Source organism: Camelus dromedarius, chromosome 5, assembly GCF_036321535.1.
Source record: "Camelus dromedarius isolate mCamDro1 chromosome 5, mCamDro1.pat, whole genome shotgun sequence".
NCBI lineage: Eukaryota > Metazoa > Chordata > Mammalia > Artiodactyla > Camelidae > Camelus > Camelus dromedarius.
In genome coordinates, this window is record NC_087440.1 from 8,024,017 (window position 1) to 8,096,105 (window position 72,089).

The following is a 72,089-nucleotide window of genomic DNA, read 5'->3' on the forward strand; positions in this document are numbered from 1 at the left end:
CAAGTAAGACCTGAGACTCAAGAGTATACAGAAAAACCCAACAAGTTCTCAATAAATCTTGATGAAGGAACGAATGAATGAGGTAGCAGACTTGTAGCAAAGGTGATTTAATACTAAGTCATTGCATGTTGATCTTGAAGACCTTAGCATTAGTCCTAGGATCTGGGAGCTGGCTGGATCTATAATTAAGGATCAAATGTACCGTACTGGAAGTGGAAGAAGGAGTGACGGTAATTGGTGCCTTTATTAAGTCAAAGTTTTACTGAGAACAAAAGTTACCGGAGGAGCCCCTTAATTACGCAGATTCTCAGCCACCTCCCTTAGAAATTCTGATTAGGAGGTCTTGTGTAGGACACAAATTTTTAACAAGAATCCTAGGTGGTTCTGATGCTGTGGCCGGTGGAATCATCTTATGTTCCAAATTGAACAGTAAGCCACTTAAGGATCAGCAGCATGCCTTATATTCCTCCTGTATCCCCCACAGAACCTAACCACATGATGTAAATGCTCCTCAAAGTGCACGTCGATCAAAATCTCTCCCATTTTAAATTGGTCAGTTCACTGGAATTGACCACTAAGGATGATGATTGAGTCACCTGTTGAAGAAGTTGAGATTATTCACCAGCTTAATGCTAACTGATTACTCCCATCTTTAAGGTGCTGGACGCTGTAGGGGACACGGAGGTGAGCATTTGAGGTAACCAGTCGGGTAACAGATTTGTACAAAAATGATGTACTAGGAAGAAGAATTTGATGAATGCTGTGATATGGGGAAAAGTGCTCAGAGAGTAAAGTGATTAGGGGAGGTCAGCTCTGCCTTGAAGAACAAGGCTTTCAATAGACCCAAAAAAGAATGGTCATTGCACACAAAGTCATTCACTGCCTTATTCATTCACTCATTCGTTCAACAAATGTTTACTGAGCATCTTGTATATGCCAGACACTGTTCCAGAGGTTAGGGGGACAGCAGGGTTCAAAGCTAAGTCCTTGCTTATATTCTAGGGGAGAGAGGAGACAGTCAATAAACAATAAGTAATGATATATTACGCTGTCCTTGATAAACTCTGATGTTCCATCTCTTGTATGTGGGAGTCACATGAAAGCTGAATTAGGAGGGAGGACAGATGGGGGCATGAGGGCCAGTGAGGAGACCAGGGTAAGAACAGAGGAAGACATGATAAGAATCCAGGCTATAACATGGACAGTAAGGATGGAAAGAAATGGATTCAAGGGGCATTTTAGAGAGAAACTGTCACAAGGGCATCAAAGTGTCCGACTATAAATCACCACAAGTATAATGAGAAGAACAAATGTAAGAAAGTTAACCATTTTCAGAACCTGAAAACCCAGGTCTTGACACCCACCTCCCTGGCTGTCCGTTCTTTTCATCCCTAGAGTAGGGCTCCCCAGACTCCCCTGTTGCCCACGTGGACCTGGAGATCATATGGAGAAATGACAGTAGACAAACAGTGAAATCATAAAAAAGACTGGAGAAGATCTTTTGTATTTATATGGAACAGTCTCTAAGATGTATCATTAAATGCAGAACCATGTGCCTAGCATACCACAATTTCTCTTTAAAAGGGTAGGGAAAGGATGTGTTCATTTCCGTAATATGCAAAATTAGCTCTAAAGAAATAGATAACGTTACAAACCTGTGAAACGAAATATCACAAGAAACTGGTAACGTTAGCTGCCTGTGGGAAAGGTAGCTGGGAGAATGGGGGACAAAGGTGACAGTGGAGAGCTTTTATAATATACCCTTTGGACTTTAAAATTTTTTTCATTTGTGAATATATTGTCAATTTAAAAAATAAATAATATAGTTTAATCTTAAGACATTAAAAGTAAAGAAGAATATTGTAAAATACCTAGCTTGTGGCTGGCCATTAGATATCAGCCGTAGATAAATTATCTATCACTGCTGTGAGTACTGATGTCAGGCAGCTTGCTTTTCTCCCCAAATATTAACCTTGCTCCCTCTGGTGGTGATGCCAAGGACTTGCACTAAGCAGGAGAATACAAATCGAAACATTGAATTCATGAGTAAATGAGAAGTAGACTGGATACATAACTTTATCTTCCATAAGATAAGCCGGTGCCTTTTCAAGGTAGCTTTCAACTTGGAAAGACTGGCTCCTCCATGCTTCCCCAAGACACACAAGGAGTTAAGAATAGATGTGATCACAGTGACCAGAGTATGTAGCTCCGTTTACACAGACTTGTGGATGCATCTTATAAAACTTCAGGACAGTACATCTTAAAATAGATAACCTAGAAATAAAGGTACAAATATTGTCCTTTGATCAAGGCAACTCAACCACAAGCATGATTTGTAATGAAGATGAATAATTCTGAAAACTTCCACAATTGATGATGTCCAAGGAGGCTGTTCCATTCTGTACTGGCTGATGTTTGTCTTGCTGGAGGAGTGATGTTGCTCGTCAGAGTTTTCCTACTGTGAGCCCCAGTGAAACCTCTGGAACATTAAATCCCATTAGCACCAGCCCCCTGGATGGAGAACTGATTTAATTGGGAGTCAACACACATTTTATATCTCTTTGGGAGAAAAATCTCAGGACTTGGGTGCGATGAACAGAAAAGGCTCCGTATGGCACTGTGAGGAATAATTATACTATAAATTTCATCCTTGTTTGCAAAATGAGAAATATCTTTTTTTAAAAAAATGCAGTCTACTCCCCACCCCCCAACTTTATCTGTCTAGGTAAATATAATTAGGTAATGGATGATGATTTGTTGGCATTTTATTTCTTGTGTTTGCAAGGGCATTAACAGTGATCATAAAGCTCACAACAAATATGGTCGCTTTCTGATTTTCAGAGGCGAGAACGTGACTTTTGAGAATCAGATGGGCCAGAAGCGGGCATTCTTGCAAATTAACTCTTCCTGCATTCTGAACAGGATCAGGGAGACTTTTGTCTTAGCTGATTTGCATGCGCTAATTGCTAATTCTGAGTAAATGTGGAGTGATCACCTACACAATTACATTCATAAATTAATATTTTTACTCCACAGTTATTTACACACAGGAAGAAACAGTACAAATAATTTTAAGGCTGTGTCTACACTTACATAATGAAGTGGTTAATTAAAGTAATGAGCTAGTTAATGACAAGCCTAGAGATTTTTCATGAAATATCCATATAAGGGAGGAAGAAATGTCTTTGGCTGAATAATTCTCTTAATTGCCTCAACATTTGATTTCACTTTCCACGTGCAGATACATGCCCTAAATGATACTTTGGTTATGAATCTAAATTATCTTTTGATTTCTCATGAGTGGTAAGGATGCCAAGGCTAACTGCCAAGGTAACAGGATTAAACTAAACCAGAGGTGTCACGCAGAAGGGAGATAGCCCCAACCTGAAAGATCAGACTGGACGCAGGCTGATTTCAGGCAAGTAGGTGGCACTGAATACACAGAAACAGAGGCTGAGCTGGGACTAGAGTAGATCAGCCATCGACTGTCAATACCTTGGGGCTCCTTTATCAGGGTGATCCACCCCAATTTTAGAGGAACCCATCCTTTTGCAATCTCTTAATCCTTTAGTCCAAAAGACCTCTGACCTCCATGTGGGAGACCAAATTTCCTCTAACTGTTTGCTTCACATGTGGAATCGAGGGGGCTGCCACAGACCCGAATCATCTGGGTTTGGACAACCACCTCATTCCTTAGGGAAAAGATCTAGCCTTTTCCCTATTTCAGCGAAGAGCACACCATCCACCCAGCTGCCCAGAGCAGACTTCTAGCGGTCACCCTCGTTTCTTTGCTTTCCCTCGTGTCGGTCTGAGCTACCATCATCTCTGATCATTGCAACAGCCTCTTCATGGTCTCCCTGCCTCCACTCTGGCTCCCCTCAGCCACACCACTGATCCCCAAAGCCTATTCTCAGTGCAGCAACCAGTATAGTTCTTTAAAATGTGCATCATACTATATCAGTCCTCTGCTCAAAACCTTGTGATAGCTAGGGCTGAAGCCATGGACATTCTCTGGATCTGAAAGCCTATAGAAGAGATAGGAGTTCAGCTTTGGTGAGATAACAGGGAGAAAAGCAGGTGGGGAACTAAAGCCCCTCTCACTGCTTGAAGCCATGACTAGGGGTGGAGCTGTCAAGTTCAAGGGTGCTTTGGCCCAGGAATATGATTTATGAGAAAATCAGCATCTATAGAGGTGAGGGAACACAGACACAGCCCCTTGACTTGGACCTGACGCAATATTAATAATGTTAATAATATCCCCTAGGATGGGAGATGGGAGCAGTTGCCACTACACTGAGTTCTAGCCTGAGGTCTCTAGAGGAGACCATGTGAAGGCAACTGTAACATCACTAGACAGCAGGAGGTCAGCACAGAGAGAGAGAGAAACTCCCCCCTCGCCTGAATCTGAAAATCTAAATTCTAAAACATAGGAAGAAAACTAATTCTAAGAAAGGGAACAAAACAAAACTATGGTCAAAAAACAAATTTACTTGAGATAAAAGGAAAAAAAAAAATTTTAATGTAACAAATGGAGTTTGTTTCCACAAAGAAACAAAATTTCATTTGAAATTTTTAAAAATTATAGAATAGGTTAAAAAACAAAATGTGTAGCTAATAAAGCAAACTAATTAGAAAGGGTTCAAGTGAAATATTATACTGATTTGACTTTTTGAAAAATCAGTAGAAAGAACAAACTCTGGGTAAAAGTGTTGAAGAGAGAATTACTGAACTGGAAGAGAAAACTGGGGGATTCTGTCAGCCTGAAGCACTATAAAAATATAAGCAGTTAATGTACATGGAGTGTAAGTTGTTTTGGACATAATTCCATTATGTTTCAGGAAAAAAAGATTGAAAAGAATATAGGAGAAGCAGCATTTGAAAAAAATAGAATTGTGTAAAATTTAAGAAAGGCAAAAGTCCTGAAATTGAAAATGTACTCTAGAAACCAACAGGAAAATAAATTAAATACACACTTAGCCTTGTCCTAGTGAATTGGAAAATGTCACTGTTAAAGAGAAACTTTAAATGTTATCAAGGAGGGGAAAGCATTACTTACAGAAGGAGTACCATTAAACTAATAGCCAACTTCAGTCTTCAGACACCAGAAGGCAATGGGAAGTAGCTGCAAATGTGAGAATTCCACACAAGTCTGACCTGTAATTTAAGAGTAAGAATAAAATAAAGACATTTTGTGGCAACTAAAAGTGTTTACCAGTTACTAACTCTCAAATAAAAATAATTCCTAAAGAATCTTGTCAAATAACAATATAATCAATGTCAAATAATAAATAATCTTGTCAAAGAGAAAAGTGAACTCAGAGGAAATAAGTAAGACATAATAAACAGTGAGCATTGAAATTAGGTTGGTTTTAAATGTTACTTAATTTAAATAACTATTTAGTGCATATAGTAGATAGAATTATAAGATGGCCCAAGATTCTTCCTCCCTAATATATACACCTTGCCTCGTTCCTATCCTTGAGTGTGAATGGGGCATCACAACCATGATTAGGTTATGTTTTGTAGAATAGTTAACTCTAAAGAAAATGGATTAATCTGGGTGAACCAGACCTAATCCAATGAGCCCTTAAATGGAATTGGTCACTCCTTAGAAATATTTGAAGCATGAGAAGGATTTGATGGAAGATTATTGTCTTTGAAGATAAAGAGGGTCACCTGTCAGGGGATGAGAATGGCTGAGAGGAACTGAAAGCATTTCTCCTAGTTGTTAGCCTGTGAGAAATGGGAACCTGGGTCCTACAGCCACAAGGAATTGAATTCTCCGCATAAGCCTGGAACAGGGCCCCAGTTCCAGATTGGTATGTAGCCCAGCCAATACCTTGATTTTACCTTTGAGATCTTAAGCAGAGAACTCTGTCACACTGTGCCCAGATCTCTGACCTACAGAACCCTGAACATGTCAAAGAGCATTATTGTTTTAAACCACCAAATCTGTGGTCATTTGTTTTGCAGCAACAGAAAATTGTTTTCAGTAGCTTAGTTCGATGGCTGTAATGAGGACTGATTGTAGCAGCACAAGTCTAGAGGACACAAAACCAGTTAGAAATTGCTGTCGTAATCTAGAATGAGGTGATACCAGAAAGAAAAACCCAGTTCCAGCCTGTGAAGGAAGAATTGTTTAGACTTGGGGTCCACAAAAACACACAGGGATAGTTACCTGCTATCGCAGTGATTAATTTGGAATCAATCATGAACTTTCTTTTGATATCATTCATGCTATTAGCAGATAGAGTAAGGGTTCCCCAGAGAAAGAGAACCAGGCATGTGCCATTTTTGGCCGAAGCCAGTTTGTGATCTAAGCCTGGCCACGGTGCTTGTTCAGCAATGAATGATCTCAAGGGAATAAAAGAATGCAGGGACAGGCAGCTGTTACCAGGAAGAGAAGTAACAGGAGCAAAGAGAGTGTATCAGTTGCAAAGACTCCCAGTTCTGTTTCAATGGTAGAGATTAGCCTGAAGCTTCAACCATCAGCTCAGCTGGAACCTAAGGAATGATGATGTTGACCTTTTCTCACACTTGTGATGTCAGTCAACTAAAGCTTCGACTCTGTCAGCCACCCAAGCCCCTTCATGAATATGCGTGTACCCTTAGCTTAAAAGTTCCCCGGTTTTGCTATTCAGGGAGACACTGCTTTAGGAAAGATCCCTAGTGTTTTGTTTTGTTTTGTTTTGTTTTGTTTTGTTTTGTTTTTAGTTGCTACAAGTAATAAATCCTTCTTTGACTTGAGTATTTCTTTTGGCTCAACACCTACCAAGAGGCAAACCCAATTTTCAGGTAACAGTGCTACCATATTGGACTACTATTCCATTTGATTTTTATGTGTTTGTATTAGCTTCTCAAGTAGAGGAAAAGTTCCTTGTGGACTGAATTCGCCCACGGAATCATATGTCATAGGTATGAAATGATTTAATAAAATTGCAGCATGCTTTACCACCTGTTAGACTGGCTCAAATCAGAACAAGCTGACAATATCAAGTGCTGACAAGGATGCAGAGCAACAGTAACTGGCATGCATTCATTGCAGGGGGAATGAAAAATGGTATAAGCTGTTACGGAACCCAAGTTGGCATGCCCAACACACAGTGAGCCCAAATATACAGAAATTATCAGAGTTGAAGCAGAGAGACGTTTATTGCAGGGGCCAAGCAAAGAGGACAGGCGGCTTGAGCTCAAAAAACACAAACTCCATGATAGTTTTCAGGGAAGAATTTTTAAAGACAAATTTGGGATGAGGGCTGCAGGATGCAAGACTTTCTTCTGATTGGTTGGGGGTGACGTAACAGGGTGGTGTTCCAGGAATCTCGGTCATCAGCCTTCTGGTTTCAACCAGTCTGGGGTTTGTGTGCTTCTGGTCATTATGTAGTCACCATCTTAGTTCCTTCAGAACAACTCAGATATACTGTCAGATTGTTATCTGTATCTCTTCAGGAGGAGTTAGGAGTCCTGTGACTCTATTGTCCTAATCTTAACTGCTTGAACCTGCCCTTTGGAACGCTTTGAGGAAGGCTTAGAAAACTAAAGCCTTTTTCTTTTTCTGCAAACAAGAAGCGGGGGACGAAGGGGGGCTTTTGTACCCAGGAGGGCTCAGCAGGGTCCTGCTTGATTTCATAGCTACTTTGGAAAACAGTTTGGCAGTTTCTTGTAAAGTTAAACATACACTTACCATAAATTCCACTGAAGGGAAAATAAAGACATATATACACACAAAACCCTGACTTAAATGTTTATAGTCGCTTTATTCAAAATTACCACAAAAAAAGAAAGAAAGAAAGAAAGAGCCCAAATATTCATCAACTGATGGATAAATGATGGCACAGCCATGCAGTGGAACACCACCCAGCGAGAACCCCCTGCTGATACATGCAGTAACAGGGACAAGTCTCAAAAAGCATTATACTAAGCAAAAGAAGCCCAACCCAGAAGACTGCATGCTGATTGACTCTGTTTATGGGACTTTCTCACAACGGCAGAACTATAGGACAGAGAATGTGTCAGTGGTTACCAGGGCCTAGGGTGGGGGTGGGTAAAAGTGATCGTCTCAGGGTCATTGTGGGCACAACGGGGACCAGTTGTTCAGTGACATGGTGACGCACGCAGGTTGGTAAAAGAATTTACCAGAGATAAAGTATGGGACTAGAAAGGAGTTTATTGGGGGTGCACGGTCATAGCAGTGGGCCACGCAGACAAGAGGTGCATGTGTGGGCCCCGAGGGCCAGTTGTTGGGGTGTTTTATAAGGTGGGGTCACAAGATGCCTGATGGGCTTGTGCACAAGTCTCTGATTGGCTGCAGGTGAGGTAAGAGGTTTAGGGTCCGTGAAGGGCGGTGGGGTTTGACTCTGATAAGATGGGCTGGAACAAGCCTGCCTGTGCCATTGTGAGATAAGGCATTACCCAGGGCTATTAGTTTGTTAGGGCAAACTTGCCCCATAAAGAATTTCAGACATCTGAGAGCCCAGGAATGGGGGTCATTGGACTTTGAAGGACGTCAGTTGACCCGACAAAGAGAATAGACATATTCTGTACTTCGTGGTGGTGGTTACAAGTCTGTATATGTGTCAGATTCATAGGACTGTGTATCTAAATGGGGTGGATTTTAATATAAGTAAATTATAGCCTGATAAGCCTGACTTAAAAAGAAAGAAAATTAAAATTTTACTGCGATAAGCACTCTGCAGGACCTTCACTCTCTGTCTGGTGAAACAGGCCCCCATTCAGAGCTTTTCAAGGCTGGATGTAAAGCATAGCATGTGTGAAGTTAAATCCATATTTTATGGCAAGACAAGAAAAATGTAAACATAAAAAATTTGTCCCTGCCCTTCGGCCTCGTCTCTCCCCACTACTGTGCATTGTATACGTGCGTTATACATCGACCAAACCTCCCCCAGCGGCAGGAATGCCTGCTCAGCCACCAACTGTACCACTCCCCTGGCATCAGTAAGACAACTCCTTAAAAGATAACATTGCTTCTTGATCCTGTAAGGGGTCCCATGATCCACCATGATGGTGCTCAGATCTGGATTGTGTAGAATGTCAATAATACGTCATTTCATGTACAGCCCTCTGTCTCAAAAACCTTACATAACTGTGCCTGGACCTCCAATGGGCAGAACAGTTCTCAGAGCTTTCTGAGAGGCTCTTCCCAGGTTGTAATCCTCGAATGCAGCTCAAATAAAATTTTTCATTTATTTCTTAGGTCAACTGATTAATTTTTTTGTGGACGTATGTATTATCCTCTTCCCAGCTCCCCACCCTGCCCCAACTTCAGCACAAAATATATATGAATTAAAATAAGTAAAATAATTTATTTTTACACAGAGAAATCTGACAAAAACAATAGTGGTTGTACTGAGGGGGAATGAAGAAAAGAAAGTATTTCAACAGGTCATGTTCAAGGTGATGATAAGGTCTGAAAGTAAGGAGAGGCTGCCAAGCCCGGACAGCATGTTTAATCTAATGTGTACCGGGGCTCCTGCTCTGGTTTTAGCACCAACTGTTAGCATTCTGCCATCCTCCACTCTCTTTGGCACCGCGTAGCAGCTGCTGCTTAAATCCTGTATGATAGTAAGCACTCCAAAAACAGAACTCTCTGCAGTTTTAACCCCAACTTGCCCCGTCTGAGGTCTCTGCCTCTAGGCTCTCACAGGTGTCTATGGTGGCCTAAGTCCTAGGAAGGCCTTTGCAGCATTTCTGTTCTCATACCTCTACTGGCATAAAATGCAGGCATAGCTGGTAATTTCCTATTTTCATGTGACCTGACTTGAATGTAATTTCTGTATAAACAGAAGGAGTGAACTATTACAAGATCCACCTCTAGCCTTAGGGAAGAAGAGGAGGATTTACCCTATTCTTTTCTTGCAACTTCATACACAAGCACACAAAACAGGTACCCGAATGGCACAGTTTAGGAAAGTGTATCAAATGAGAAATTGGTATCATGGTGGGACAGGAAGGAAGGCAGGCTAGCAATACTACTAGGATTAGTGAGAGCATGAATGCTGAGAGGACATTAGAATTGAAAGGAAGAAAAGTTCTGTGTTAGCATGATAGCATCTTATGTTTTCAGAAAGATGTAGGCATTTCTGTTTTATTACATTGGTTATCTTTCTTGAGTTTTATCTTTAAGATAGGGGTCTAAATTTTTTTAAGTGACTAAACAGTTTTTATTCTCTTTGAGAACAGAGGAATTTGAGTTTTAAATGAACAGTATTTCCAATATGTTAAAAGTTAACTACATCCTATGTTCAATATTTTCTTAAATAACAATTGTATGTAACAGGCCATTCTGAAGTATAATAAATGATGTCTTCTAAATTCTAATAATAGCTGGCATTACTTATGACCCTTTCTGTAGCAATAGCCAATAAAAAAGATCATATTTTCAGAATATACATATCATTTTGAAGACCCTAACATTCAGAAGTGAGTCAATTTATTTAATTTATAGGAATATGAAAACCATTCTAGGAATAACATTTTATGATTCTTCTCTCATCAATATCTGATACTCTAAATTTTCTTTTTAAGCATCTCCATTTTCCATTGTCATGTCTGAATTACTTTTATTATTGTATTTTACCTATTTCAATGTCTACTTCTTTTCTTTTATAAATGAATTCACGTGTTGAAGTCAAACCCTTAAGATTTAAAACACACTTTAATTATCATATATCATGTCATTAAGAAAAATCAGATATAGCTCTCTCTAGTAAGAATTATGTTTACATTTATCTCATCATTAAATCTGACATTAAAAATAATCTTTTAAGAGCCATAGAAATGGAAATTACATACAAAAAATTGACTGTATTCTTATTTTATTATTTAAAAATTTTTAACTATTTAAATGATGTTACAACTGTATTTCCAACATTCCCTCTGCTTATTTTACTTAAGAAAACAATGTTACCCATTAAAAAATGTACATGTTGGGGGAGGGTATGGCTCAGTGATAGAGTGTGTGCTTCGCATGCAGGAGGTCCTGGGTTCAATCCCTGGTACCTCCATTAAAAAAAAATTTTAAATTACCTGTAATAGAACCTATACATAAATAAATATGCATAAAATGAATACACATACATATATGCTTATCAGCAGACAAAACTGTAAAATGACTCTGTAAAACTTCTAGTATTAAAAATGCTTCAAATATAGTGATCAGAAAATTATCAGAGCTTTCTTTAGAGAACAGTGTAATTAATTACAGATAAACCCTGACTGGTCGATTAAGTCCACAAAAATTTTCTTCTGGTTTTCATTCATCATTTATGTTTTCCCATTAACCATTTTATAACAAATCAGAAAAATAAATCCAGTTTGTTAAGATCCCAGTATTATGCCTATTTACAGTGTCTTATTTTAGCCCCCAGACAAAAGACTCACACAGTTGCCTTCTATTTGAATGGATATGGAGAGAAATAAAAGAGAAAGAGAAATAAAGCTTTGTATAAACTTACTACACATCAATCAATCAATCAAACCAGTGGAATCTTAAAGAATAAATAAATGAAAGAAGGAAACAGTGGGAGCATTTGATCAAGATGGCTTTGGGAAGAGCAGAGGCCATAAATTAAAAAAATAAAACCTTAAAAAAAAAGAAATATGGCTTTGTTTCATAAATATCATCTAAAAAGTTAGTTTATGGTCCATGATTAAATATTTGACACTCATAAAGAAATTGCATGATATGCTTTTGAATTACTGTATATTGTTAATTGCATTAAACCTTTAAGTTTTCATTCCCGTAATTTTATTTATTTTTTGAGCATCTGAAACCCTTTGCTGGAAAAGCATTGCTATTTACTATCCATAATTATTTTCAATTCTCACCCATTCATTCAATTACTTTTTCCCTTCGAGTAGTTTATCTTAATTTATCATCTTCACTCTTCTCATAATACATTTCATACTGTCTGTTATAAATTTTGTATTTCTGTAGACTAAATAAAATTATTCTTGCCCTAGTAACCTAAATATGTTACAAGATTAGATATTACTAAATGTGTTTCAGAATTTGTAGGATGTGATATCAGAGACAGAAATTGATACCAAGGTTTAAGATTTTCAGTGGAAAGTTTTATGACACTATATTCTGGTCCCAATTTATGGCATAGAAACTTAGAGCAAAATAACCCAATGCATATGCAGATCAACAGATAACCAAGCCTGACATATACACATTATTTCTTGTGAACGTGTCTCATCTCCTTTATTAGATGATTAGCCTTTCAAGGACAGAGGCAAAATAATTCCCCAGCATCTAGCATATGCCTAGAAAATATTAAGAAATAAATGTTTGAATTGTTTTGTAAGCCCAGTGAATCTTGCTGTGTATATTTATTTATCCCGAAACAAAATGTAACACCATTTAAGATGTACAGCTACTGAGTTCTTTGCACATCCTATGAGCTCTACACGAGTCTAACAGATCAATTACCTGCATTTTCTACTGTGACTTCCTGAGTGTGCATTTCTTCCCTCTGTCAGTCGTGAGGGTGAGGTGCTTTTGTTGCCCTTTACTTAGATTGTCTGTCCATCTTCACAATATTTTACAAAGCAGAACATTTCTTTTAAACAATTTTTGTTCCCGACTTACCCTTTTTGCTTTTGAGGTTGTTTGACATTTCATGCTGGTAGGTAGAAAAAAGTAAAATTATTTTTAATGTGCAAACGAAATAATGGCCAACAAAAAAAAACTGTTCTCTGCATTGGATAATAGAGTTTTAATGTATTTCTGCTGTCGGGTTGGTGTATTTGTGTGATAATTTTATGTGACAGTGTAATTAAGTTGTAAAACAATTCCCACTTCCTATGTATTTTATCTATTTATCATCATTTATTTCTTTACCTTCTTTTTCTGCAATAAATATTATTGTAAGGAGAGTTAAATAAGTTAAACCAATGCAATTACTTTTACAGATTGAAATTAACTTCATATATCAATTTGTACACATTTATACAAAGTACCTACAACTTGCCCAGGATAAATAAATGTGTTCATTGCAGTATATTTATGATGTCACTGTGGTTTCCATGTTTGCCTTCCTTTTGAGTAATGATCTATATGTTTAAACTTGACATTTTAACAGTATTTTCAAACAATTTCATTCATTATCAAATAACCATTTATTACACTATGGCAATTTCATACCATTTACTGAACCCTTTAGACACTCCTAAACAATGATTTATCAACCGCTATAGAGATTTTAATGCTTATCACAGCAAATATAGACAGTAACATTAAACAGTGACTTGACAAGAGATAAGTAAATTATCTTTTTTTTTTAAATCTTGATGAGTCATGTTTAGCAATCACCACTATGCATTTTATAGTTCCACAAGAAATTAAAAGAAGTGTTTTGGATTATTATGATCATCATCTCTTAAGATGGTTAATTATAAAACCTATACAGACATCAGCCATATAACCTCAAATGTTAATTTTAAAGGAAAGAATGAAGAAAGAGTTATTTCAATGTTTTGGTTGCCGAACTACTTGGTAGCTTTTTGTGTCTGGGCTTCTCAATAGAAGGGACAAAATTCCTGCTCAGAAAATCATCTCTGGGTGACAAGCCTGGAATGAACCAGATGGATCATGATGTGTGAAACCAATGGCTCCTTACAAGAATCCTATCTGCTTGCTGCACACAAGACAGCCGCATCGTCCTCGTGAGGTCTGACGCCACCGTCCTCGCTGGAGCATCCCACAGAAGTTACATAGCTGTAAACTTTCTTAGGGGAGAAAATTTAATTTCTCTACCTGAAGGAGCCAAATCAATGGCAGAATGTTATCTTCCTAGGATCACACAGTTGATCGAGTGAGGACTATAGTCCTCTGAGAATACCGGGAGAAAGTTTAGTTTAAAAACAATTAACAAGGACAGAAAGGGAGGCGAGAGAAACAAGACAAGCTTCCTTTCAAGTAGGATCATTTACATAAAACATTAAACCTGATAAAGGTTTCTGTCAGTGTGTGGGAGGGTCTGTATTTCTTTAGTTATCCACATCCAGAATGAATTAATTTGACACTAATTGCAGCAGGATTAAATTTATTCAATCTCCATAGACTACTCCTTGACTATTAAAATTAAATGAAGATAAAAATGAATTATTCTTTCCTAGATCAAAAATTAAACACCGAACCAATTTATGAGGATGTGGGGGAAGATGGGCAGGGAAGACCACAGCCTGTGAGGGTGTTTTTTTTCCCCCTAAAAATAGATTGAAATGAGGAGCTTATTTTTGGATAGATTTATTAATTTAACAAAAAGATTCCTTATTTAGGAGACCTCTGGGATACCTTTAGAAAATAGACCCTAGGTATAAGAATCTGAAAATAGATACATTTTTATTAATACTTTAAAAATAGGTTGCTATGCCAAGAAATTGGTTTGCTGGAGAATGGCTTTTTTAGTAGTTAAAAAAAATGAATTAAGATCAAAAAGAAGAACAAATTTCAAGTGATTTCATTTCAGCTTGTGTCCTCTGTACATCCAAGTCAAATAAAGAACTGCAGCAAAACTATTACAAGAAGAGATGGTCTCATAAACTAAACTTTGAAGGAGCTCCTCATTTTCAAAATGGTCCTTAAACAAAAATTATAAATTCAAGGCAATTCCTGAGACTCCCTGAAACTCTCATCTTTTTCTTCATTTATTGTTGCCCGTTTCCTAGTCTTAGAGAATGCATGTTGCAGGGGGTGGGGGGGCAGTTCATGCGCGCGCATGCCCACACAGGTATCTACACATTCAGTGGTCAAGTTGGAATTTTAAAGGAAATCTGCTGATTCTGAATTCAAGTCTCTATCTCCTGTGTTGTGCAAACCTGCAAACTGTAAATACCAATATCCCTCGTAAATACTCAGATTTTTTTAAGTATCTTTCCTATCACCTGGCATGGATTTTATGTATGTATTTGGAGTATCTTCTTCTTTAATGCCACTTTTTAAAAGATAGATGATAACCTGTAAGATGTGTAATTTTCAGATATTTGTACTTAAACATCCACTTAACATTTTAGTGAATTCTTAAAATTTAATGAAGTAACAAGCCCTGATTCTGGCAAAATGCTAAATTAGGTAAAATGAGTCTTTGGTACCTTATAAATACTGACAAGGAAACTGAAGTTCTAGGGGGCAGAGGTCACTTGCCCAAGGTCACAGAGTGTAGCAAAATAAGGACTAGACCGCCTCTGGTGATCCCAGCCCTGTCCCAACCTTCCATGTTAGCGTCAGGTTTATGTGTTAAGCCATTCTATGAAAAATAACTGCATTCTAACTTGAATCAGTGTCATAAGCTAATTAAGGAAAGACTAATAATACAAGCTCAGGCATGAGTCATCTTATTCGTTCAAATTCACCACCACACTCTCTCGTATCCCAAACTACACACAAGGAGTATTAGATACGATATTTGTAAATAGTGCCTGGGTAAGTTCATTATAGATGGAATAGTGTCTCACATTTATATATACATAAAGTTCTTTATGTTAACAGGTAATCTGCTGAAGAGTTAGTACTCTAGAATTTCAGAGATTAAGGATCTTTTAAAGATGATAATTCCTGCTAACTTTCTGCCATTTGATCTCTCCCCATTCTATAAATACCTGAAATTAGACAGTGTTCTTTTTTTCAGTAAGTACAGTTTGATGCCTTAGCAATTATATTAAAAGAAAAGTGTTTATCTTTAAGTATTACAAGGGAACCATGCAAAAGAAAAATAATGTTACAATATTAATATTTTCTCCTCAAGTGTACTGAAAATGATTAAAAAGAATTGAATTAGTACATTTTACTTATTTACAGAGTTCCAGTGTTTCAAAATACAAGTAATCACCCAGATTCTTTCAGTTGAAGTAGGTACTTTTAGGAGCTTAAGCATTTTGGTAAATACATTTGTAGAACATTTAGCCCATTGCAGTAGTGAATTAAATGCTACAACATGTTAGTTTTTATATTTGTATTAAATAAAAATGCATTTGCCTTACATAGAGCCATGTTAGCACTTTGTTTTGTTAAACAGAACGAAATTCCCAGTTGACCGAACAATTATTTGTATGTTTTGAAATGTACTTACTTTTTTGAAACAAGTAGAATTATACTTTGACTCTAAAGATGCAGAATAACTTATCAATGCTTTAGTGAATGACAGTGCTGTACCCAGCTTTGTGTTACTCGGGGTGCAGCTACTGTAACTGGCTGCAGGACAGTTCACTTTAGTTAATCACTTCTCACTGATAGTTACCCAGCCCAGAAAGAATTTAAAAAGCATTATAACTGTGTTACCGAGCTCAGGTCTGTATTACCGAGCTCAGGTTCTGCTCCAAAATCAGAACTCAAGAGGGAAGTGTTGGTAGAAATGGAAAATGTCACTTTTAATCAGAAAGCTAGCCATCTGGGGACAAGGAGGACTCATGTCCCCAGAAACCAACTCTGAACTGTCTTCTTGGCCATGAAAGTTTTTTAAAAGAAAAGGAAATTAATCTCAGTTAATCACGCGGATAGGAAATCAAACTCATAGTCATTTCCCACTACATACAGGCTTGTCTGCTCCTTGTGATCTTTCTTTAGATGAGATCTCATTCACACAGTTTGTTTGCAAGATTACTAAAGGGGAAGCTAGGGAAGAGATCTGGTCATCTTTTAATTCTTATATTTTTACTTTTTTGATCTAGGAAAGAACCAACAGGTTAGGCAAGGTATTGTGTGATCAAAATATCTGAAATTTGTACTTGGAGGAGAGATGAGTACAGCGTGAGGGGTACCTGGTTTAAGGTTAGTTACAGTGTAGCTTTGCTGAAGTGACAAGACAAAAGGGACCTTCTGCAGAGAGCTCTTTTATGCAAAGAGCTCTTTCCTGCCAACAGCTGCTAAAATCATCATTCCCAACATCATCAACCCAACAGATTTTTTTTCTTAAATTGGAGGCTACTTCTTATTTATGTATTTCTAAATGTAGATGGTCATACTGCTACTAACATTCTAACATTTCACATCTTAAAAGAGAAGGAAGAGCGAAATCTCCTTCCCTCTTCAAAATTAATCTTAAGTAATAAACAAAGCATGGTAGTACTATGGCTCATACTTTTGCAAAAGCATTAAGTGGGGTGATTTTTTTTTTTTTTTAGCAATCTCTCTTCATGGTGGATGGATCTCTCTCCATCATCTTCTTTCACAACCATGATTTCCAATCTATTTGTTGCTATGATTCTGCGCCATTTTGTGCTTTTATATTATAAAATGTACACCATCAGATAGTTTAAAACTCATATTCGTCATTTCCTTTTGTTTGTTTGGTTTTTTGTTTGTTTTGAGGGTTTTGTTTTGTTTTTTTAATTGAAGTACAGTCAGTTACAATGTGTCAATCTCTGGTGTACAGCACAATGTCCCAGCCACGCATATACATACATATATTCATTTTCATATTTTTTTCATTAAAGGCCATCACAAAACACTGAATATAGTTCCCTGTGCTATACAGAAGAAATTTGTTTTTTATCTTTTTTTATATACAGTGGTTAACCTTTGCAAATCTCAAACTCCCAAATTTATCCCTTCCCACCCCCTTTCCCCCAGTAACCATAAAATTGTTTACTGTGTCTGCAAGTCTGGTTCTGTTTTGTAGGTGAGTTCATTAGTGTCCTCTTTTTTCTTTCTTTTTTTTTTTTTTTTCTAGATTCCACACATGAGTGATATCATATGGTATTTTTCTTTCTCTTTCTGGCTTATTTCACTTAGAATGACGATCTCTAGGTCCATCCATGTTGCTACAAATGGCATTATTTTATTCTTTTTTTACTGCTGAGTAGCATTCCATTGTATAAATGTACACAACTTCCTTATCCAGTCATCTGTCTGTGGACATTGAGGTTGATTCCATGCCTTGGCTGCTGTAAATAATGCTGCTGTGATCATCGGGGTGCATGTATCTTTTTGAATTAGAGTTCCCTCTGGATATATGCCCAGGAGTGGGATTGCTTGATCATATGGTAAGTCTATGTTTTAGTTTTTTAAGGAGTCTCCATACTGTTTTCCATAATGGCTGCACGTATTTATCATTTCTTGTATGACACTGCAGTAACGTCTTCATAGACTTGAATATTGGCTCCAAGCCTGGTTCACAGTATTAGTTTAAGCAGTCTAAGGGAGTGCTAGTCTTTCCTGAGTTCTGCTGGATGCAATGCATACCCCTTACTGTCCCCAACAAACGCAACCAGGTTTAGATCTGAACTCTTATCCTCACATGATTTAACCCATAACCTAGCTATTTTCTGGAATGAGCTGAATCCTTAAAACCCCATGTACTAAAATTCTCCAGTAAATAAGCCTAGTTTTCCTCTTAAATGGCCATCATCTAACTCTGCATGTGGAAATATTTCTTAGAAATGTGTGCTGTTGCTTCCCCGTACGTACCCTGTGGAATCTGGAAGCAACAGTGAAATATAATATATGTATGCTGTCCAATTTGAATTTTCTGAAATCAGGAAGCACAAATTCTCTCTGGAACAATTTCTTTCACTGGTTCACTGTAGAAAAGAAACTTGTCACCCTGCCAAAGACAAAACTGCTCCTGGGTTTGGTTTTGAATTTTATAAAGTGAATAAGTGAAAAATATATACACATTTATTTCAGGCCCAAGTTATGAATAATTAAATGAATATATAATTGTATCTGGTTTTACCCTCAAGCTCAACCAGCAAAGACATCTTCAGCCCATGTAAAAAGGCTACTTGGTTGTTTTTTTTTTTTCAAAAATTCTGAGTACACTGCCAAACATCACTGAATTTATATGCTCATAAGCAAGAATAACAATCCGTCTATAAAATTATACAGTGGAGAGTGCAGCAGCCTTCAAGAGTTTCGTTTAATGTACATTATGCCATCTGAAATTTGAATTTACACAGGCTTTTTCTTAGTGTTGTAGCAAATGTCTTCTTCATCACCTCTCATCTTACCTCGGTTCGAGGTTCTGCTGGGTATGGGGAGCAGGCAGAGCACCTCTTCAGTCAGTTTTGACTCGGTGCTGTAGTTTTGATGTGTGAAGTATAACAAAGTAACATGAATAATGACTTTTTAACTTGAAGTATAGTAGATGTACAATGTTGTGTTCGTTTAACAGGAATAATCTTAACATGCATACGAAAGCATGTATTCAAGTAAGTGGCGTCCCTCTTAAAGTTTTCCTCTTAGGACTCATCCTAATGGGCCTGTCATTGCACAGGACATATTTTGATCTCTTCCTTTGGAGCATAATTATAAAGTAATAATTGATTGCTTTTCCATATTGCTCATTATATTGGCTCAAATAAATTCTTAGTATTTAAAAAAAAAACTCCCTTTTTGCAGGGTAGGGTATAGCTCAGTGCTAGAGCACATGCTTAGTATGCATCAGGTCCTGGGTTCAATCCCCAGTACCTCTGGTAAATAAATAAATCAACCTAATTACCTCCCCCCACCCCAAGAAAAGGCCTGAAAAAAATTTTTTTGATTCCTGTTTTAATCTGGCATTTAACTACTTCTTTTTGTTACCGGCCATTCACACCCACTCCTCCTCCCACTGCTTGAGATCCAGCCATGATGAGCAGCATGAGGTTCCTAGAAACCTCCGTGTATTTGCATATGCCATTTCCTCTGCTCGGAAGATCCTCCTTCTGTTACTAAGCTCGATATCACCTCCTTCAGAAAGTCTTCCTTTCCTGACCCCACCTCCCACTCCTCACCCCCAATCTGTGTAGCTCCCTTCTATTTAGCTGTACCTTGGAAGTGCCAAGATCACCTCAGTCCACCAAACTGTTCACTGTCTTTGTTTGCGCCACTTCCTGGCTAATCTGTGAGCTCCTTGAAGACAAACCTTGTGTCTTTTTCATGTGTACCCTCAGGTCCGAACCCTTAGGACTCACAATATTGTTCAGTAAAGGTTTGTCCAATGATGGTTGGTGAATGGCTAAAAGATGTGTTGTAAGATTTGTGAACAGATACTTCAACACGTGGGTAACCTAAGATGTTAACTCTGAAGGTAACATTTCCTTAATTGAGTCCTAGTCAAGTTCAAGAATTACTGGATTATTCAGTAAATAACATTAGGTGAAATATTTTGTCAGTTTAGTAAAATCAGTTTCCTTACTCCATATCATAAGCATATATATTAAATTCCAGTTGGATTTAATGTTCCTATTTTTTCAAAGAATGAACTGTAGACAACTATGACTGTTTATATAATTTTAGTGTGAGGAGGGCCTATTTAAACATAACACCAAAACCAAAATCCACAAAGGAAAAGGTTGATGTGGCTCTGAACTAATGTATCACTCTCCAAATGAAACTTTCTGCTTAGGGTCTGGAAGCCCCACTTTTTTTCCTTCTGTTGACTTAAAAAAAACAGACAATGTAAAAAATTGTAAGTAGAGTTTATTCAGTGTCTTACTGAGGACTGTAGCCTGGGAGACAGCCTTTCAGGTAGCCCTGAGAAAATGTTTCAAAGAGGTAAAGGGGGAGGTCACTATATATGTGATTTTGGCAGAGGAAGTACATGCAGCCAAACACACATCTTGGTACAAGGTTCACGCCAGTCACTAGGAACACATCTTAGTTAATGCTGTCAGTGCTTTTCTAAATACGGGAAGATGCAAGAATCCAGGTTCGTAAAAAATTTCTCCTGAAAAATAACTATCTGAAGGCCTGTTCTGCCAGTTCCCTCAGAGCACAGAGTGCCTCACTGCTGATCTTTCAGGGTATGTTAGAAGTCAGTACAGTGGCTCATGATTCAATCCTTGTAGAGTTACATGGCTAGCGATATTCTTTACTTGGCACCTCTGAATTATTCTCCAGTTTTAAGAGTCTAAATATCTGCCTGTTCCAGGAGCCACATAGAAAAAAATGAGTGATTGTACCAATACACTGAAGCTTGTCTGACAAGTTTGGAAACAGGGAAAATAGTGTCTTTATCATGCTTTATTCAGGTTAACAACTGGACTCATTGCTTTGAGGTGTTTCACCTAAACTTTAAAGGAAAAAATATTGAGAGTATTATTTGGAAAAGTAACTACTACACTATTTGAAAACAAGTTAGTTCTAGGTTTCTGACGTTTTGGATACTCTGTGAAGTGTGGTTTTTAACTATTAAAAACTGAGCAACCTTAATGTTCAATAAGGAATTGTTAGTGCATAAATTATCCATAATAAAAAAAGTTGGTGTTGAAATATACTTAATGACCTGAAAAGGAGTTCGGGATGTATTTTTTAAATGAAAAGAAAAAATTAGATCATAAACAATTATTAGGTACATTATTTTATTTTTATAAAATGTGTGCTATTTTTATAGTTATATGTGTACAATAATCTGAAAGGACATACGAAAATGTGCTAATAGTGACTATCCTTTTTGCCTTATCTGTAGTTCATTCAACAATAAGAATGGATAATTTATGCGATGGGGATAAAAAGACAAATAGTAGAATGGCTTACTCAAAACCAAATCAAATACTGACCAAGCTTACTAAACAATAAAGTTACTGAAATGAAAAAGGAACTAAAGATTGCAAAAAAAATCACATAATTGTATTATGATTTCAAATGATTTTCTGCCACCCTGTGGAGAATACTACTTATTGCAGGATGTGGAACCATGAAAAATCAGTAACTGAAGATAAAATTGTTTACAGGACCATGGTCCAAGGAGTTGTTTAGCTAAAGCTCTGTTTATCAGTTGATCAGCTTTGTTTGTTCTCTCTGCCAGCTACTTAACAAAATTAGTAGAATAGGAGGAAAATAATAATTTCCAACCTAAATATCATTACAAGATGTCAAGCACTGTTTTAATATATATGTGACTTTTCTCACAAAAACCTTATGAAGTATTATTTTTCCCCCATCTTATAGATGAGACACCGAGAGTCTAACCCCCTGCCAAGAGTGAGTAAATAGTGCCAACGAAATGTAAACCCAGGAGATGCATTTTGGGTTAATGATTTAAAATTTTGAGCTTTTCCGTTCCCCTTAAGCCCCACCATTCCATAATGCATTACACAGATAGATGACTGCTGGGCCTTTGCAGGGATTTAGTGGGTGAGATTTGAGAGGTATCATTGTATTTTCCAAACTGATCTTAGTTCACGTGTTGCTACTCAAAATGTGGCCCACTGACCTGGGCCCTTCAGAGAACTGTTACTGGTCCACAGTGAGACAGGTAGTATAGAAATTGAGAGTTAGTGTTTAGGAAACTCTATGGCAATTTTGCAGGTAATTTTATGGCTATTGACTCTAAAGATAAAATGTTGCTAATATTTTTATTTTGTCTTCCCAAAGCATGGTCCATAACTAATTAGAAATTTTAAAAAACAAATTGATCCTTCCCAACATATAGTTTTGTAAGCAGATAGGGTAGGGGGTCCCCAGATGAAGAGAACTGGATACAGCTTTTTGACAAAAGAGAAGCCATTTGGGGCCTAAGTCATTTTGTGATCCAAGCCTGGCCACGATGCTTGCCCCTAAACCTTGAAACAGTGTCAGTGATAAGGAACTTAAGGGAACAAAATAACAATCGACTGTTATCATGCAAGAAAGGAAGTAATAGCAAAGATAATAAACCAGTTGTAAAGACTCCTAGTTCTGTTTCAGTGGTAGAGATTAAACTGAAGTGCTCAACCATCAAAGATCACCTGGAGCCTAAGGGATGACAATGTTGACCCTTTCGACTTCAATCAACTAAAGCTTGGACTCTGTCCACCTTTGCCCCAATTCTATGCAGAATTCTCTGCTGACGCCCCTTCTTGAATCGGCATGTACCCTTAGCTTAAAAACTTCCCCAGTTTTACTGTTAAGAGAGACACCGCTTTGGGAAAGATCCTCAGTGTTCTCCTTACTTGCTACAAGAAAATCCTTCCTTCTCCTGATCTTTGGCTTGGTTGTCTTTCGGTCTGACATCCAAGAGGTGAACCTAGTTTTCAGGTAACAGTTTAAGTAAAGCAATGTTTTAGAGCTATTGCCACCTCTACTTTTACCCAAATCTAAGGTCTAGCTCCCCAAAGAGACATAGGATATTGTCATCCCCCCCTCCATTTGCATCCATATCTTAATTACCAAGAAAGGCAACACAAAGAATATGAAATAGTTCTTTGAGATTCCAGGGCAGCGGTCCAGCGCAGAGAGGAAATGCCAGTAGCCTCCCAACCAGGAAGGCGCCACCCCACCCCGCACCCGCTGAGCAGCCCCAGGGCGCGGGCAGGGGCGCCTGCGCATGCGTTAGTCCCCCCCCCCCCACAGGACTGAGGGTGCGGGAGGAGGAGGGCTACTAGGTGACGCCACGCCTCCGCTTCCGCTGGCTGCCGGGTCTGGAGGAGGTCGGGATGTTGCCACTTCCGCCGGGTCCGTTCTCTGCATCCGGGTCAGCCGCTGCCGCTGCCGTCGCTGCCGCTGCCGTTGCTGCTGCCGCTGTGGCCGGGGGACTAGCCCGGGTCTCACAGCTGTCGGAGGGGAGCGGGCTCCGCTCGGCACTACCTTCTGCGACCTGGCCGTCAGCCCAACGTCGCCGGGCTGGAGGGGCGAAGAAGACGAGGAGGCCAAGGCTTCCTCCGGGGTAAGTGCGACTGGGGAAGGCTGAGCACGGCGGGTGTGAGCTGGGAACAGGCCTGGGGGGGCGGACGTCTGAGGGGCCCTTACCCGGGACCGTCCGAGGAAGGAAGCCCAGGGCGTTGTCCGTTGTGGCGAGCGCCATAGGAACTGCCTCGAGGCGCTTTCTGGATCCCCGCCCAGCTGAGGCCCCCGCCCTTGCCTGGGCTTCTGCTTGCTTTTGCCATCCTTGCTTCCCCTACCTTCGTCCCACCCCTTTTCCGTTTGTGACGGTTTTGCGCCGCAGGGAACCTGCCTTCTCAGCCCCCTTCACACTCCCCCGTCTGGATACGGTGACTGTGTCAAGTTGATCCCTTTTTTGTCACCAGCGTCGGTCCTTGTGCAGAACAAAGAAACTTGGACGTCTAATGTGCTCCGCACCCTTGGGGAACAGACACGGAAGCGGCGTTTGTAATCACGCTTTAATGGACTTTCCAATGCCCAAAGCCGAATTCTGCGTGGATTCAGACACTACCTTGTACTTAAATACCTGGCAAAAGTGATTTGGGTTTCCTGGGGTGTATCTAGTGTCACTGGAGGTATACTAGATCAACTCAGAAATTTATATGAGTCTATTATGTTGCTTTGAACTTCCCCTCGTCTTCCTGTTCTGGGAGTTCTTTGAGGGCACGGCGTTTGCCATGTTCATCCAGGTAGTCATAGTGTCTTCCATATCGTTAGTGGAATGAAGTGTGTGGTTGCATTTTGGTGTTGCTCTTTTCGTCCTCTTTTTCATTAGGACCTTTATTTCTCCTAATGCTTGATTTTCAAATTAACCGCATTTTATCTCTAAAATTATATAAGAATTTCTGCAATTTGTAAATGGATGTTTCCTCAGAATTGTAACTGAAGTTATCGTATCTAGTTACCCTACAACATATTATCTTGATCTTGCACAGCTTTTCCTTAGTTCCGATCATTTAACGTTTTCTCTAAACTGTATTCTTTTCACAGTCTCCTCTATTGCAGCCTAATATTGTTGGGTTTAGACAGGAAGTATGATAGGTCCACTGCTGCAAACCTGGAGGTTGAACTAGATGAGCATAAGTCAGTGCTATTGTAGTCTTACAGGACTTTAGAAACTATGTGTAAATCTGGCATTACCGGCTTATTCTTTATAAAGTTGCCAGTGAACTGGAGACAGTGTGCTGTATTAGAAACAGTCTTGGTCTAATCTGGGAACCAAGATACAGTGTCATTTGTCTCTATTGTATAAGATAAAATGGGGATAAAAACACCGATGTTTCATATGACACAAAATTTTTGGTTGGAACGTATGAGATGATGAATGTGCAAGTGGTTAGTAAATGTGAGAAGCACTCTTTGGAAAGGTGGTTTTGTTCATTTCATCTGGAGTCATGCTGCTAGAAAGAGCACCAGTGGAGAAAGACACCTAAGAAAGGAAGTGTATGTAAATATTTTGGAATATCCGATAAACTGGTCTTGGCTGACATTGGATCAAAAGATGTCTTGAAGCTTATATTCTCTAAAGCAGAGTGCTAGTATAATATGATGATAGTGATACTCCGAATTTACAACTTTTTATTAAATCTAATTGTAACTCTACAATGAAGTGTTAGAGATCAGTTATTAGACAATCTTAAAGATCTCAGAGCATCTCCAGTATGTTCTGCATACTTATAATATGATAAATGTACCTTTTGTAGGTGGCATAATTATCCTGTGCTTTATTATCTTCACAATTTTGAGAAATGTCAAACCATTGTAATTCTTCTTGAACTTTGTGTTAACATCTCTGATAGAGTATCACATTTAATTGAGGTATATAATTGACATGATATTTTGTTTCAGGTGTACAACATTGAGGTATAATTGACATTGAACTTATTAATTTAAGGTGTACAGCATGAAGATTCGATATTTGTTTATACTGCAAAGTGATCGCCACAATAAGTCTAGTTAATATCCATCACCATTCTTAGTTACACTTTTTTTCTTGTGATGAGAACTTTAAAGATTTACTCTCTTAGCAACTTTGTAATATCTAATACAGTAGTATTAGCTATAGTCACTGTGCTGTGCTGTACATTCCCAGGGCTTTTTTTTAGCTGGAACCCTGTTCCATTTGATCCCCTTCACACATTTAACCTACCTCCCACCCCTCACCACTGGCAACCAGCAGTCTTTTCTCTATGAGCTTGACTTTTTGGGGGGTTTGGTGTTTCTGTTAACTTGTGAGTCAGCAGTATTCTGATTTCCTTCAAAGTGGTTCTGCTTATATTGCTCCTTTCTTGTTTGTTTCCTGTTCCTACAGCTGCTGATGACAATGTGCTTCCAAGAGTAGTCCTCTCTCAATAAACTTTTTATCTGCCTAGTGTACTTTTTCCTCTAGAATTTGAAATGGTTAAGAGTGAATCTGTCTCTCCTCCTAGGTTCTGTTTAACTAGCTTAAATAATTATTCCCAAACTAGGTATCCATAACCGTGTGCTGTGATGTATTAACATTACAAGATTCAATGATGTTAAAGTAAGAACTGAATGAATCAGCTGAGCGGGCTGAAGGACTCTGGCTTGCTGTGTATATTTTCACGTGATAGACTCGTTCAAGTGGTAAAGCAGCTAAAAAACATGGTTTGTCCTCTCGAATTTCTCGAGATATGTATTTTCTCCTCCAAACAAGGAATGATTTTACCAACAGAAATTGACACTATGTGTAGATAGGTTGGGGCAAATGTTTCCACGACTCTTTTTGAGGGGTAAAACTTAACAGAAAGCCTATTTATATAGGGAAATTAGAAAAATAAGCTTAAGAGATTGAGCAAAACACAGACACTTCAAAAAATTTCTAATGTAACTTTGTCATTGTTGTTCTGGAACATAATGGGTTTTTGTACAACTTTGTGTGTCTTTTGAATGTTGTAATGACATAGTAGATAAGACAACCATATAATATCACCACAAGTTATATATACATGGTTTTAAAAGTTAAATAACTTAGAAAGATTTACTATGAAAAGCCTGATTTTCCCCATCCCACTTTCTTCCACTTTGTTATTAAAACTTCTAGTGATAATCTAGTAATACTTTTTCTCTCTGAAGAGTTGTGTGTTTTACTGCTTTTTTAGAAAATAACTTTAGCCATTTGTTGACTTACTCTAATGGAAGTGAACTAAATACTTGTTTATACCTCTTGGCCCCCAGAGTTGTCACAGTGTTTGTTGCGCTGTTAACCAGTTGATCTTAATGACTTTTTAAGTAATATACTTACACCTCTATTTTTTATTTCATCAACCATACCAAACTCTAGATCCTTCATTGTGTAAAATTAGGATACTGACACCTCCATCCTTCCTTGGAAAAACTAAAACTAAAATTTATGGACCAAGGTAAAACATGTAGTTGCATTAATAGAAATATTCATTAAGTTCAGCATCCGAAAACTCACGTTAAACTGTATGAGAAAAGCTTGGTATAGATATGAAGCAAATCAAAATGTAGCATAATTCATTTACTGGACAGTTAATGAATAACCTTTAAGTGGCTCGGGAATTATGGCATTGGAACTGTGGAGAAGGAAATATAAAAGACCGCACAACACTTGGCTCTCCTGAATCGTGAACATGTAAATGCTATTTACTATTATTTAGTTTCTAGAATTAACCTCTCCAGAGGACAGAAAATTTAATTATAGGTCTAGAGTAGAGAATGTATTTATTTAATTTTAGTATTTGTGTTCCCTTCCCCAGTTGCTTTTACATAATTTATAGTTCCTAATAAATGTTAAATCACATACTTGAACACATATGCATATATGCAACTGGAAAGTATTTAATTGCACGATACCCTAATTACCAAACAGTGATTACTAGAATATATATACTCTGTTTTCTAATTGGAAAAAAAAAAAGTGGTAGTTGCAACCCAATAAATGTATTTCCTGACCCAGGGTGGAGGTGTGAGCTAAGGTATAAGATTTTTGTGTCTTTTCGGCAGATAAAATGGAAAATAAGCTGTTAAAATTTTTTCCTCTTTTTTACAGGACATTGGCTCTCTGGATTATCAGGAGTCTATAGTTGACATTGAGTCCAGGCTGAGGATGGAAGGTGTAGAACTTAAGGAAGAATGGCAAGATGAAGATTTTCCAATGTGAGCAATGCTTCCAAATGAAAACAAATTTAAAACAAAATTTCACAATTTCTTTATTGAGATGTCACTTATTAACTGAATATTGGGTTTCTTAAGGAAACTCAGTATTGAAAGGTGTGCATTTAATACTAGTAAACAAAAGTTCTTTTGTCTAATAGTTAGACTCATTCTCTTGTATCCCACTTTCTAACCAAATATGTATGTGATCTTCTATAATCTTTTCATTTTTGTTTTGGACGCTCAAGTTTCAAATGTTTTACTGTTATAAACAGTGCTTTAATGTGGTATTTGTTAGAGTCAGGTTTCTGGGGAAAGGGAATCTTGAGTTGTCTGTAAGAACTGTTAAATTGCGTGCTTTATCTTAAGGAAAAAAACGTAGTAAATAAGGAAGTTTTCTAGATTATCTGGCCAGCTACTGTGACACGTTTGCATTTGTGTTTACAACTCTGTTGGCACCAGTTGGGTGAAGAGAGAAAAAGCAAAGGCAGAGCTTATATTTAAATGATGCTTCCATGACATGATGGTCAGAAGACCATCCAGTGCTCAAGAAGTTTGCTTGGCAGTTGGAATACTTAGCAGTTGGAATAGGGAGAGTACTCAGTTGTGTAGCACATCATTATAATAGTAGTGTAGAAGTGCTGAGCTCAAAAATTATAGTCATATATTCCCATTGTGAGTGGCAGCTGAGCTTCGTCATCATACATAGGATCACACATCACGTTAAATTCATGCATTTGAAATATGTGTGTTTTGTAGGTGGCTAATGATTTTTATATTTGTTTTGTTGTATTTAAGAGCAGTTACAAAAGGAATTTATATCTTTTATGTGTTACTTATATAAATATGTAAGTTAATTTGGGCAGTCTGAATTTTCTTTAACAGTGGTTTGTAAATTACTAAAGCTTAAGAAACATTGCTTAATTCAGTTTTCCACGTAATTGTTTCTATAAGCTCTTTTAACAGATCTTTGAACTTCAAAAAAATTTATTTTTAATTTCTGGGTGAAAAATTATATCTGTGTCTTCTAGACCTTTACCGGAAGATGATAGTATTGAAGCAGATATATTAGCTGTAACTGGACCAGAGAGTCAGCCTGGTAAGAACCTGACACTTAGTTTCAGTGATATTATAGACTTTAAGTGTGCTATTTTTTTTTAACACATTTCTTTAAGATAAAAAGATATACTTAGTTTTTGATCCATCATAAGGTGCCAAAGGATAAGTTAAATGTTTAGGAAAGCATTTTTGCAATGCTTTGGAAATTTAACTTTTCAAAAACATACCCTTGAGTTTCGGAAATTTCAACAAACGGGCGACAGGAGATCATTTTTAGTAGTGAGAGGGGACTGTAAGGTCTGCCTCTGTTATTTAAAAAGGCAGATCCTTGCTGGGATGTGTCATCTTGCTGTGATATAGAAGCAGGAGTGATCAGAATCCAAAGTTGATAAATTAGTGCTTTGGGATTGTGTTTCATTAATGTTACCTTCTCAAGATATCTTTTCTCTTACTCAATTTGTACATCTATGCATTTCTTCTAAATGTATCTTTCACTTTGTTTACCCATTCCAGGCTCAGTAGAAGTTAATGGCAATAAAGTAAGAAAAAAACTAATGGCTCCAGACATTAGCCTGACTCTGGATCCTAGTGATGGCTCTGTGTTGTCAGATGACTTGGATGAAAGCGGGGAGATTGACTTAGATGGCTTAGATACACCATCCGAGGACAGTAATGAATTTGAGTGGGAAGGTAAATGTCTCACTGTTTTTACCTGACCTTTATTAATGAATGTTTGTGCTCATATATCTACATGTTTCTGCAGTGGCATTTTCATATTAGGATAATTAGAAAACCTTAAAATATGATCATAAAGCCAACTAGAATCAATGATTAAGGGATTCTGTTGAAATATGATGTTATTCTTTTTAAAGTTCATATATTTGATACTAAGATATGAAATTCTGCTAGCACTGAATATCCTCATGGTCAAAACTCTTCATAGTAGTGGCTTTACTTTAATTGCCCAGTGCTATAAAGTTATGTTTTTTTCTTAATGTTGCTCTCAAATGCTTGGTAATTATGACATGTTCTTTTATTCAGGCAGTCAACTAAGAAAAAAGCTTTGAAGAGACATATTCTTTGAGGAATTGCTAGAAGTAGTTGAGGATTTGCAGAGGGACTTCTGAAGGCATTTTTTTTAGGAAGTTTTTTTAAATAGGTTTGCCTGATAGTGCAGCACTTTGTAAACCAACTTGAATTGATGTATTCTCCTAGCCCCTTCCCTTATATTCCTTATTAGTTAATTTGGAATTGAAAGGAATTGGCATGTGTTTTGCTTTACATGCTTTCTTGAATTAGGTAATTACTGTATATAGTGTCTTTAAATAGTCATAATATTTTATATATATATATAATATTTCATTTTTAAAATGACTTTTACTTCAAAGCAGTGTTTAGCACTAGGTATGTTATCTGCAGTAAAGAACAAGATCCTTAACGTGCTATATATCTTTTGTTCACTTTTTCTTCCCTATTTTACTGGTTCAATAAGTGGTCCAGTAATAAGCAATATTTTATAAAGATACTGAAATAGTTTTCTGCCTATGTGTTTTGTCTCTTCTCTCTTTAATGCTGCTGTAGTCATTTCCTGGAAGGATATTTTCCGTTAACAGCTTTGTCTTGGAAACAAACAACTAACATACAGTAGGTTTCCCTTCCCCCATCTTTTGGTAAGGACTATGATACTAAAATTTTGAAAATCATTACTTGATTAAAAATCACCTAAAATGCAATCTTAAAATGTAAATTATACCTAATCAATGGTGCTTATGCTTTGGCTGATGTCCACTTAAAATAGCCTTTTGCATGTACACTTCAGAATATTATCGATAATTTTCTACCTGATAAAACTGATCAAATGAGAAATAATTATTGACCAGTTAACCACTTTCTATCTTGTATTAAAATGTTCGGGGAATAATTTTTGTGCTCAACAACAAAAAATATTTGGCCCCTGAATAGTTGCTTTCCGTAATCCATAATGGTACCTGTCAAGGACAGTGTTATAAGTAGAATCTGGAAAGGCATTGTGAGGCCAACTATGATTTTCATGGCTCTATGAATTATCTTTTCTGAATTTGTGGATGGACATTGCACTTTAAGTCCTTACTGAATTAGGCAATACAAAAAAAAGTTAAAGAACTATGATTTCCAGAAATATAATTGGCCTTATCAAGAGCAAGCCTTTTCCTCTGTTATATTAGAAATACTTAAAATTCCACAGAAGGTATAATGAAACATTCTCTGAGCAATCTAATTAGATAGTAAAGTGGTTAACATGTAATCTGATTTTTATTGTACAATAATAATCTGTGATTCAAAAACCTTTTATTTTGACAGATGATCTTCCCAAACCTAAGACTACTGAAGTTATTAGGAAAGGCTCAATTACTGAATATTCAACAGCAGAAGAAAAAGAAGACGGACGACGATGGCGTATGTTCAGAATTGGAGAACAGGACCACAGGGTTGATATGAAAGCAATTGAGCCCTATAAAAAAGTTATCAGCCATGGAGGTAAGAGTTATGGAAGATAGTTCAGATTTTGTAATACAGTATCAGGGATCTGAATGCTTAGGGTCTCACCCTTGAGACAGTGTAATTTTGAAAGCATAATAAACATTTATCATGTCATTTTAGAGATGTAACAGGTTTGAAGTAAAAGGATAAAACCAACATTTAAAGTTCAACAGGTGTGCAGTGAGAGCTGCCACCCTCCCAGCCCTGTCCTCTATCTGTAGGTACCCCAAACTGGAACTTGACTTTCTCTCCTTTTAATCCATTTATAATTTATATACAGTGAAACACTCTAATCCTCTTTTTTTTTGAGTATTTGCAAATTCCGCCCCCCCCCAGCTTCATTAAGATAAAACTGACATAAAACGTTACGTTTAAGGGGTAAAACACATTCATCTGATAACATTATATATTGCAAGTGGTTACCACCGTAGCATTAGCTAACACCTGCATCACATCACATAATTACTATTTCTTTTTTGTGTTGGGAACATTTAAGATCTACTCTTTTGGCAGCTTTCAAGTACATAATACAATGGTTTGTTTTGCTGCTTTTTTGGGGGGAGGTGGTAATTAGGTTCATTTATTTACTTAATGGAGGCACTAAGGATTGAACCCAGGACCTCATGCTGAATACACACTCTACCACTGAGCTGTATACTCCCAATATTGTTAACTACAGTCACCATATTGTACATTAGTCCCCAGGATTTACCCATCTTCTAACTGGAAGTTTGTACTTTGACCAACATCTCCTCTGTCCCCTCATCCCCCAGTCCCTAGTAACCACCATTCTATTCTCTGTTTCTGTGAGTTCAGTTTTTCAGATTTTAGGTACACATGACATACAGTATTTGTCTTTCTTCTTTCCAACTTATTTCACTTGGAAATGCTCTAGTCTTAAGTGTATACATATACAGTTCACTGAGTTTTGACAGATGCCCATATAACCATATACCCATATAATCTACACCCCCTAGACAGAACATTTTCATTGCCCCAGAAAATTTTCTATTACTCCTTCTCAAAGAGTACCGTCTCTCCATTAACCACTATGCTGATACCTACACCATGATTAGTTTTGCCTGTTACAGAATTTAATGTAAGTGTAATCATTTAGTATATACTCTTTTGTCTGCTTCTTTCGCTCAGCATGATCATTTTGAAATTCATCTGTGTTGTAACGTGTATCTGTAGTTCACTCTTTGTTACTGCGGAGTGGCACTACATCGTGTGGATAAGCTAGTATGCTTATCCATCCTTTTTTTTAATGGACATGTGAGTTGTTTCCAGTTTGAAGTGTTATGATTACAACTGCCATGAACATTCTTGTACAAATCTTTTGTGGATATAAATAAAACCTGGCCTTCTAAAATACTACTCTTTACCCTAAAATCCAGAGCAAATCATTTAACTTTACCACAAAGTAGAGAATTTGTTCATTCCGCACTTTTATGAAACACCTACTTTACATATTTGAGGGATATACAAAATTAAGGCTTTGTTCCTTTACAATTTTGCAAGTGAAATAGGAAAAGCTACAAAGTGCAGTTGTAACTTCTGTCAGTCTGGCTGTGCTGTATATGGTTTACCCCAGCACTTTGTAAACAGTGCCAGGATGCTAGCAGTAGTCAGAATGCAACTTACTCTGTAGAGCATGTCATATTACCTGAAATCCTAATGCAGGACAGGAGGCCACGTAGGTGCAGCGGGTTAGCTATTTCAGGTAGAGTCATTTCCGCTTAATTTACTCTTTACCCAGTGCATTCTTCTGCTTATTTCTGTAGTCTTCATTTATCTGAAAGCAAATCACTTGAATATTTGCAGTTACATTATTCTGCCTAATTTAATCTTATTCAGATGAAGAAAAACAGGATAATATGGATCAGAAGGTCCACAGACACTCATTAATCCAGCCAGCTCATTGGAAGCAAGTTGTGAGACCTGCCTCATCATTTAAACCTAATGTCTTTTAGAAATAGTGCTATATTTTTCTTGGGGGAAAGTTATTAGGGCCTTTTTATCCTATTGAATTACCATAATGTGTTTTGTGACAAAGGGATTAAGAAAGATAGTGAAGATTCTGATGTACTTGAAATGATCTAACCTTTTCAGTGCATGTATGTAAATAATGGAAATAAAAGTCAAAGCAGAAATATCTGTCACTGATTACAGCTTAATATCTGTATTATAATTAAATTAAAACAAACATTTTAAAGATTATAATTAAAACACATTTCAGCACTGTTTTTCTTCCACTTAGACTTATATCAGAGGTATAATCTTTTCTTAGTTGTAATACCCTAACATCTGCAAAATGTTAGACATCATTGAATGTAAAACTATTTACCTTTTTTTTTTTTTAGTACTGTCAGTTACAGTGTGTCAATTTCTGGTGTACAGCAGAATGTCCCAGTCAGGCATATCCATACATATATTCGTTTTCATATTTAAAACTTTTTTAAAAAGCAACCACTTTAAGTATAGGTTGCATAAGAAGATTTTGTTGAGGATGTTGCTGTATTGTGTCTGCTTAGATTATATCACTATCTACGTGCTAAAATAAGACTAGCTTTCTGAGTATACTAATTTAAGTGAGTTTCAGGTTTTTATGCTCACCCTTCCCCTTCAGATTTTATTCTCTTTTTGAGAAGAGGAGATATAAAGATCTCTACAAGACTATACGGTCAGAACAGAAAATATATTTTTGATTCAGAAACGTGTAGACTATATCAACCATAATCGATATCTTCTGAACAATCTTCAGAGTAGAACCATGCTGATGATTTTGTCTTTGGGTCGTTTTTCAGGATATTATGGGGATGGATTAAACGCCATCGTTGTGTTTGCTGTCTGTTTTATGCCCGAAAGTGGTCAACCTAACTATAGATACCTGATGGACAATCTCTTTAAGTAAGTAGATCATCACAAAAGTGTTTGGACAGAATTGAGTTAAGTACATCTCCCGTTTATGGAGGTGAACTTTAACTGGGTAAGAATTATCAATATCCCAGTTCTGGTTCCTTAAATCAATTTTTTGGCATTGTGAAACTATCCATTGTCCCCCTCAAAAAAGGAAAACTGGAAGGGATATTTCAGATTATCTGTTCTAACTTACTATTTTACGTTGGAGGACACAGTAAGTGTAAAGAAGTAACTGATCTCAAAATCAGCTGGCTAAATTACATTTACCCCCAAGAAGCCAAATGTAGCTAAGCTGATTCAGCTTTATTTCCAGAGTCATTCTATTTCTCAACTTAGTGCAGTTTAAAAAAAAAAAAAAAAAACTGTTGGGAAAAATTTTAAACATATACAAAGATAGAAATACATTAAATATTTGTGTAACAATTACCCATTTCCACAAATATCAATTTGTACTTTATTCCCACAATTTATACACCCCCAAGGTAAAATTTTGAAGTAAATCCCAGATACCATATCATCTATAAACATTTCAATAAAGGTTTCTAAATGAACTCTTCTTTTCTTTAAATAATCATAATACCAACTAAAGCAGTTTTAAATTTTTAATTGTTTTTGCTCTCACTGAAGGGGAGGGAAAAGAATTATGTAATTTGGAAAACCTGGTTTGGTTCTGCAAAATGACATTTAAAACTTAAACCTAATTTGTTTTTACAGGTATGTTATTGGCACTTTGGAGCTGTTAGTAGCAGAAAACTACATGATAGTTTATTTAAATGGTGCAACAACTCGAAGAAAAATGCCCAGTTTGGGATGGCTCAGGAAATGCTATCAACAGATTGATAGACGGTATTGTAAATACAAGTTAAAAGCTAGTCTGAATAATTTTTATAATGGCCTTATTAGATTAAATTTTATTTTCTGTTGCCACTTAAAGCCACCATGTATCTACTTCATAAATTAAGTTTATTAATTTCATGACAAGTTTCTGTCTTCAAACTTATAAAAATCATTCTTTATTTCTCCTTATTTATACCACATCAAACACTTTCCTATACTTTACGTTTTGGGGAAGGATGGAGAATTTAGCACATTCCCTGTTCTTGTTATATTCTGGATCTTGCCTAATTTATAGTGCTTAGTATAATATGTTTCTTAAGATGCTTGCTGAGCTATAATCTATCTTTGGAATGAGCTCTGGAATTGTATTCTCCTGGGAGTTAGTCATCCATGCTAATGGAAGGAATTTTGATCTTCCGTTTGGTTTGATTTGACCATAGCTAATTCAGACTGGTTTAATCAACTCCAACCCATTAATAGGTTTCTCTTCATGCCTGCACATGACGTTGGCTAGTTCTTGTGATTCGGACAAAAAAAAAAAATCCTTACTGATGCCTTTATTTAAGTGTGAAATATACTGCTAAAACAGCGGTTTTTATTTTTAACATTTTAAGTTGTCTAGGATAATGCTTTTAACTTTCAATAAAAATTTTAGACTCTGTAAGAATACATTAGATCTGAACCATGTTACCTGTTCTTATGGTCTCCGCTCCCACCCTTCTGCCAGCCCAGTGCCTTCATGGTGTTGAAGAAATTAGTAACAGTTGCCCCTCTGAAAAATGAAAACAACTGACTTTTATATTCAGTGTTGGCCTCTACCCTGATTGACAGTCCTGAAGACAAGTGAATGTATTCTAGGAGATATTTAATAATAGGCTACACCGTGGACATAAATTTAGTCAGATTCATACCAGTAGGTAGGACCATTGGAATTCAAGAGTGCATTTGCTTGTCTTTAGGAATGTCATATCTAAATCACAAGTCTTGGATGAGAGTTTTTCAGTTGATTTTTTTTTTGTATAGACTTGCACATACTTATTGATTTGTTTGCTCTTCCTCTGGCATTAGAATTTGTAGAGCTTTTAAACTTTCTCTTTTTTTAAACTCCAGGTTACGGAAAAACCTAAAATCTCTAATCATTGTACATCCCTCTTGGTTTATCAGAACACTTCTGGCTGTCACAAGACCATTTATTAGGTAATCTTCTGAGAACCATTTTCTTTAAAAAAATAAGAACATGAACTCCTTGTATGAATTTCATGTTAGTTCTGTTGGTCAGAAATACTAAGATAATTATTTTTATTTTCTCCCATAGCTCAAAATTCAGCCAAAAAATTAGATACGTCTTTAATTTGGCAGAACTAGCGGAACTTGTCCCCATGGAATATGTTGGCATACCAGAATGCATAAAACAGTATGTTTTGTTTTATTTCTTTGCTTGTATTGGATCTTTATATTTTGATGTGCAAGAGGCAAATTTTTTGATACTCATTCTTTCTCACTTCATATAGTATACATATTTTGTAACTGCTCATTTTTGTACCAAAGAAAAGGGAAGGGAGACACTTTGCAACCTCTTTCCCATAGGTCACCGTGTTCTTCAGGCAGTCAGTTAAAGTAGGAGGAATTGTTTCTGGTTGTGATTCATTTATATTTTTAAAGACTAGTTGTAGTCTAAGAGATGATTTCCTAATTGGTCAGTACTGAAGAACATTCTCCAAACTTGAACATCCTGCTCTCCAGATCTGCATAAGCTCCTCATGGCATCAAATAATGATTTTGCTAGGGAAATGAAATATTCATATCAGCCTGACCTTAATATTTTCAGTGGCTGGAATTTTCATTTATTTCCATCTCACCTTTAAAAGGACTTGGTGGAAGGCTGTTAACACAAATACTTCAGTATCACAGTGCTTTAATATAGAAAAATGTTGGTTTGTTCTGTTAATCTGAGATTTTAGCCTGTTGAATATGTCAAAGCCACATTTCTTAAGTCAGTTTTGACTTCCTGTATAGTATATTAAATATTTTTCATTTTGCTTACAAACTTATGAGTTTATTTTTAGTGCCTTTTTTCAAGTTTTTGTTCATCTTCATAACATGTATATTTACTGAAATAACTCTTCCCTACCAAGGTATGAAGAAGAAAAGTTAAAAAAGAAACAGAAAAGGTATATGCACACCTTGACTGGGTTGCATCTAGACTAGTCCATTTGCATTGCATAGACTAACTCTTCCTTATTGGTTGGTTAGCTGGTAGACAAAGATAATAGCACTTGCAAATATAATAGACCCCAGAATCCAAATACAGTATGAATCCAAAGTTCCAGGTGCTGAGTATAGCTTGGATTCACTCTATTTGAACACCATACATAGTGCCAGTAGGAAATAAAGCTCACATCTCCTTCTCCTTTTGGTTTAAATACTGATGGTGAAACTAGAGAAATTCCTAAGAACACTATTTGCAAAACCAATTCCTTATAAGACCTTACTGGTTTCACCATATGCTGTAAATCTGACTTGTGTTTTTGAAATATGCATTTTTAATGAGTCAGTCCCCCCCCCCCCAGGGGTTGATGATTATATTTGCAATGCACATATTCTTTGGCTAACCAACATTCATCTCCTTGTATGCTTAAATGGCCTGCTAACCAGTCAAATTCTACATGTGATAAAATACCTAAAAGTTCAATGTACCGTTTAATAGTTAAACATTCTGCTTTCCATCTTAAATATACTTCTGAATACTTCTGCTTTGAGCATAACAATCTCTCATCTATTAATATCTTGGCATAGAAGATGAAAGGAAAGGGTATGAAATAGTTACTGTTCTATAATGTAATTTAGAAAACTGTAGGATTTGGATCTGACTTGCTGATGGGTTTTTTAAATGTTGACAGATTAGCAAAACAGAGTCACACAGTCTTTATTGAGTTAAGGTGAGAAATTTATATGTAGTTTTCATTTTGACCATTCTAAGGAACCAATTCTAAGAAACTGGAACATTCTTTGAACATACTTTGGCTCTGTATATGGGCAGGAACTCAGTTCACCTTGTGATAGAATCACAGCTTCACGTTTCTATATGACACTTTATGGGTAAACATTTTAACATAGGCACATGGACAGTTAAGTTACTTTTTGCTGATTTCTCTTTCCTCTCAAGGCATTGGTGGGCATTTGCCAGACAACTGGCTGAAATTTAAAATGTAGTCTGTAATTGTAGAGTATTTTGAAGCCAGCTGCTTCATGGATTTCAAAATGAGTTGCCTTTGTTGATTACATCTGCTGTATCATGTCTTTCTACAAAAGTTTTAGTATTCATTTGCCTGACAGAAGGCATTAGAGAAAAAGTGGAATTTTGCCTTTTATTTAATTGTATGTGTAACCTACCACGACTTTTTTTCCTTTTTTCCTTTTGTTTCATTTAACCTTAATTCAATCATTACATGTATCTTTCAAGCACTTCTTAAGTTTTTGTACAAAGTTTAGTTAGCTTTAAAAACTAATAAATCCTTGTCAGATTTAAAATGATAACATTCAAGTTTAAAAATAGAGGGGTGTGTTTTTAAAACTAAATAGCAGAAGCTATGTGTCAGAGAGCTTACTTAAAGTGAAATCTGTATAATGAGTACTGGTAAGGAGGATTCAAAACTGAATGCTGAAGTATAGCAGTTTAAAATGTTTTAGATGTTTCAAACAACTCAGTGCAAGAGAGGCCAGGCAGGTGTTCATTGTTCATATTTGGACAGATTTTAGAAATAAGGTGATTGTGAAATTAGTTCATACCAATATTTCAGATGTTGAAGGGGTTGATGTGTATTGCATGCCTTAGTAAGAATATATACCTTTCAAATTTTTGATAACAGTATAAAAGCATTTTTAGAGGTTAATCTGGCTTTACCACAGGCCAGGGCTTTTAGGTCTGATTCACTGAAGTTCAAGTGATACAGTAATGGAAACAAGTGTGGAAAGTATCTTCATATATCATGATAAATTGTTTTAAACTTCCCTTCGTTAGTAATTCAGACTACTACAAATATAGTATAAATATACAAATATAGTAGCAGTAGATTGTTGTACATTACCTGTGAAGGGTTGTCTATAATATTTGTGTGGTAATTACCTAATTTTTCTAATCCTTACTTGCCTAAATTTTGATGTGCTTTCTGTGCAACCCACTTCTGGTCCAGTCAGATTTTTCATGTACGTCTAGATGTTTCTGATTATTCCACTCTGTGGCTCCTTACTATCACAATAATTGAAAGGCATTCACATTCTTAAGTGTGCCAGTACATTCTGGAGAATACTTATGGATCTATAAATAAGCATTTTTAATCACTGAAAAAAATGGCCAATTGGTGGCATTAGTGGCATTTTAATATTCTAGTTAACAAAGTCATTTTTGAAGGAATTGCTTTTCCTACCACTCTCTTACCGGTTAGATCCTTGCCCCAGCCATGCTACCGTTCAGCATTTTAATATGCCTGTTGTAATCTGAATTTTTTTTTAATGAAGGTACTGGGGATTGAACCCAGGACCTCAAGCACGCGAAGCACACCCTCTACCACTGAACTATGCTCCCAAAGCCTGTAATTTGAATTTTTAATGTGGTTTATGTGGATTTGTATGTAAAGTATCTTATAATTTTTAAAGACACAGTCACATTTCTTGCCAGGATCCTCTTGCCTTTAAAAATTACCTTTCCTGGTTGGGGAAATGTTTGGTAACCTTTTACTATGTCCGCTTCTTTGCAAAGCTTTGTTTTTAACAGAATAATAATCTATGCTAAAATCAGTCATTTATTTTTAGAAAGAGAATTGTTCATTTGCTGATGTCTTAGTATCTGTATTGTTTTTCATTAAACAGAGTTGATCAAGAGCTTAATGGAAAACAAGATGAACCAAAAAGTGAGCAGTAAGATTGGCATGGTCCAAACAGACTGAAGAACGTGCTGATGAAGCCGTGCTCTTCTTTGCATTTATAATGCATTTACTGGTCCTGATTTTTATGTAACCTGTTACAAAATTGACTTGACTTTTTCTTAAATGGACTTTTGTATAAGGGACTGTTCACTGCTGTACTGGTTTGCAAATCTCTTGAATTTAGCTCTTTACTATAATTATAATCATTTTATATTTTATATTGCTAAATAGCAGAGAACCACACTTTATATAAAGCAGGTTTTGCATTTGTTTATTAAATGATGCATCTTCTTCAGTAAAATATTTATATGTCTAAATGGAAAAGGAAAGAGATAATATATATTTTTATGTTTTTGAGCAATATTTTTTAATGTGTAACTCTCTTGTGGAAGAATATGCAGGTAAATAAGACCATGATTTTGTAAAGTGCATGTTAGAATTTTTGTTTTTGTAAATGGTTAAATACATTTCCTGGGTCACTTAGAAAATAAAGTTGCTCATAAGATGGGACAGTTAAACTGGTTTTCATGAACACCCAAAGGTCATGTACATAATCTAAGTAGATTAGTACCATTCTGAGCTTTTTTCTCACTTAATGTTTATTGTGTCTCAATTCAGACACACAAATACAAGTGTGTTGCACACTTTTTCATTTTTAAACTTTCAGACAAGTGAAAAAGCCATTTTTAGAATTAGAGAATGTAAGAGGTTAAGAATTGGGGTTTGTATATATGTATATGTCAGACATTTTGTCTTCTGGCCAAAAGTCAGAACTTGATAAAAATTTTAGGTTTGTTCACTTAATGTGAAGTAAGCTTGTGTGTCCAGGGTATCACTCTCCTGAATTTGTGTGAGTGCAGTGTACTGTTCAGAGGAACTGTCACTACTTTTCTTTAGAAAACAGGGGCTGCTTTATTAACTGATCTCAGTGTGGGCTCTTGACCAAAATACTTCCTATCGGGTGTTTGACTTAGGCAGATATGGTATGTTTCCACATTTTCTGTTGGATCTTGTTGACAGTACTGTAAATTAAGTTATTTTGTAAGTCTTAGAGCATCATTATATTATGCTGTCTTGGATAGCATTTGGTGTAAGCATGTAAAATTCTTTAATTTGGTAAGTACCTTGACTCTACGTTGCAGTAAATTGTACTTATGCCCCCAAACAGAACTTAATTACTCACAAAATTACCCTAAAACCAGATTGGTCTAATACTGTGTCATGTACTTGTGGGGCTCATATACATTTGGTAAACTTAGTACCTTCATAACTTAAGGGTCGTACCACGTTCCAGCCCCTCCTATGAGGTAATTTACAAAAGAATAGCAAAATTGATAGCTAAGCTTATATCCTAGACTGAACACACATGTAGCTTTATCATTGCTGTTTTTAGTAAAAAAGTTTCTACCACAAAATAGAATTGTCTTTTTTATCCTTCTCAGGCGTAAACTTGACAGGCTAACTCCAAGCCCACTTGTGGGAGATGCTGGAGGGTTCCCAGGATGAGATTTTCCTCAGCAGCCTCCTGACTTAACTTGGATCCAGCAGCTGTAGGCAGGTCCCAAACTAATGTCACTATAATGAATAAAGCCAAAACCATTATTCCGTGCTCCAATCTTAGAAATACTTTGTGTTCAAAAAGCAAACCACCAATAACAGCTTAGACATTCCTTCTGAACGCTTACCATACGAGGATTACGAATAAGGGTGCGTACTGAATTGAAGTGTGATTAGGGTCTTTATTTGTAGAGCACATTAAGTCGTCTGTCATCTATAAATTTCTATCTCATTCAAACTGGGCTGAGCTTTTAAAGTAGGTGGCTGTGCGCCACCTTATGTGCCCAGTTCTTCACTTTCAACACTTTACACTGTCGATTGCCTTTTGCAAGCATTGTTCCTGCCTATTGATACAACTTACTGCAAAAGTGTATTTTCTATGTGTTGTTTTTTTTTTAAGTAGAAGTACCCTGTATTCTATTAGAACAGTAAAATTCAGAGAGAACAGTGATAACACTTGGGATATAAACAAAGGGATGTGCTGGGAATCACTAGATTTAAAAGGATTCCTACTCTAACCGACACCTTAATGGAATCTGCTATAGGGACGTGCCCTGTAATTTCTCTTAACTGTGAGACTTAAGATCATAACAAGGAGGTTAGAGGAAAAGCATTTATTGTTACTTGTAATTTGTGGCTGTGAGACATTTTCCCCGTATCATTTAATTTTAATTTTCCATTTTTGATTGAGGTAAAAGTACATATAATTGTGTGATTTTATCTTTCTGCTGGAATCATGGATCTAACTTGTTTAATTTGATGCTCTTGCCACTGTTTTTTTTGTTGTGCTTGGGCTTTGAGTGCCTCTTTTTAGCCAGAAGTTTCTCGTAAAGGAATTTGTGTTGTGCTCGGCCATATTCTTTATTAGCACTAAGAAGACAGTATATTGATCCTACAGTTGAAGCTGAATAGTCTTACCTGGGGATGGGGGGTATGTAAAGAAATATGATTCTAAGTAGGGCCTAGCGGAGAAGCTGAAAAGGAAGATAACAAAATAAGGAGGTAAGAGAAAGAAAACTATAAAGGGAACTGTAATCTAAGAAGGCCACTGAATGTGTCCTTGTTAACGGAAGTACTATATATGGCAAACATTGGTACTGTTTCTTGTATCAAGCAGGAAAACCTGCAGGCTACGCACAGAATATGTGAATAGGGAGACTGGAGTGGAAGGGAAAAGGCTGGTAGTACCTGTAACAAGAATTCATACCTTCCCCTGCTTTCTTTGTCTCTTCATAGCAAAGTAAGTTTAAATAGGGAAAGTCAGCAATTACAACGCTCAGATTGAAGTTCAGGGCTAGGTTACATTTCGTATTTCATGGTTGGTAAACATTAATGTAGTTTTCCAAAATGGACACCACTATTTAATAACCACACTGGATAGTGAAATTTGTTGATTGAAAAGTGTATGTAGGTAGCTAGACTTTCTTCAGCTGCAATTCCAGAATTTAAAAAAGAATTTTAAGAAGAAATCTGCTTTTTGATAGACTTCTGGTAAATGACTACATAGCATTACTCCTTGGCTGCTTTTCTGTATGTGTGCTCAGGGAATTTGAAAGTGTTCTAATTAATGCAGAAGTGGCTTTTTAGATTGCAAATGATAGTTAAATTAGCATCAGGACACATCAGACCAGTTTCCTGATGACACTGCTATGGTTATATATAAGATGACAGCTTCATCCTTTTTTCCCATGTTGTATGTGGAAAATTGCCACCATTGCTTGGTCAAGAGGAGGTTGAAAATAGATGTGGCTACCCCAGTTTTGTTTTCATGCCTATTTTTTCTCCTGCATTATGGCTATTGGAGAAATGGATCACAAATCTCAGAATGATGGGATAGATGGAGGAACTAATGTACTTGTAAGTTTGATCAATTCTGTTCTTGTCACAGGGAACAGGCATTGTATAATTTGAGTTGCTGGGAGAAAGAGTTACGGACGTAGACTTGATTGGGAAGGTCAGCTGGTAAAGGAAGTGGGAGATTATCTGCTCAATGTTCTAATAGTATAGAAGAGTTAACTGGGGAGTCTTTCGCCCCCCTCTTCCCATCCCAGGATTGTGAGTGAATTAGATCAGTGGTGCGTCCTAGTAATAACAACTTTCCTTTAAAGTTCTAACTGGTAATGTAAAATAAGGTAATATGTTGGACTGCAAGGTGTGACACTAAAATTTGAATAGAACTGTTACTGCAACTGTATATGATAGATTACATAATTTTTTACGTTTTGAGAACTACTTTTAAAATGCTATGAAAAGTCTACATAAAGTACTTACTAACCAGTTAAACTCCGTAAGAAAATCAAGGGTTTAATGCTTTTATATTACTGAAGAGTTATATATAGTAAGCTGTTTACATCAAATGGCTGGCTGATTCTGTCTTGTAAGACATTCTACAAGAGTTTAAAGCATTAGCATTTTGAAATTTTTGTTTTAACATTCAGTGTACCTAAGGAAGAACTTAAAAACTATTAGTTAGCTACTCCACTGCACTTTTTGTATATAAACTTTCTAAAGTTATGCCCATTAAACAGTTTATTTACCTAAACCTAGCTAGTAAATAGTGTTCAGGAATATTGAGTGTACAGCCCTTGGGGCATCGTTCACATGGAACACTGCAAATTCAGAGTTTGTTAGACACTAACGCACTTTGATATATATCTCAAAGATTCTAGCCTTTTTCTTAGTGGAAGTTCACATGCTGTCATTTAGACACAATGTACTGCAATCATTTTACTACTATTCAAATGATGCTGCCTAGCCTAGAGCTCTCATTCTAAGTGCGAGAAATTCAGGTCTAATGACTGTGTGCAAGATGTTGATGTGGTCCCTGTAAGAAATACTTGGGTCTTGATATATCAAGAAGATGTACTATTTTATTTTTCTTTTAAGGAATATGTTAAGGAATATGATAACTTGTGTCCTGATCTGTTGCACATCATATTGTTGCAACATTAATGACTTTAAATAAATTAATTGGAAAGTTTGTTTTTGACTCATTTTATCACATTTTTCAGTCTTCCACTTTACTTACTGCTGAATTTTTACACTGAATTATCTTGTAAGCTTTTCAAATAATTTTATACTTTTACTCTTGTTTCTCTTTCTGTAGTTTTGGTGCTGCTTCCTATTCAGGAGGGCGAAGAGTTCATCCTGCTTTAATTTTAAATTTTACCTTAATTATAACCAAATTATTTCATAGTTTAGTATTATTTTAGTTAATGGGGAATCCAACAATGAAATGAATAAGTGGCTGAAAACTTTGTATAAATAATAACCTGTTTACTTTGTAGACCTGCTCAGAGGTTCCAGTTGGTAGCATTTGTTTGCATTTACTCCTTAATCACTGTTCTGCTTAAACACAAACAGCTGTGCAGATTGCTGCCGACTTTGATCCACATTTAGGATACCATTTGGGACTACATAAACACGAAATACATATTGCAGTATTTCCCTTGCCTTTGGCACGAATTTTAAATACAAATCCCCCTAAATAAAAATACTTAACGATTCATAAACTAAACGTTTACTGGGCTAAATGAATTGCAGCCCTGTTTTGAATTAAGAAATCCGTGCTAAAATCTTTCCAAATGTCAGTCTTCAACAGTATTACCCTGAATTACACCTTAGGCACAAAATGTGACTGCCCAACATTTCCTAACTGTGCATATAACCGTGAAGAAAAGTAGTCTCTAAAATTCCCTTAGGGACGACTTAGTGAACCTGGTGAATTACTCGGAAACTAAGCCTGTGGAGCGGGCTAGGGGTTGGACTGCGGCCCCACGCCCCTCTCTCCACCTCCCCGCCCTCTGCTCCCAATGCTTGAGTGGGTGACGGGAATCAGGCAGTGGGCGGGGCTTCTGGGCCCTCCAGTGCGGAGTCACTTCCAGGTTCTGCGAGCGCTTCCGGGTCGTCGACCTATCTCTGCGCGCTCTGCGGCGGCCGGAGAGGAGGTCGGAGAAGTAGCTACCTCCTGTTGGGCTCCTGACGGTGCCGCTTCTGTCTTCTCCGCGGCGGGAAGCGCCTTTTCCACAGGTATTGAGTCACCCCCTACAGCAGGGATTGCGTTGGGTCTTTTGCGAGGGCCTTTTCCGCTCGGGGTCGGCCCGTTACCGACTTCGCTGCCGCGCTGGCCTTGCGGCGGTGCCCCAGGATGGGAAGGGAAGGGAGGCGGCCGGGAGACGCTAGCGTCCTGTGGCGGGAGGCTTGTCTGCTGGGCGCCAGCTGAACGGTCCTGGAGGAGGTCGTGAGCCCAGCACCGTATTTTTAGCCAGGCGAATGTCTTAAAGCATCTTAGGGTGATTTTTCCCCCTGGAATATCGGGGGAATTCCTTAAGTGTACTATTCTTGTGTTTCTTCCCTTGTTTAAAGTCTGCCTTTCCCACCTCGTGTGAACTCTGACACGAATGAATTTAAACTGAATGGTTTGCTCAAGAAAGACTATCAGGTTACTTTCGAACGTGAGTCTTCTAATTTAATTTTGTAAACTGCGAAATGAAGTAGTACTAAATTTGTGGCTGGTACCATATCTAAAAGAACGGAGCATTTCACAAGGAATTTTTAGAAATCTGGGATTATTAAAGCAAGTAACTTCAACAAACATTTAAATAAGTTATAGGTATTTTTAAAATTATTTTTACTGAGTTATAGTTGACTTACAATATATTAGTTTTACGTGTAGGACATAATGATTAAATTATTTGTCAAAAGGATCCCTACAATATGTCTAGGTAACATTCATCACCAGTCAAAAAATGTTTTTTCTTATGGTGAGGGCTTGTAAGATCTACTCTCTTAGCAACTTTCAAATATGCAATACAGTATTATTAACTGTAGTCTCCATGCTGTACGTTACATTTCCATGACTTTTTTATTTTGTATTTGGAAGTTTGTACCTTTTGATCCCCTTCACCCATCCTTCCCCCAACCCCCAATCTTATCTTCTATCTGTGAGCCTAGTTTTTTTTTAGATTCCACATGTAAGTGAGATCACGTGATACTTGTTTTTCTGTAACTTACCTCACTTCGCGTTATGCGCTCGAAGGCCATCAGCATTGTCCCAAATGGCAAGATCAGCTTTTTTAATGTATGAATAATATTCCATTATGTGTATATGTAGGTGTGTGTATTTGTGTGTATAGTGTGCGTGTGTGTGTATACACACACACCTCCACATCTTTATCCATTCATCATCGATAGACACTTAGGCTGTTGTAAATAATGCTTCAGTGAAAGAAAAGTGTGTATATCTTTTTGGCTTAGTGTTTTCTTTTTCCTCACATAAATACCCAAAAGTGGAAATGTTGAAATACATGACAGTTGTGTTTGATTTTTTTTGACCAACCTCTGTACTGTTCTCCATATTGGCTGCACCAATTTACGTTCCCACCAACAGTGCACAAGGTCTCCCTTTTCTCCCCATCCTCACCAATACTTGTTATTTCTTGTCTGTTTGATAATAGCCATTCTAATGTGTATGAAGTGATATCTCATTGTAGTTTTGATTTGCATTACCCTGATGATTAGTGATGATTATCTTTTCATACACCTGTTGGCCACCTGGATGTCTTTGGAAAAATGTCTTTTCTGATCCTCTGTCATTTTTGAATTGGGTGGCTTGCTTTTTTCCTGTTTGAGCTGTTTATATCTTTTGGATATTAAAATCCCTGATCAGATACATGATACGCAAGTATTTTCTCCCAGTCTGAAGGTTACCTTGTCATTTAGGGATTTTTTGTTGTCTTTTATATCTAATTATATATATTATATCATTTTGAAATGCTTTACTGTATTTGTATATGTTCATTGTTCTCAACATTTCAGTTAAGGTGTCCTGATCAGCTCAGTTTAATATTTAACTCATATATTATGTATTTTTAGCATATATGTAAACATACATATATGTATACATATATACATGTATTATAAAGTCAATTTTTAAAGTATTTTAAATTTCTATTTTATATCAACTGCATTTTTTTTTGACCCCCATTACCAGTTTCTCCAATCTTCCACTCTTCACCCCTGGCAACCACCAATCTGTCTCTGTGAGCTTGGGGGGGTTTTAGTTTGTTGTAAACATTTCACATGTAAGGCAGATGATTTGGTATTTGTCTTTTTCTCTGACTTACTTCATTTAGTATAATTCCCTTGAGGTCCACTCATGCCGTAACACTTTGCAAGATTTCTTTTTTTAAGTTGGAATAATAAACCACTGTGTATATATGTCAGTGTCTTTATCCAGACATCCATCAGTGGACTCTTAGGTTGTTTTCATATCTTGGCTATTGTAAATAGTTCTACAGTGAATGTGGGGGTGCATATATCTTTTCCAGTTAGTGTTTTCATTTTTTTGTAATAAATACCCAAAAGTGGATTGCTGGATCATTTGGTGTTCTTTTTTAGTTTTTTGAGGAACCTCCATACTGTTTTACATAGTGGCTGCACCAGTGTACCTTCCTGACAGCAGTGCACAAGGCTTCCCTTTAATCCACATCCTCACCAACACTTAACTGTTTCCTAACATTTTCATAGTAGCAGTTCTAACAAGTGTGAGGTGATATCTCATTGCGGTTTTTTTCCAAGCAAAAATAACACTTTATTGACATATTATTACCAGTATAGTTGACATGTTGACGTATTATTACCAAAATAGTAAAATATATGATGATATATAACATATATTGGCAATATAACAATACAAAGGATGGATTTTTTTTTTTAATTGAAGTATAGTCAGTTTACAGTGTGTCAACTCCAGTGTAATGTTTCAGTCATGCATATACATACATATATTCGTTTTCATTTTTTTTCATTAAAGGTTACTACAGGATATTGAAATAGTTCCCTGTGCTATACAGAAGAAACCTGCTGTTTATCTGTTTGTATTTAGTTATTATTTGCAGATCTCAAATTCCCAATTTATCCCTTCCCACCTCATTTTCCCCCGGTAACCATAAGTTTGTTTTCTCTCTCTGAGTCTGTTTCTGTCTTATAGATAAGTTCATTAGTGGCTTGTTTTTCTTTTTTTGGATTCCACATGAGTGACATCATATGGTATTTTTCTTTCTCTCTGGTTTACTTCACTTAGAATGACAATCATCTCCATGTCCATCCATGTTGCTGCAAATGGCATTATTTTATTATTTTTTATGGCTTAGTAGTAGTCCATTATATAAATACACAAGAACTGCTTTACCCAGTCATCTGTCAGTGGGCATTTAGGTTGTTTCCATGTCTTGGCTATTGTAAATAGTGCTGCTGTGAACATTGAGGTTCATGTATCTTTGAATTAAGGTTCCCTCAATATATGCTCAGGAGTGGGATTGCTGAATCATGTGGTAAGTGTATTTTCAGTCTTTTGATGAATCTGTATACTGTTTTCCATAATGGCTGCACCAAACTGCATTCCCACCAAATTGTAGGAGGGTTCCCTTTTCTCTGCAGCCTCTCTGGCATTTATCATTTGTGGACTTTTGAATGATGCCCATTCTGACTGGTGTGAGTTAATACCTCATTGTAGCTTTGATTTGCATTTCTCTGATAATTAGCAATATTGAGCATTTTTTCATGTGCTTATTTGCCATCTGTCTGTCTTCATTGAAGAATTTCTTGTTTTTGTCTTCTGCCCAGTTTTGGATTGGGTTGTTTGTTTTTTTCTTATTAAGTTGTATGAGATGTTTATATATTCTGGAAATTAAGCCCTTGTGAGACTCATCTTTTGCATCCATTCTGTATGTATCCATCCCATTCTGTATGTTGTCTTTTTCTTTTGCTTATGGTTTCCTTTGCTGTGCAAAAGCTTATAAGTTTAATTAGATCCCATTTGATTTTTTGGTTTTTGGGGGGGTCTTTGCTTCTATTTCTGTTGCCTGAGTAAACTGCCTTGGGAGAACATTGCGAGGATTTATGTCTGAAAATATTTTGCCTATGTTGTCCTCCAGGATGTTTACAGTGTCTTATCTTATATTTAAGTCTTTAAGCCATTATGAGTTTATTTTTTAGTATGCTGTGAGAGTGTTGTAACGTCATTGACTTACATATGGCTGTCCAGCTGTCCCAGTGCCACTTGCTGAAGGGACTGTCTTTTCTGCATTGTATATTCTTGCTCTTTTTGTTGTAGATTAATTCACCATAAGTGGGTGGGTTTATTTCTGGACTTTCCTGTTCCATTGATCTATGTGTCTGTTTTTGTGCCAGTACCATACTATTTTGATGACTGTAGCTTTGTAATATAGTATGAAGTCAGGGACCATGATTCCACCAGCTCTGTTCTTTGTCAAGATTGTTTTGGCTAACAGGGTTTTTGTGTGTCCATATAAATTTTAACATTTATTTGCTTCAGCTCTTTGAGAAATGTTATTGGTAATTTGATCAGGAGTGTATTGAATCTGTATATTTCCTTGGGTAGTATGACCATTTTAACAATATTGATTCTTCCAATCCAAAAACATGGTATATCTTTCTTTCCATTTGTTTGTATCATGTTCAGTTTCCTTTATCAGTGTCTTACAGTTTTCAAAGCACAGGTCTTTTGCCTCCTTGGGTAGGTTTATTCCTGGGTATTTTATTCTTTTTGGTGTGATGGTAAATGGTATTGTTCCCTTACTTTCTTTTTCTGTTATTTAGTTGTTTTAGTGTATAGAAATGCAGCTGACTTCTAAATATTAGTTTTGTATCCTGTATTTTACCAAATTCATTGATGAGTTCTAGTAGTTTTCTGGTCACTTCTTTAGGGTTTTCTATGTATAGTGTCATATTATTTGCAGACAATGACAGTTTAACTTCTTCGTTTCCAATTTGGATTCCTTTCATTTCTTTTTCTTCTCTCTTTGCTGTGGCTAAGACTTCCAAAACTATGTTGAATAAATTTGGCAAGAGTGGACATCCTTGTCTTGTTCCTGATCTAAGAGGAAGTGCTTTTTGGCTTTTCCCTGTTAAGTGTGATATTAGCTTGTATATGGCCTTTATTATGTTAAGGTATGTTCCGTCTTTTCTCATGTTCTGGAGAGTTTCTATCATAAATGGATGTTGAATTTTATCAAAAGCTTTTTCTGCATATACTGAGATGATCATACGGTTTTTATTTGTGAATTTGTTAATGTGGTGAATCACATAGATTGGTTTGCAGATATTGAAAAATCCCTGTATCCCTGGGATAAATCCCACTTGATCATGGTGTATGGTCCTTTTAATGCATTCTTGCTCGTATTTTGATTAGGATTTTTGTATCTATATTCATAAGTAATATTTGCCTGTAATTTTCTTTTTGTGTGATATCTTTGTTATTGGGGGGGGTTTTGGTATCAAGGTGATGATGGCCTCGTAGAACGAGTTTGGAAGTGTTCCTTTCTCTGCAGTTTTTTGGAATAGTTTAAGAAGGACTGGTGTTAAGCTTTCTGTAAATGTTTGGTAGAATTCATCTAATAAGCCGTCTGGTCTTAGACTTTTGTTAGTCAGGAGTTTTTAAATTACTGATTCAATTTCAGTGCTAGTAATTGGTCAGTTCACGTTATCAGTTTTTTCCTGGTTCTATCTTGCCAAATTGTACCTTTCTAAGAAATAATCCATTTTTTCTACATTGACCTTTTTGTTGGCATATAATTGCTCATAGTAGCCTCTTACGATCCCTTGTATTTCTGTAGTGTCAGTTGTAACTTCTCCTTATTCATTTCTGATTTTATTAATTAGGCCCTCCTTTTTTTTTGAGTCAGACTAAAGGTTTATCAATTTTTTATCTTTTCAGAGAACCAGCTTTTAGTTTCATTGATCATTTCTATTGTTTTTTTAGTCTGTATTTCATTTATTTCTGGTGTAGTCTTTATGGGTTCTTTTCTTTCTGGTAACTTTGGATTTTGTTTGTTCTTCTTTCTCTAGCTGCTTTAGGTGTAAGTTTAGATTTTTATTTGAGATTTTTCTTGTTTCCTGAGGTAAGCTTGTATTGCTATAAACTTCCCTCTGAGAACTGCTTTTTCTGCATCTGAGACGTTTTGAATCATTGTGTTTTTGTTTTCATTTGTCTCAGATTTCCTCTTTGATTTCTTCAGTTATCTATTGGTTGTTTTTTTCTTAATATTTCATTGTTGTATTATTTAATTGGGGGGGAGTAATTACATTTATTTATATTTTTTAGAGGAGGTACTGGGGATTGAACCCAGGACCTCATGCATGCTAAACATGGACTCTACCACTTGAGCTATTCCCTCCTCCCTGCATTGTTTGTTTAGTAGCATATTGTTTAGCCTCCACATGTTTCCAGTTTTTGCAGCTTTTTTTCTTGTAGTTGATTTCTAACCTTATAGCATTGTGGTCAGAAAAGATGCTTGGTACGACTTCAGTTTTCTTAAAGTTGCTGAGGCTAGCTTTGTGATCAGCATGTGGTCAGTTCTGGAGAATGTTGTGTGTGCACTTGAGAAGAATGTGTATTCTGTTGCTTTCAGAGAGAATGCTCTATAGATAATAGTCAAGTCCATCTGGTCTAATGCGTTATTTAGGGCCTGTGTTTCCTTACTGATTTTGTCTGGATGATCTCTCCACTGATGTAAGTGGAGTATTAAGGTCCCCCATTATTATTGTGTTATTGTCGATTTCTCCTTGTTGTCTCTCAACAATTGCATTATATGTTGAGGTGCTCCTATGTTGAGTGCATATATATTTACAGTTGTTATATTCTCTTCTTGGATTGATCCTTTAAGCATTATGTAATGTCCGTCTTTGTTTTTTGTAACAGTCTATCTTAAAATCTGTTATCTGTAATATAAGTATTGATACCCCAGCTTTCTTTAGGTTTCCATTTGCATGGAATATTTTTTTCCATCCCCTTACTTTCAACCTGCATGTGTCTCTAGCTCTTGTAGACAGCATATATATGAGTCTTGTTTTTGTATCCATATAGCCAGTCTGTGTCTTTCGGAGTCAGATGCACTACTGTTGCACCACGAGGTCAGCCAGTCCTATGTCTTTTGGTTGGAGTGTTCAATCCATCTACATTTAATGTAGATATCGATACGTATGTTCTTATTGCCATTTTGTTAATTATTTTGGGTTAGTTTTTGTAGGGTTTTTTTTTTTTCTATTTTCTATTTTCTTGTGCTTTGATGACTAGAGAAGTTCCTTTAACATTTGTTGTAAAGCTGGTTCGGAGGTGCAGAATTCTTTTAGCCTTGATATATCTGAAACTTTTGACTTCTCCCTCAAATCTGAATGAGAGCCTTGCTGAATAGAGTATTCTTTCATCATAGAGTATTCACTTTCATCACTTAAATATATTGTGCCACTCCCTTCTGGTCTGAAGAGTTTGTGCTGAAAAATCAGCTGATAACCTTATGGGAGTTCCCTTGTATGTTACTTGTTGCTTTTCTCTTGCTGATTTTAGTATTTTCTCCTTATCATTAATTTTTGTCAGTTTGATTACTGTGTCCCTTGTTGTGTTCGTCTTTGGGTTGATCCTGTCAGGACCTCTCTGCTTCCTGGACTTGGGTGACTGTTTCCTTTCACAAGTTAAGTTTTTGGTTATTATCTCTTCAAAAATTTTCTCAGGTTCTTTCTCTTCTCTTCCTGGGACCCTTATAATGCAGATATTAGTGTGCTTCATGTTGTCCGAAAGTTCTCTTAAACTATCATCATTTTCATTCTTTTTTCTTGGTTCTACAGTGGTGATTTCTACTACTCTGTCTTCTAGCTCCCTGATCTATTCTTCTGCCTCATTTAGTCTATTCTTGGTTCCTTCTAGTGTGTTATTCATTTCAGTAATTTTATTCTTCAACTCTGGGTATTCTTTGTATTTTCCAGCTCTTTGCTGAAAACTTCAGTTTGCATCTATACTTCTCTTGAGTTCTCTGAACATCTTCACCATCATTACTCTAAACTCTTTCTTGGATAAACTGCCTATCTCATCACTTATTTCTTTTTCTTGGATTTTTATCTTGTGCCTTGGCCTGGGAGATATTCCTTTACTGCCTCATGTTGTCTATCTTTCTGTTTTTTAGGTAGGTTAGTTACTTGCTCAGCCTTGGAGAAGTGGCCCTCTGTGGGAGACGTCCTTTGCGTCCCAGCAGTACACTCCTCTCGTATCACCCGAGGGCCAGGGTCCAGCGTAGAGTCTGGCCTGTGTTTGTGGATTCCTTCCACAGGCTTTGGGATTATTGTTTTCTCATTTCTGGTAACTGCCCCCTGGTGGATGAGGCTGGACTAGAGGCTTATGCAGGGTTCCTGGCAGGAGGAGCTGGTGCCTGCCCACTGCTGGGTGAAGCTTGGTCCTGGACCTCTGGTGGGTAAGGGTGTGTCCAGAGGCTTTTGTGGCTCAGGAAGTCTGCTGATGGGGGGGCTGTGTTCCCACCCAGTATGTTGTTTGGCCTGAGGCTTCCCAGCCCTTAAGCCTACAGGCTGTTGGGTGGGGCTGGGTCTTGGTGCTAATGATCCAATCAAGATCCCAGCCTCCAGGAAAGCTCATGTGGATGGGCACTCTGGGAACATCCGACATCAGCTTTTATGTCCCCTGGGTAAGGCGCAGCCATCCCCTACATCCCCAGGAGAACTTCCAAAACCAGCAGGCACGTCTGGCCCAGGTTCCTATGAAATCACCATCTCTGCCTTTGGCCCTGGTGTACCTGAGATTCTGTGTACACATCCCCAGAGAATGAAGTCCCTGTTTCCCCCAGTCCCATGGGGCTCCCGAAGTTAAGCCCCCAGTGGCCTACAAAACCATATGTCCTGGGGTCTCCTCCTCCTGGGCTGGGGCGCCTGACTTGGGGCTCAGAACTCTCACTCCTGTGGGAGGGCCTTTGTGAATTAATTGTTCTTTAGCTTGTGGGTCACCCACCTTGGGGGTATGAGGCCTAGTTATATCACAAGCACGCCCTTCCTGACAGCCCACTGTTTTTCCCTCTCTGTTTCTAGTGAAGATCTTTTTTGCTAGGCTCCAGTCTTTTTTCTTGATGGCTTTTCAGCAGGCGGCTGTGGTTTTGTTGTAATCGAGAGGAGAGGCGAAATTGTGGTCTAACTACTCCCCCATCTTGACTGAAAATCCTCCAAGAGTCGGAGGTTTTCATTGCTTTAGTTCTCTCAGGAAAGTAGAAAAGTTACAATAAATGCATCTAAGTATAATATAATTTGATATTAGCATTTTGACTTATCACCAAGTTTATTCACTAAAAAATACTTTTTTATACCATTCAGTAATAAGATTAGTAGTGTTGTTGTTGTTGTTGTTATTGTTATTATTATTTAAGCTGGTACATGAAACAACTTGGATAAATTTCTAAAACATTTTAAAGAGAAGACACACACACACACAAAAGAATACATATTGTAAGACTTTATTTACATAAAATTCAAGAATAGACATAACTGATATTTGATGAGAGAAACGAGAATAGTTATTATCTGCTTTTTTTTTTTTTTAAGGTAAGCACTGGAAGTATAAATTTGCAAGTCAGTAGCAGATAAAAGTGTTTAAAGCCGGAAGCCTGGATGAGGTAAGTGAGGGAGGAAAGCATATAGAGAAGACAGAAGTCAAATTGCTGAGCAGCAGCCAATAAAAGGAAATAAGGAACAGTAGTAGCCAGTGAGGCAGGGGAGAAAACTGAGTGTGAGGTCCCAAAAGCCAAAGAAAAGGCTTCAGGAAGGCAGAAGCGATCTGATGCTCACAAGCTGATGTGTAATGTGAAGACTGGTAACGCACCATTATTTTTGCTGAGTTTGACCGGATGATTACTCCTTGAATCTCTCTCTCTTGTCCAGCTCTAAACTGACGGTGCCGTGAGGTCAGGGATCTTACATGTAACGTGTAGTAGAAGCTCAGCATTTGTCGAATCTTTTCTGCTGCCACTCCCTTGGGGCCCTCATCCCTCAAATATTCCTAATCTTGCAAGCACGTTCTTCACATCGCTGCCTGTTTGTCTGATGTTTCCAGGCTTGAATGCTTCGGGGGCTCCCAATTACCTGCTCTGTATAACCCTGGCACCGCTCCTGATGAACAAAGCCATCCTTGTCATCTTTTTCAGCCTCGTGTCCTACTACTTCCTGTCCATACTCACACCCAAAACAGGAACAATTGATAGTTCTTGCTACCAAGTGTATTAGTTCTTACTTCTATGGATATACTTATTCTGGCTTTTTCAGCCTAAGATGACTTTCCCCCTGCTCTTGGGCAGAGTCTACCTTGAAGAATCAGGAAGCTTTTGTGAGCCAACCCATTCATCAGCAGGCAGCCGCCACAGGACACCGTGCGTCTCTCTTATCACAGTTCTTAGTCTCTAACTTTTTTATAGGCATAGGCGTGTTACCTTCTCTAAAGTATAAATTTTTTAGGGTCAGCAGTTATTTTTATTCCTCATCCTCTCCATGGTACCTATCACAGTGCTGTCTTCTTGGTAGGCACGCAAGTGTGAGCAAAGATTGGATCAGTGACTGGACAGTAAGAAAGAAAGTGGTACATAGTTCTAGAACTAGGTCAAAAGGTAGACATTTGAAAGAAATGGCAAAGATGTATGCTTTAATATATATCTATACTTTGTGTAAGGATGAAAAATGTATGTCAAAGTAACTGGAAAAATACAAACATCATTTTTAATTGTTTCTTGTAATTCCTACATTACATAGTAACTTACAATGTTTTCCTTTATTTTAAAATACTTTTAATATTACGTTTTTAGAACATCAATGCAAGCCTGAATAAGAAAAAGAATTTATCCCTCCTGAGCCATGGCCTATCAGTTGTACAGGAATACCACTTTGGGAAACAGTCTTCAGGAGAGCCTCGATGAGCTCATACAGGTGGGAGACTAAAAATCAACACTTCCTATAGATGGTCCATAGTAATTCTTGTTATACCCCATCTCCCAGGCAAAGAGATACACTGACCCAGCAAGTCAGTCATTCAGGTGAATAACCTCAGCTTGCTGTGATTATACCATCCTTGCTGTGGGATATGAAATATAATGAGTGTGGAGTTAGCTGATTTTCAAAGATGGTTGTTGGTTTTCAAATAATTATGACATTTGATGTAGCTTTACAATAATTTTGGATGCGTTAACATAAGTCCTTAGCTTTTAATAAGTTTTGAATTTACATTCTAATTTTAGAAAAATTAACCTTTTTATGTAAATCTGTCGTCTAACAATGTATTAACATTTATTGTCATATACAGTTTGAGCTTTGATGAGATTCATTAGATTTTTTAAAACATGATTGGTCCTAGGTTTCTTATTTAAAAGAAGCTTTTTTCCTTTAAGTTACTGAATACCTCTTTACAGACACGCTGAAGGAGTGGTAGACAGAGTTGTCTAAGGAATTCCAGTCTAGCGGCTCTGGGTAACCTCAGTTATGTCTTAGGTACTACCTAAAAGTACTATGTAATCACTACCCAATGGTCTGTCTGGTTCTTCCCTAAGGACTTACCATTCTTTCTTCTTGCAGTCTCAGCAGATTACTCCTCAACTTGCCCTTCAAGTTCTGCTTCAGTTTGATAAGGCTATTAATTCAGCGTTGGCACAGCGGGTGAGGAACAGAGTGAATTTCAGGGTAAGGACACTGTTTTAAGGGAGGAAGGTTGCATCAATGGGGATGGGGGGCGGGGGGGAGGAAGGACCTGTTCCCTCCCTTGCCAGGAGTGGAATTTCCTATAATCCAGATCAAAAGTTGCTCACCCAAGTATGATTTTTTTTAACCCATGTACATTTTTGGTTCTTTCTAACTGCTTTTAGGCATATAAATTTCTTTTATCAACTTCTATGTTTCATACCTGAATATGTGTGTATGTGGGTATCACATTATGACTGTATTCAGATGCTTCTGTCACACTCTTCAAGTTAGCTTTTCATGTTCAGATACATCTTTAAAATAAGACGGACGATAATACTGTACTTCAGCTGAGGTAAGTCACAGGATTATATTTAATGTTTCCAGGACTGCCCTGCTTGTGCACAAAGTCTGTACATAGAAATTCACATGAACTTTCATAATGTAGCCACATGAGGGCAGTAGAAATACACAAATGTCCATTCTACCTCAGCTTTCAGTGCTGAAAATAGATTTTAACTCTTCCCTGAGAAAATTTATGATTTTTTTTCTTCAAATGATTGATAGGATGAAAATTAAGGGAAAGCTGAAGCTAATCATACTATTTTAAGAATTATGTATTTGGTTTCTTATAATTGCCTGGAGAAAAATGTGACAGCAAAAAATGAATTTTCATGATTTCTCTAAATGTTTTGTTTTAAAGGGCTCTCTAAACACATACCGATTCTGCGATAACGTGTGGACTTTTGTATTGAATGATGTTGAATTCAGAGAGGTGACAGAACTCATTAAAGTGGATAAAGTGAAAATTGTAGCCTGTGATGGTAAAAGTAAGTGCTTAACTAAGTACTGTGAAAGCAGAGCTACTTGAAATCTTGTCTTCATGAATCTTTAGAAAATTGTCATCCAAAGTTGGGGGAAACGGCCTATGATCCACACCCAGGTAGAGAGCTGGATTCTCTCAGCAAGATTCTGAATAATAGCCTTTTACTGACTTAACGTATAAATTTCATGACACACAGATTACGTCCACAGGTTGAACTGGATCGGGGGGGGGGGGGGGGGCTGGGGAGAGCACTTTCATAAGCTTTTCTTCCCTATTTCAGTTGCAAATTCAAAGTGCTTACTTTTTTTTAAGAAAGTAGTTAACCTCAGCAGTTCTGTGGTTTCTGTGTTGCTGGCTACCTTATACATTTTATATTGCAGACCTAGGAACTTGTGCAGGTCCTTAAATGTTTCAAAACTGGAGATAACGTATCACCTTTTAATATTTTGCTGTATGCCTTTCCTGTCTTTATGTATATTTATATATATATACACAAACATATATTCTGTGTATATATATATATTTGTTCTCACATTAAGTCATTAACTAGTCTCTTAAGCCTGATTTTTCATAGTTACCTAAAATTATGCCTTTAGCCCTTTTGAAAGAAACTTTACACTTAGATGACTTTTTGAGGATCAGATACTTTGTTCCTTGCTGTAACAGCAAAAAAGATCTGTAGGCTTTTTTTTTTTTTAACAGTTTCTAGATTACAAATGATAATATTTCTCTGTCAGATAATGTATACTTCTTTTCATGCCTTATAATTTAGGCTAATAGCATCCTCATAACCCTTAGTAAAATCTGAGCATCACTGTATAATTTCTAGACTTCTATCAAAATGAGTTAATGATGTAGCCCAGTACTCTTCATAAAACTTTTGTACTGATGGAAATGTTCTCCAACAGCCACAACTGGCTATTAAGCACTTCAGATTTCCCAGTTGCCCTAAAACATTTCGGCTTATAATTTTTATTTCATAGCCACGTGCGGCTAGCCAGTGGCTGCCGTGCTGGCCAGCACAGATGCAGACTGCTGGAGTCTCTGTTTCAGTCACTTGAAACATACAGCCGTGAACCAAAAAGTGGGTAAGACCCCTGAGCAAACTGTATATCAAAATATGTATTTCACTTACCGGAGCGCCAGCGTGCTGGTCCCTAGAATATATTTCTGTTGCTTAAAAATAGGAGACCGCATCCCTTGAAGTCTGAACAGACAAAGTACACAGCAGTGCGCCTGCCCCACGCACTCTGTGTCAGTAGAGAAGACTACAATCAATCATTAAAATACAAATGGTTGTGGTATTTAGTGGTAGAAGTTTACCTAAGTAATACCTTTCCTAAGCAGTCAGATAAATGCAGCAGTACAATGAGATAAGCCTGTTTTTCCTAAAAATCAGCTTCCTTAAAAGTCAGTTGGTAATATAGATGCAGAGAAAAAGTTACAGTGCCTAGAATTTAGGTCTGTTCCTCACAAGGAATTAAGTAACAATTCTCTTCTGATTATATGTTTGTTACAGTCCTTCGTGGTTTTGCAGTTTGACATAGTAGAAGATCTAAAAAAATTAAGTAGCAGTTACATGAACCGAATGTAATACAAGTTGATTTTTCTCGCAGATAAATATGGAGGGCCAACACTAACCTTCCTTTCCAACCTTGTCTCCCCTACTTCCCCATCCTGCACACCAGCACCACCATTAGTTCTTGTTTTGCTTTTTAAAGATTTTCTCAAAATATTTAAATCTTTCTCTCCTCTGTTTCCCAGATACTGGCTCCAATACTACAGAATGAATAGAAAAAAATGGCTTTTTTTAATGCCATCTTCTGTTATTGCTCACCGCTTTTTGAAGAGAAGCATAGAAGAGACTTTTTTTTAATTTATTCTAGCATTGGAGAGATGACTACACTGTGCTGTACTATGTGAGAGTTCCAGTAGAGAGAAGCTTGTAACGCTGCACCCTCTTACCTCACCTTTATTATACAGCATGAAGAAGCAGGCCATTTTTTTTTAAGACAAATCAAACATTGTTTCCTTCGTAAGACTATTCTTTAATAAACTCCTTTTAAACCTCAATGTGAGTAAATAACTGCTAGGGCTAGTAAAGCTAGCAGTATGAAGACTGTAGATAAGCATTCTGACAGAGCACCATGTTCCTTGCAAGGGAAATCAGAAAATGTGTTCGCTTCAGTAAAGTCAAGTTAGTTTTATCAGTTGTAACTTTTAGTGATAAAAGCATTAATGGGGGGGGGAGGGGGCAAAACCAAACTCTGGATTGGAACTTTCCTTAGAAAAAACACTTTTTTAAAATTACGAAACCAAGGGTAATGACTGGTGTGAAAAAACCTAAGTACAACTCAATTAGGAAAAATTAGACAATCTTTAGACAGCTTCTGGAGCCAAAACAAAACCCAAGAAACCTACTTCCAGCAAAATAGTTTTTACGCAACATGTAAATTATTTCTTGAATTGGCCCTACAAGTTTCATTTAGAATGCTCTACATCTTACCTTTATAGACTTTCCACAAAGTGTTCTAGTACACGTATGCCACGTGTGTGTGCACTGGAAGGAAAAGAGTTTCCCTGTCAGCCTAGGAAGGAATATATGACAAAGAATGTGGCATTTCTAAAACAACACAGAGGAAGAATGTCAGGTGCCAGCTAACTGAGGAACTTAAATTTAGCAGCTGAGTATAGATAAATCAAATCCAACCAAGGTCTGGCCCTGTTTACCGTTCAGTAAAAATAGGCTTTTACACCCTGTGGTCGACCCCAGCTCAACTCATTTCATTTGAATGTATACCCGTTTGCAAATTTTAAATCCTGTCACTGGTGTCAATAGATTGTGCTTACAAAAGATACAGAAGCAACGTTGACCCAGGTGGTGAGTTTCTTGTAAGAAAGGACTGACTGCCATGGCCTGCTAACTGCAGTAATGACTTACTGCCATTCCCTGAGTGCCTCTACGATGTTAACCGCAGCACGTCAGTGTAGACCTTAATTCTCACATTAAAACTTCAGTCCTTGCAGCCTACTGTTCACTTCCTAACCTTCTCTACCAAAGATCACATCGTCTACTCCAGTTACATTCGAGAAACAAGCGAAAAAGCCAGAGCTAAGATTACTTTTTTGTCTTTGGTTATGCTGTTTTCTTCACTTCCCATGACTTTCAGAGGCAAAATCCTACCCACCCTTCAAAACTTAAACATACTGGCATATCTGAGTGTAACCCATACTGATTTCTTCCCTTGTGACCTATTACAAAGCAGTCATTTAAATACATGAAAAATACACAACAAAGGACAGGAAGAACTTGCGTCAGTTGCAGTACTCGCTCGTACTCAGCCCCGTAACTGGTATGGAATGCCTGGCGCTTCTACCATACCTCGCTGTATGCCCAGGGATTACCCCACAGTCCACTGAGACCAGCGCCTGTGCTTAGGTCAGCCACCAGACACGCCTGCTTCTGCCCGGGCAGGAGCGCAGAAATCAGCCCGACGCTGCCTCCTCCCACTTCCGGTCACCTGCATACACATCACGTGGCCGACACTTGCACTGTGATACAGGTGTTCTGCTCTCCCCACAGTGGTACCTAGACTTAGTGGGGAATTACAGAAGAGTCACTGCAGCAGCTCCCACACCACTTTGTGCTCTCCTACCTGGCCCACAGGCTCTAGTGATGATAAGCTTACTTGCCTGTTGATGTGGAAACAGAAAAATCCATTAATTCACCTACTGTTGGGACTAAAAGAAAAATCTGGGCTTTTTGAGATCATGTAGAGCCACTCCTCTCTACATCCATTACTTACTGCTATTTTAATACACAAATAGTGGACCAAAAAAGTAGCTTCTTTGGGTGTGATGCCAGACTAGTCATGGTTTGGTCTGTTTATTGTGACTTGTCTTTGGCTAATTTTAGGGGGGAAAATACTTTATTTCTGGGTAGACATCAAACCCAGTTTCATAGGGTATATCGCCTTCAGTTTTGAGTGGGTCATAACTGAATTGCTACTAAGAGTAAAATTTGAAATTATAAAATATGTACATGGAATGTGTATATTTTTTTTCCCACTCAACTGGGGAAACAATTTTTTGTAGCATAGTTATAAAACGTGCAATCAATAAAACAGAATGCTTGGTAAAAGAAAATGCAAATTCTCCATAAGACTTTGCAACCTTTGTTTTGTCAATCCATTCTAAAAATGCCCTCTAATTTGATGAATATCATCCAGCTATTTTTTATATGCCCTAGTAACAACAGAACTGTTTCATTTCCATAGTTCATAGATAGACACAATGTGCGTGGAACTGGGGGCAAGTCACTTCACCTTTTAAGAGGTATAGGAACTTGGCAACATGCAGCAAAGGGTGTAACAGGGTTACTTTAAGGGAGCAAGGAGACTGTCCGCAGTATTCTCTCTTGAGTGTCCCAACTCTCTTGTCCTCTGAGTCTGAACCTTCTACAGTTCTGTCCCAGGAGACACTGGCTTCAAACCTGGTTCTTCCACCCCTGGGCAGAGATCTGAGATTGTTCTTTCCACTTCTCGAGAAACATGGGCAGCACTAACTGCCCATGTGTCTGAGCTAAGGGACTGGATGCACATGCACTGTGCTTTTCTCCCTCCGCTTTTACTCATTCTGTTCCCCAAGATGAACCACAAAACTCCCTCAGTAGCCAAAGCAATCTTGAAAAGAACTAAGCTGGAGGCATCATGCTTCCTGATTTCTGACTATGTTACAAAGTTAGAGTAATCAAAATAGTATGTTATATTGGCATAAAAACAGAAACAGGTCAGTAGAACAGAATACAGAGCCCAGAAGTAAGTCCATACATATATGATCAATTTATGACAGAGGGAGGCAAGAATACAAGATGGAGAAAGGACAGTGGTGTCAGTAAGTTTTACTGCTGGGAAAACTGGATCACTGCATTACACCATACACAAAAATTAACTCACAGTGGACTGACAACTCGGATATAACCCTGAAGTGCTGAAAGTAGAGGAAAACTTACCTGTAAGCTCCTTGACATCAGTCTTGGCAATGATTTTTTTTTCTTTGACGCCAAAAGCAAAAATAAACGAGTAAAACTACATCAAACTAAAAAGCTGCACAGCAAAGGAAACCATCAAGAAAATTAAAGGGCAAACTATAGGATGGGAAACATTTGCACATCATGTATCTGATAAGGAGTTCATATCCAAAATATATAAAGAACTCATACGGCCCAAAAGCAAAAAACAAAACAAAACAAAACAAAAAAAACCTGATTAAAACAATGGGCAGAGGATATGAATAGACATTCTTCCAAAGATGACATACAGATGGACAACAGTTGCATGAAAAGATGCTCAGCATCAGTAATTATGAGGGAAATGCAAATCAAAACCACGTTAAGATACCACTTCACATCTGTTAGAACGGCTACTATCAAAAAACCAAATAAGCAGCACTGGCAAGGGTGCGCAGAACAGGGAACCGCTGTGCACTGCTGCTGGGAGTGCGCATGGGTGCAACCATTGTGGAAAACAATGCGGAGATTCCTCAATAAAATGACCATACCATTGAGCAATTCCACTTCTGGATATTTATGTGAAGGAAATAAAATCCCTATCTTGAAAAGATATCTGTACCCATGTTCACTGCAGCACTATTTACAATAGCCAAGACATGAAAATAACCTGTGTCCACTGATGGGTGAATGGATAAAGAAAATACGTTATCTATGAGGAGGGTGAGGTGGGCATGCAGAATATTATTCAGCCATTTTTTAAGAATCCTGTCATTTGCAACAACACAGATGGATCTTGAGGTCATTAAGCTAAGTGAAATAAGTTGGAGAAAGACAGATACTGTAAGATCTCATTTATATGTAGAATCTAAAGTAAACAACTCAAATACAGAGAAAGGATTGGCTGTGGCCAGAGGCAGGTGGTGATGGGGTGAGCAAAATGAGTGATGGTGGTCAAATGGTACGAACTTCCGATTACAAGATAACTGAGCCTTGGCAATGTAATGTACAGCACAGCGACTACAGTTGACAACACTCTATTTACAGATGACCCTGAACTGTGTGAGTCCACTTACTAGTACACAGATGTTTTTCAATAGTAAATACTACAGTACAACATAGTTTGCAGTAGATTGAATCCATGGATGCAGAACCACAGGTACAGAAGGACCGAATATACAGAGGGCCAACTATAAGTTATGCATGCATTTTTCGACTACATACAGTCAGCAGCCCTGACCCATGTGTCATTCAAGGGTCAGCTGATTTAAAAGTTGCTAAGAGAGTAGATCTTAAAAGTTCTCATCACAAGAAAAAAAAAATTAGATAGATATTAACATTGTAATCATTTTGCAGTATATACATACATAAAATCCTCATTTTGTATATATACCTAAAACTAATACAATGTTTATGCCAATTTTATCTCAGTTTTTTTAAAAAAGGTTGCCGTCTTCAGAGACATCTCTAAGTCATGCCAGAGTAACAACAATGGGACTTAACTTCTTTCCATAAACAACTAGAGAAGCGGACAACACGTATGGAAACTGTTTTCCAGATATTAGGCAACAGGCAGCACAAGGCTGTAATCCCGGGGAGGTGGGGAGGCTATATAATCATCCAGCTCTCTGCACGGAGGCAATATCCAGCCTACAGACCCAGGGAAAGGGATGCCCAGACAGAGCCTGGCAACCTTGCTGAGATGAGGAGACACTGAGATCAGAGTTTGGGGAAGTTGAGGTGGTTGAAAATTGCCAAGTTCCAGAAAGGAATCAAAACAGTGGTCCCCTAGACTCTTCGCTGGGTATCGGCTGCACGTGAGTAGAGGGTCAACTCTACAAAACTAAGTAACTAGGGAATTCATGGTAAACTGCAATTCCCAGTGCTCACACAGGATGGGAAACCAGAGTGAAGAGTTCTCAGTCATCACCCAGGGGTATACTACAGGGAGCGAGACCACCGAGGGGTCATGCCTCAGTAGGAAGCCAAAATAGAGTGAAAGCTACTTTAGCTTAAACCCACCCTAGCAAAAGTGAAAGCAGAATTCGAGGAAATCAAACTGATCTGCAAATAACTGCCAAAACAAAGTTAAATATTCTGTTAAGTAAATAAAATCCAGATTCTCACAACATAGCACCCACAATGTCCTACATCTTAAAAAAAAAAAAAAAAAATACTAGACATGCCAAGCAGCAGAAAGTGGAACGTAACTGGGAGAAAAGGTAGTCAATAGGGAAAGGCCCGGAAATGATGGAACATAGCGGCAGCAGATAGCGATATTAAAACCGGATTTTGTACAAGTATTTAAAACATGACAAATGGAAAATATTCTTTAAAATAACAAAGAACTTCTAGAAATAAAAAATAGGTGCAATGCAAATTTAGCTACATAAATTAACAGATTAGACAATGAAGAAAAAAAAACAGTGAAATTGAAGATCTCGCAATAAAGTCTATCCAAAATATACTACAATATACCTATCCAAAATATAGCATCGAGACAGCACTGGAGAAAACGGAGCATCAGTGACATGCAGAATTGTATCAAGTGGAAATCTCTACATATCGCCACCCCGCAACACTTCATACGCACCCCTCAAGAAGGAAGGGGAGAATATTTTGAGGAAAAAGCCAAGATTTTCCAAATTTGATGAAAACTAAGTTGAGCCAACTTTAAATGGCTCTCACTGGCTATAGTAGCCTGAATAATAGCCCCCAAAGACACCAGGTTCTCATCCCTGGAATGTGCAAACATTTCCTTAGGTAGCAAAAAAAGTATTTGCAAATGTGACTGAAAATCCTGGGGTGGCCAAAGTATAGGATAATTAAGATGGATCCTAAATGCAATCCCATGTATCTTTATGAGAAGGATGCAAAAGGAGCTTTGACATACAGGAGAAAGTGAAGTAGCATGACCGTGGAGGTAGAGATTGGAGTGATGGGACTATAAGCCAAGGAATGCGGCAGCCACCATAAGCTAGAAGACAAGGAACAGATTCTCCCCTAAAATCTCCAGAGGAACCTTGGCCCTGCCAACACCTTGACTTTGGCCCAGTAAAACAGATTTTGGACTCCTGGCCTCCAGAACTGTGAAAACAATACATTTCTGCTATTTTAAGCTACTAAATTTGTGAGAATTTGGTACAGCAGTGATAGGAAAACACATTAGCCAAAGATGAAGCATTTTGAGCATCATCAAAATAATAGTTACGGTGAACCACACCGTATAAATTATGTGTTTAGACAATTCTAGAGTTAAAAATGAATACACATAAATTCATTTGACATTGGTAATCAATTCATTGTTCTGAAAACTGATAAAAGGAAACAGCTGTACTTAAGAGTAACAATACAGTTGATAAGGCAAAGTTCTGTTTTATAAAAAATTTTAAATGAAGGATTTGTAGAATCAGGATACCACCATTTTGCAATTTGTTATGAAATAATAGAACTAAGCAATGATAATCAATGGCTACTAAAATAGTTACTTGAAAGGTTATGGTAAATTTATAAGCAAGCTTACAACTTCCAAATTCCACAGTTCAATCCCAACATTAAAAAAAAAAAAGAAAGAAAGAAAGAAAGAAAAACCAAAGACAAAACAGATATATGTACCTCCTGATGTGATGCAAAAGGAAATACAAAATACCTACCATGAAATTTTCTTGACAAAAATTCAAACCTGAATCTGAAGCTTCTAAATCGAAGTACCAGTTTACAAGAAGTACTGGGGAGAGAGGAATATGGTAAATAATACTGTTGAGATCCTATTAGCAGAATTCAAATATGGGGAACTCTTGAAAAAAAACCTAGCTTATTCAACAAATTGCCAAAAAAAAAAAAAAAAAACCTATAATTAAGAGATGTGAGAGATTTATCAATCCAAAGTGTCAAATAATCCACTGCAGAACCTAATATGACACAATGGGGGAAATTAAAAACCATTTGGTATTTGATTAAATTAAGGAATTGATACTATTTTAGGTATGGTACAGTTGGCTGACTTTTTAAAATATCTATTACTAATCTTAATTTAGGGATACATACTGAAGAATAAATGAATGAAAAAATATGATATCTGGGATTTACTTCAAAATAGCCCAGTTGGGGCTGGAGATAAGTGTAGATAAAACAAGACTGGTCAGGAGTTGGGAGTTGCTGAAACTGGATGACGGCTCCCTGGGAGTTTCAGGACGCCATCCTGTCTGCCTTTTGTGTATGTTTGAAGACTTCCATATTAAAGTTTCTTTTTTAAAAAATATTTCTTTCTTTTAAAAATATCTTCTACAGATCCTCATTACTTACGGATAAAGTCCGAACTGCCTGACAAGGTTGAAGCAGAACACAGGTTTTCAGCAGTCTGGCCATCTTCTAGGCTCACCTTCACCTGCCTCCATTTCCAGCTGCCTCCTCTTTAGCTACAAGACACTAAGGTCAGTTCCCCGAACACACCCTGTGTTTTCACACATTTAGTAATCCCATTTGCCTACCTGGAAAACCCTTCAGCACTTCCATCATTTGGTGAACTCCATGGCCCAGTTCAAATGTAACTGTTTCTATAGATCTTTTTTTTTTTCTTATTTAAATACAGTCAGTTACAATGTGTCCATTTCTGGTGTACAGCACAATGTCCCAGTTATGCACACACATACATATATTTGTTTTCACATTCTCATTAAAGGTTATTATAAAATATTGAATATAGTTCCTTGTGTTATACAGAAGACATTTTTAAAATCTACTTATATATATAGTGGCCAACATTTGCAAATCTCAAACTCCCAAATTTATCCCTTCCCACCCCCTTTCTCCAGTAACCGTAAGATTATCTGTTTCTGTTTTGTAGATGAGTTCATAGTGTCTTTTTTTTTTAGATTCCACATATGAGTGATCTCATATTGTATTTTTCTTTCTCTTTCTGGCTTACTTCACTTAGAGTGACGATCTCCAGGTCCATCCATGTTGCTGCAAATGGCATAATTTTATTATTTTTAAAAGCTAAGTAGTATTCCATTGCATAAATATACCAAAACTTCTTTATCCAGTCATCTGTCGATGGACATTTAGGTTGCTTCATATCTTGGCTATTGTATACAGTGCTGCTATGAACACTAGGGTGCATGTATCTTTTCGAATTAGAGTTCCCTCCGGATACATGCCCAGCAGTGGGATTGCTGGATCATATGGTAAGTCTATTGTCAGTCTTTTGGGGAATCCCCATACTGTTTTCCACAGTGGCTGCACCAAACTGCATTCCGACCAGCAGTGTAGGAGGGTTCCCTTTTCTCCACAGCCTCTCCAGCATTTATCGTTTGTGGACTTTTAAATGGTGGCCATTCTGACTGGTGTGAGGTGATACCTCATGGTAGTTTTGATTTGCATTTCTCTGATTATTAGCGATATTGAGCACTTTTTCATGTGCCTATTGGCCATTTGTATGTCTCCACTGGAGAATTGCTTGCTCAGGTCTTCTGCCCATTTTTGCACTGGGTTGTTTGGTTTTTTTTTTGTTGTTGTTATTAAATTGTATGAGCTGTTACTATAGATCTTTAATTGACTCCTTGAAATAGAACTAATGCCTCACTTCAAAGCAATCCCAACACATCACAGACATGACACGCCAGTATACCCCTTATATCGTCCCATCATCGACCTCTCCCCTCCCCACCTCACCCAGATAGAACTCCATGGTCCATAATTATGAGCACTCCCTTTAACACAACCTGAACTTCTTTGCCCCTCTCTCATACTTGCTGGGATAAATGATAAAACTGATTAAATCCTACAGTACGCCTGCACTCTTGCAGGTGAATGTGGCTGAGAGGCTGGTTTCCTTTTTAGACTCACTTTCCCTAATGTCAGTGGGTCCTTAATGCTGCCAGGCATTATTATTTCTTCCCTTGGTCTGGCTTCTTTTCCACTTTCCATTCTGCAACAATTATTTATATCTTTTCCTCTTTCCAAACCTCCAATATCTCTTCTCCCATACACATCTCATAAAATCATCTTGCTCTTTATTTCACTGAACAAAATAAAGGTAATAAAAGGAGAACTTCCAGGATATCCAAATGGCTAATAAGCATATAAAAAGCTACTTAACATCATCAGTCATTAGGGAAATACAAATTAAATCAACTCTGATACCACCAACACCCACCAGAATAATTAAAATGACAAAACACAGATAATAATACTAGCAAGGAAATGGAGCAAATGGAACTCTCACACCTTGCTGGTAGATCATGTAAAAATTATAGGACAGTTTTTACTAAAGGCAAACATGTGTATACATTATGGCCCAGCAATTTCACTCCTACACATTTACCCAATTGAAAGGTATACATATGTTCTCTTTAAAACATTTCAAGAAGGTTCATAGGAGCACAATTCATAATAGCTCAAAGCTGAAAACAACCCAAACGTTCATCAGCAATAGGATGAGTAAACTATGGTAGCTTCATATATGGAATATTACACACCAGTGAAAATCATTGCGCTGCTCCTACACACAACCTAGATGAAACTCATATTGGCAAGTTTAAGGAGCCATAAACAAAAGGGAACACAGTACTTTCAAAAAAAAAATCAAAAACAGGCAAAAGAATCCATGGTGTAGTTACTAGACTGAACTCAGACCCACTCACCACTCACCATTTTGTAAGCAGCAAACCCAATCTACTAACAGCAGATTGCCATAAAGTCAAGTACAGTATTTACTTGCAGGGTGCCAAGCAAGGAGAACAGGAAGCTAATGCTTGGGTCAAAAGACCCAAACTCCCCAATGGCTTTTGGGTAAAAATTTTTAAAGGCAACATTAGAGGTCACAGGATGCATGGTCAGCTCATGGACATTCTTCCTGATTGGTTGGTGGAAAGGCAACAGGGTGAGGTTTGGGGAATCTTAATCATCAGTCTTCTGGTTCCAACCAGTCTGGGGTCTATGAGCTTGTGATGCACCGAATGGAGGGGTCTGCAGAACAACTCCAAGATATATGTTAGGTTGTTATCTAGATTCCTTTGGGATGAACTAGGAGTCCTGTGACTGTTTTCCAAGCTCCTTCCTTTGCTCCTGCATTTTCCAGTTCTCCAATCATTAACTGTTTGAGTCCGCTTTTGGGAACTTCAAGAAGGCCTAGGAAAGGAAAGCTTTTTCGATCAACAAGAACCGGGGACATGGAACGGCTTATACCCAGGAGGGCCCCGCTAGTTCCGCTCAGTGTCAGTGTCAGTGTCAGGGCAGTGGTTATCTTCACCGCAGCTCGGGGAGTAATCTGGAAGGAACACAGGAGCCCTCTGCGTGGCTGCTACTGCTGTTTCTTGATCTGGGTTCTAGTTACACAGGTTTGTTCACTTTGTAAAAATTATTGAGCTATATACTTGTGATTTTTGAACTTTTCTACATGGATATTATGCCTAAGATAAAATGTTAGTTAAAAAAGAAAAATAGAATTCCACAAACCACCACATTGACCCATCTATGTGCATGTGAGCCCACCGACCCCGCCTTCACTCCTGTTACTGTGGGCAAACTGTTGTTCACTCTTCCATCAGACAGGCCCTTTCTCCCATGAACTACATCATTACCATGTCTTCTTCACCAAGAGCCACTCTTTCAAGTATCCTATCTCATTCCTTCACTTTTTCCTCTTGACTCGATCCTTGCCATCAACCTACAAACATGCTATCACTTTTCTAATTTTTAAGACAAACAACCTTCAATTACTGTACTTTTGCTTTAAGCCAAGCAAAGGAGCGTAAGACTCAAAACTTTTGTCTATACTTGTTGTTCTCACATTCTCTTTGAACCACCTCCAGCTGTGTTCTCACCTCCACGCTGCACAGAAGCTGATCTTATCAAGGTCACCTCCACATTGTTAAATGCCATAATCACTTTCTCCTCCTCGTCTTACGTGATTCTCAAGTTTTGGCCATAGTCATCAACTTCCTCTTTGCAGAATCACTCTCCTTTAGGCTTCTAGAATACTGTATACTGTTTTCCTTCTACTACGCTAGTCGCTCCTTTCCCACTTTCTCTTGTCGGTTCCTCCTCACCTCTGTGACCTCTGCATTTTGGAGAGCTCCCAAAACTCATTTAGGAGCCTCTTTTCTCTGTGTTCACTCCATTGGGATTCTCATCCAGTTTCCTGGCTTTACACAATCTCCAAAATGACGAACACCAGGTAAGTGTCTCCAGTCCAGATCTCTCTCCTGAATCCAGACTCCTGTCACATTCATCTCCTCGGCATCTCTCTTAGATGTCTAACAGGCACCTCCAGTTTTCTATGTTCAAAAGTGAACTCCTGATCTTCCCCTCAAGAAACCACTTTTGCAGTTTCCATGTCTTGGTTAACGGTAACTCTGTCCATCCAATTTATCATCAGGGCAAAATCCTTGAAGTCATTCTCGACTCCTCCACTGCTCTCAGAAAGAAACTCAATCTGTCAGCAAACCCTCAAACTTCCAAGCATTTCCAGGATCGGACCACTCTCACCATGTCTACTGCTGCTACCCTGGCTTAAGCCACTATCATCAGTGCTGAGATTATGACCATAACCTCCTAACTAGCCTCCCTGCTTTCACCCTCGCCTCCCAGTCAGTCTGTCCTCAGCGGAGCATTAAAATGTTCATCAGATCATGTCAGTCCTCTGCTCGAAACCTTCCAGTGGCCTAAAGTGTCACTCAGGGAAGACAAAGTCTATGTAATGGGTCACCAGGGCCTTCACAGTATCCCCCCAACCCCACACTCTTCATCCTTCCTCCTCCCTCCTTTACTCTGTGCCATTTACACCAGCTTCCTTGCTGTTCCTCACACATGGCAGGTGTGTTCCTGCTTCAGGGCCATACACCTCTCTCCTCTTGACCTAGAATGCTCTTCCCCCATTTATCCTCCTGGACCATTCCTGCATCTCCTTCAGATGTTCACTCAAATGTCGCCCTTTCAGTAAGGGCCTCCCTGACCACACTATTTAAAATTTTCCTCCCCTCCCCACTCTCCCAAGGTCTCCATCACTTCCTTCAATTTCCCTCTAGCACCTGTCTCCTTCTAACAAGCATATGCATTACTTACCTACTTAGAGTTGTTTTCCCACCAGTATGTGAACAACATGATTGTGGGGATTCCTGTCTGTCTCATGGACTGCACTATGCCCAGTGTCAGGAACAATCCTGGGACATGTTAACAGCTTAGGCAGTATTT

At 37.6% G+C, this 72,089-nt stretch overlaps 2 protein-coding genes across 8 annotated transcripts; both read left to right on the forward strand.

The window, feature by feature from the left end:
* Nucleotides 1-23,451: 23,451 nt before the first annotated feature.
* BNIP2 (BCL2 interacting protein 2) lies at nucleotides 23,452-44,527 on the forward strand. 6 transcript variants are annotated; one of them, XM_031452970.2, is made up of 11 exons: nucleotides 23,458-23,591; nucleotides 27,624-27,730; nucleotides 28,759-28,826; nucleotides 29,300-29,476; nucleotides 31,127-31,303; nucleotides 34,114-34,216; nucleotides 34,943-35,074; nucleotides 36,176-36,262; nucleotides 36,381-36,479; nucleotides 37,201-37,236; nucleotides 39,935-44,527. In XM_031452970.2, exons 2-11 carry the CDS (start codon nucleotides 27,681-27,683, stop codon nucleotides 39,984-39,986), a joined length of 981 nt encoding a protein of 326 aa, XP_031308830.1. In that variant the 5' UTR covers nucleotides 23,458-23,591; nucleotides 27,624-27,680; the 3' UTR covers nucleotides 39,987-44,527. The 6 variants fall into 6 exon arrangements, with proteins under 6 accessions (XP_064341622.1, XP_031308830.1, XP_010978263.1 ...); XM_064485551.1 differs by lacking the exon at nucleotides 23,458-23,591 and adding an exon at nucleotides 27,043-27,206; XM_064485552.1 differs by lacking the exon at nucleotides 28,759-28,826 and having other exon boundaries at nucleotides 23,452-23,591.
* A 905-nt stretch (nucleotides 44,528-45,432) lies between these two features.
* On the forward strand, nucleotides 45,433-59,959 carry GTF2A2 (general transcription factor IIA subunit 2). Of its 2 annotated transcripts, XM_010979958.3 has the most exons (6): nucleotides 45,433-45,576; nucleotides 54,946-55,016; nucleotides 56,196-56,316; nucleotides 56,959-57,063; nucleotides 57,764-57,890; nucleotides 59,651-59,959. In XM_010979958.3, the coding sequence occupies exons 3-6, from the start codon at nucleotides 56,245-56,247 to the stop codon at nucleotides 59,674-59,676; spliced, it is 330 nt and encodes a 109-aa protein (XP_010978260.1). In that variant the 5' UTR covers nucleotides 45,433-45,576; nucleotides 54,946-55,016; nucleotides 56,196-56,244; the 3' UTR covers nucleotides 59,677-59,959. The 2 variants fall into 2 exon arrangements, with proteins under 2 accessions (XP_010978260.1, XP_010978261.1); XM_010979959.3 differs by lacking the exon at nucleotides 54,946-55,016 and having other exon boundaries at nucleotides 45,440-45,576.
* Nucleotides 59,960-72,089: the final 12,130 nt, after the last annotated feature.

What these genes read in the sequence shown, in the direction of transcription:
- BNIP2 (XM_031452970.2), top strand. Translation starts at nt 27,681, where the DNA reads ATGGAAGGTGTAGAACTTAAGGAAGAATGGCAAGATGAAGATTTTCCA. An exon ending in TGGACCAGAGAGTCAGCCTG is followed by an intron (nt 28,827 to 29,299) that starts GTAAGAACCTGA and finishes TACCCATTCCAG; the next exon opens with GCTCAGTAGAAGTTAATGGC. An exon ending in TATCAACAGATTGATAGACG is followed by an intron (nt 35,075 to 36,175) that starts GTATTGTAAATA and finishes TTTAAACTCCAG; the next exon opens with GTTACGGAAAAACCTAAAAT.
- GTF2A2 (XM_010979958.3), top strand. Translation starts at nt 56,245, where the DNA reads ATGGCCTATCAGTTGTACAGGAATACCACTTTGGGAAACAGTCTTCAG. An exon ending in GCCTCGATGAGCTCATACAG is followed by an intron (nt 56,317 to 56,958) that starts GTGGGAGACTAA and finishes TTCTTCTTGCAG; the next exon opens with TCTCAGCAGATTACTCCTCA. An exon ending in TGTAGCCTGTGATGGTAAAA is followed by an intron (nt 57,891 to 59,650) that starts GTAAGTGCTTAA and finishes TCTGTTTCCCAG; the next exon opens with ATACTGGCTCCAATACTACA.